Below are 72,089 nucleotides of genomic sequence, written 5' to 3' on the forward strand. Positions count from 1 at the left end.
GGTTACTACAGCACCAATATGTAGAATACTTTAGAAGGAGAGAGAGCAAACAGGAAACGGGTAATTCATTAATGCTGTCAATCATTTGGACTTTCCTGGGGCCAGTCTGTGTATTCCTGATGAATTGTTGTGCAGCAGGTCAACAGTGGAACAAGTTTACTCTCAAGTGATTGTAGCAAAGTCTCAATGATGAACCAAGGAAAGCTCAAACTTTGCAGGAGAGAGGAAAGCAACGAGTAAATGACAGAAACTTAAGAGGCAGAACTTAGGGGGTGCCTGGGTGGCACAGCGGTTAAGCGTCTGCCTTCGGCCCAGGGCGTGATCCCGGCGTTATGGGATCCAGCCCCACATCAGGCTCCTCCGCTATGAGCCTGCTTCTTCCTCTCCCACTCCCCCTGCTTGTGTTCCCTCTCTCGCTGGCTGTCTCTATCTCTGTAGAATAAATAAATAAAATCTTTAAAAAAAAAAAAGAGGCAGAACTTAGAACTTGAGTAATTGTATAGATCTGTGACCTGGACACGAAGGAAGGGTAGACCTACGGCAGTAAGATTCTTAAATCATGGCTGGTATCTGTGAAAAAAATAATATACCTGTTATGGGCCAAATTGTATCTTCCCAAAATTCATATGTTGAAGTCAGAATGCCTAGTACCTCAGAATTTGGCTGTATTTGGAAATAGGGCCTTGAAAGACGTAATTACGGTTGAATGAGGTCATTAGGGTGGTCCTTAGTCCGGTGTGACTGGTGTCCTTATAAAAAGCAATTAGGACATAGATTTGTGCACAGAGGAAGCCCATGTGAGGACACAGGGAGAAGACGGCCATCTATAAGCCAAGGAGAGAGGCCCCAGAATGAAACCGGCCTGCTGACACCTTGACTTGGGATGTCTAATTTCCAGAGTGGTGACTGAAATTTCTAAGTCACCCAGTCTGTGGAATTTGTTATGGCAGACCTAAAGCATTAGTACATTCCCTTGGAAACTCATACAATAGATAGCTTCCTTGAGGCTAGAAGAGCTCAAGGACTTGGACTGGAGCCAGAACTACAGTCAACAAGAAAGGGAACATAAATCTAGAGAGGTAGGAAGAGAGAGACTCAGTCAATGGAATCACACAGATCTAAGGACAGCTACATAAGACGTCCCCTAAACCAGACAAAGTATGTAGTTGTTGCCTCGAGTCAGTCACCTGCTTGCTCTTAGGAGTAGCTTTGTTGAACTTGGGACCCCTGGTCTGAGGATGTGAGAGATGATGACAGTTCTATGTCCTTAAATTACCCCACCACTGAGCATCATTCAAAACAGCTGACCCTCCCTTCCTTCTTGAAACGCTCTCACTTCTTGGATTGTGTGGTGTCATAAGCTTCCTCTATCTCTGGCGGCTCCTCTTTAATTTCATTTGCTGCCTCTTCTTTCCCTACCTAAATTCCTCAGGGTTCCATCACACACCTTCTTCTCTTCTCTAACTACCCAGTCTCTCCGGGTGAACTCATCCAGTTCTTTGGTTTAAACACCATATATAAATAGTTGACCCCCGAGTCTGCAGTTGTGGCCCTCAGCTCCCTTGAGCTCCTGCCTCACATATCCAAATATGTACTTGATGGTTTTCACTTATGTCACACAGACATCTCAGGTTTTATGAGCACAAAATCACACTCTGATTTCCCTGCCCAATCGTGTTCCTTCTCCACCTTTCATTCTCAGTAAAATGTTACCACCATCCACCTCTTGAGGTGGGGGGGGGGGGCATTTCCCGGAGCTTAGAATTGGCAAAGCAATTGGAAGATAGTAAAGCACTGGGCGATGTGAGGCCTAATGATGGTGAAAAACTAGACTACATGGTTTCTAAGGAGGCTTCCAGCCTTTTACTCTAAGGCATTTGTAATCAGGTGGGGCCGGGACCAGGGAGGGTGTGAGGATCTGAGGGAGATTCTTGAACTATTTAAATGCACGAGGTGCTTGAAAATAGTTTTGCTTACAATTCTCAAGTGCTGCCCCGCACTTTGGAAGACGGTTTCAGATTTAGAACGCAGCTGTGACTCGCAAGTCGGGGGGAGAATGTGGCTTCCATGCCGCTTTCTCTGTGGTAAATGAGTTTTCATGTAGGATTAAATTGGACATACTTTCTTTTGTCTAAACTTTCATGATTTAATAAGTTTTTCTTTGCAGTTTATAGACAAAAATGAGCGGTAACATGGAATAAAATTTGGTGTAGTTTTCCTCTAAACTCGCAGCTCAGAAGGTACATTTTTACATGAACGCTCTTCTGTGGCAACATTTGAGCTGCAGAATCTGCGAGTGTGGGAGCTGCGTGTTCAAACCCGGAGAAGTCAACTCACCCCTCGCCCACATCTATGAAAGACTCCTAAACGGCTGCTTCGTGCAGACTCTCCATTCACATCTAAAGTCTTTAGTACTTCTCAGGAATTCAAAGAGACAACATTCTGAAGGCACTGGTATGTTGCCGAGGGTAAGGGAATGAACAAGGGGGTGGGAATTGGGAGGCTCACGTCCAGTCCCCCTCCGCCACCAGCTGCCTGTGCAACAGAGAGCACAAACCCTTGGGTCGACTTGCCCAGCTGTGTTTCCTGGCTTCTCAGATCTAATCATACACAGAAAACACAGAGAGGCAGTACGGTATGCTTGGTCAAGAGCTTGGGTTCCCGAGCCAGACGGCCTGGATTCAAATCTGTGCCCTACCACTTCCTAGGTGTATGACTTTGGGCAAATTACCTAACGTCTCTCTGCCGATTTTCTCATCGGTAAAGTGGAGCAATGATAGTCATAGAACAGTTGTGAGGATTAACTGACCTCAAATACCTGAAAACACCAGAGAGCACTTTATCATTTTTTTGCTAATATCGTTCATTACATCATTGTTTATAACAGAAAAATCTGGATATAATCTAAATACCCATCACTAGGGGACCCGTTACATAGACTGTCAAACAAAGAACGAGGTCGAACTCTGTAAGTTCTTTTGAAGATCTGCAATTGAAAAACGCAAGGCACAGAGCAGGGAAGAGCCTGCTGTGGTACGTGTGAGTTCATTTTTAAAGGGTTCATGTAGACAGACTTGTGCTAGTGTGTGCACAACGATTTCTGTAAGGACATATGGAAACCTCACAGCAGTTGGATCTCAGAAGACGTGGGGGCAGAGCCAGTTAAGAGAGACTGAATTTTCATTATATGCCCTTGAATTTGTTGCCATGTGCATGAGTATTATTTTTCATGAAATAAGCTAGTTAAAAACAAAACCAAAAATGATAATGCTTGCTGTGTCTGCTTCAGCAGTTCATTTTGAGAAGTGAATGTAAGATAATGATTCTAAAAGCATTTTTAAAAACTGGAAAATGCCATGTCAGTGTAATGCATTATTAAAATAAGAGTGTTTGGCCAGGAAAAACTAGAAGCCCTAAATGTACATGGTTGCTGAAATAAATAAGTGTCATTCTAGAGTAGTTGCATAATGATTAATAATAACCTTAATAACAGTACTAACAGTGCCCTTGACTATTGACAGCAAGTGGCATTGGAGTATTAACAGGAGTATTCTGGTAGTGTTAATAGCAACCAGGGGTCCCATGAAAATCAAAGCTTCTCTTCTAATTTTTCTATTTAAATAAAGGGTAAGGGTCCCTCCCCCAAGATTTTTTGCTTTGGAGTGCTAATTATTTTGCAGCTTTGGGGAAAAAAAATCAATACTAAAATTTCCAGTGTTTCAAGTATTTTTTCCTTCCTTTGAAGAGGTATAACTATTAAGAAGATGTTTTCAATTAGATCTCCTGCATCCTTCATTAGATACTCTGTCTGTGAAAAAGATTTTTCTATATGAACGTTTTAAAAAGATCAAAATCCATAAGAAATTAAACATCAGGCTCATTTCAAAGGGGGAAGATGATAGAAGTGCTGTGATAGGGGCCCAGAGACGAGAAACCTGGCGGAGAGGAAGGTGAGGACAATCTCTCTCCTCTCCCTCATTTCCCCCAGACAGGGAAATTATGGGTCAGCCTTCAGCAAGCAGTCCCTGCCTTGTGGCTCAGTTGTGAAGAAGGAGGTCCTGCAAGTGTGTAAAAAGCTCGATGCCACACCCTGTACACCAGAACGATCCTCAGGACTTGCCCGCTCTGGGGACCCAGAGCCTGGACACCCAGCGGCACGTCCCCAGCTTCCCGGGCATAGCAACCTCAGCAGCTGTGGCCTCCAAGCATGGCCTCACACGCAAAACTCCGATGGGTTTGCAGTTCTGCACGCAACTGCGCACAGCGGCTGTCTCAGCCTCATTCCTCTCTCCCTGCGTTTCCAGTTTCTGGTTTCTATGCTCCCCCTGGGGCCCCCACGACAGATCGGTTTCCATCTCTGCAGTCACAGACCCTCCTTCACCCAGAAAGTGGCAGTGCAGCTTTGTGTCCGCTGCTGGTCCCCACCGTCTGCCCAGTTTCAAGCCTCAGGGGCCACCACTTGCAGACGTGCTGGGCTTCTGCCTCTTTCCTACTTCTTGCATCCTGGACAAATAGAAGTGCAACTAGCACGGCTCCTCCATCTTGTTCCCTGCTCCCAAACCGCTAATCTGGGTTGCAAAGAGCTGCTTGCCCTCAGCAGGGGATTCTGCCTGTCATCCTGATTTCTCTGGTTGTCTGGAGACAAAATGCAGAAATGTTGACAGTGCACCCACTCTTTCCCGTTTCTCGCAGAAAGGCCCTCTTCCAAGCGGTGGCTGCTGGGTGCAGTGACCCTGGCCTCTGAGCTGCTCCAGGCAGCTTCTTACCTCTTCTCCCTGCCTAGGCTCCAAGCATTTCTGCTTTCCTGAGCTGCATGTCGCAGGCACCTCATCTCTCATCAGATTTGGAGAGAAAGATCTGCATGCTTGCGGGAAAGGGACAAAGCATTCCTTTTTCCAGTGACGCCGAGATTCAAGCACTTGAGTCCTGTCCGTGTTTGGGAAAGGCGGCTGTTAAGAGAGGAGAGCCCTGAGATGATGCTGTGTTTCTAGGCACAGATGCTCCCTTGGAGATTCAAGGGACTGAATGCCTTAGGCCACAGTTGCCTGAAGGCCAAGAATGGAGACAAAGAATCTCTGCCCTGGAATAAGAGCTGGCCATTGAGCTCTGATTTTGACTGGGTTTCTCCCCCCTTCTACCACACCCCTACACCCACCACTCTGTATCCCTAGCCCTGAGCAGACATGCCTGCAGCCTTGATAGCTGGGGGAGGAGACTGCCCACGAGCAGGGACAGGCAGCAGGGGACAGAGGTTGAAAGCTGAGTCACTTCGTCCACTTTTGGGGTGAAAATTGTGGACCTGTTTCAGAAATGTGTAGCCAAGTCCACATGTAGGTTTCGAGGTCATCGGGATAATAAGAGCTACTGCTTTATAGTGCCCTCCGCCTATCGGACGGTCATTAGTGCTTTACTTGCAGTAAGTCATTTAATCACTATAATAACCCTTTGACGTGGTTGGTTTCATTATTAGCCTCATTTTACAGCTGAGGAGACCAGAACTCGGAAAGGTGAAGCAACTCACATAGGATTACACATTCGGTAAGTTACCCAAGTACAGTTCAAATCAGACCAGTCTGCTCCCAGGGCTACTTTTAACCACCACACTACCCCACCTTTCCCAGGCCTGGCTGGCTGAGGGATCCCTGAGGTTCCCAATCTTTGTTTCAGGGGCGAGTTTGGAGTCAAAGGAGGCTGCCCCAGTTTTATGCAGGGCTGACAGACCCAAAGAACCCAACGTGTGGAAGCATTGAGGTGAAGTGTGGTTTCGATCTGAAAATGAAATGAAATGGAGGAAAGCCAGGAGATACTGAGCAGGGAAGGGAGATGACGAGAAGGAAAACAAGGAGAAGGATAATTAAGCCACCTTCATTTATTCATTTAGGTAATAAACGAGTGTCTCCTATGCGTCAGGCAATGCGCTAGACACTAGGAATCAATGGCTAGCAAAAAAGAAGACAAAATCTTTGCCATTGGAGAACTTGTAGTTCAGTGGGGGAGAGTGACCTTTGTCAAATAACCACATAAGTAAATTTCAAACGAGAACTCTATTCAGTGCCGTGCAGGAAAACATCATGGGGCTTAAAAATCACATAACAGGAGACCTGGCCTAGTCCACCTCCACCTGCTAGTTAAAATGTGTAGGGCCGAGGTTTAACACATCACCTCTTTCAGGGAAGGACATATTGATTCTCGTATTCTTGAGTGAATAGATCTTGCAAACATAATAGTCCTCTGAGTTTTTCACTTGAAGAGGTTTGAAAAGGAACCGTAATGGGTGTGTTTTTTGCCCTTTATCTTCCCCCACCCTGTTCCAATTTTAGCTTTCTTTCTCCTGGTTCTGTGCATCTTTCCCTAAAGCACTGTGCCTCTAAATCACTATCAGTTCCTCTTCCGTAACAGTTTCTCATCGGCAATTGCCCGCTGAAGGACTCCCTTATCAGTGATTCTGCGTCACTCCCTCAATTTGGTAAAAGCATCTGGGAGCCAGCTGGCTACCTTCCATTTCCCTTTAGGGTTCTGTTTATTCCTCGAGGGTTTATTTGAACCAAAAGGCTCTAATAGCCTTCATTGTTTATTAGACTCACTTTCTTTTCAGATAATCTGCAGACTCTTTGGCATTATCTTTTACCATATACAGAACGTAGAGTTTCTTACGAGAAAAGTATACAGTAAATCCGGTTTCTTCTTTTCTTCCTTCACTCCATAATAGGAAAGGTTAGAACACTCAAGACAATAAGACAGTGATGTATAACTAATCGTATACCAGTCCAGATTAATTTATGTCATAGGTGATATGGATTTTATCAGAGGCAATAGCGACTTAAAACATTTTTTTGCATGTCAAAAAAAATCTGATTAGCTGATAGTGCTTTAGTCATTAGGAGTTCTATTTAGTTGAAAATTATGAGAATGATCATTGTTTTTACTACTACTATGCTATAATTGCTCTTTGCCAAGAACACTCTTGATGTGCACATTGGGTGGCATCCAAGGTGGTGGGTCATTGCCACCCGAAGGCGGCTTCTTGTGTTGGAACTTTGGAATTTACAACCTCCTTGGGCGGGAGCAGGTACCAGGGAAAACACCACATACACTCAAAACATATTCTCATCCCCCCCTTCTTATTAAAATTACTATACACAACCAGGGCGTAAAAATGAAAGCAGAAGCTGAGGGTGTTTACTGTTTCTGTTCAGGACCCCCTGGAAATGCTGGCAAGACCCCCTCACCTAAGGGTGCTGAACCCAGCTTCCTCTCCAGACACGATAGGGCATCAATTGCCTAGTTTTCGAAAGCATGTGTCTCCCTCATTTTTGAAAATGTTTCCCAGCTGGAAGTGGGCTGTGAGACTCTTTCTAGAATTTTCTGTTCTAGGCACTTAAAAGGGATCATGGGTGACTGTCCTGACCCCTTTCAACGTGAGCTTTCACTTCCAGTGATGGCCCAGCCTGCTTGTACTATTTCCTAGGAATAGTCTCGTAGGAAGTTCATTATCAAGAATGTCAAGCGGAAACTACTGTTTAGCTAGAAAACGACACTTTCCGAAGGGTGTAAGTCAAAGTAAGTAACACGCATTCTGTCATTCATTCAGGCGATGCCGACTGAGCAGCACCACTCAGGGTCCTGGGTGGGGGTGGGGCTTACAGCGGCGAGCAAACAGCCCTGGGCTCTGGCCTGGAGGGCACACTACCTACCAGGGGAGAGAGAGTGTGCGTTCAAAACGATCTCACAAATACATCATTACAGCTGTGAGAGGTGCTGAGTGAAAGGTAGGAAGCCGGGAACGTGAAAGTGGGTCAGGTGGGTTCTTGGGGAGTGAGACTTGAAAGACACCACACTTCTTGTGCCTTGCATTCGGCTGACTCCGGCCGCTGCCTGTGCAGTCCGCTCTGGAACACCGGCACCTCCCGCGGTGGGGCTTTCCTGGGAAGTGACTCATTCACGGAGGCCAGGACAGAGTCTTTGTTCAGCATTTGGTGGATGACACGTGGTCCACTCTTGTATCTTTTGGAACCAAAACCCGGGCTCTCAAAATAAGAGGGATATTCTTACAAATCTTTCTCTGCAGCATTTAAATTATTTCAATAGGGGATTTGAATAGGAAGTCTAAGAGACGTGACACGTAACAAAGCTTTTTAATCACATCCTCTCATCTGGCCCTCATGCCAGCCTTGGAGGCAGACATTCTTTTTATCATCCCCATTTTATAGGTGGGGAAGTAGACAAGAGGGGTGTTTCAGCTGTTCATCCCTCTCCTTCCCTTATCATAACACTTAATACACTTCATTGTCATGACTTATTTGATGTCACAAGACCTTGAGCTTTATGAAGGCATCTATTATCACCACCATGTCCCAAGCACCTAGCAAGTGCCAGTACATAAAAATAATTATTTGTCGAAAGAATAAATAAGCGGATGAATGGTTACAAAGAAAAGCTGTGTTCTGGAGGAAGAAAAAGACATTGAACTAATTTTCCAGTGGGATGTAACCAAACAAGCCGACTTTGTCCCAGATGGGCTGGAATTCAAGGCAACAATAAATGTAAGGGCCAACCCAACTTTTCACATGCCTGAACTGAAAATCCGCAAGACATGTGAAAACACACAACACTTATCTTAAGCCTCTCCCACAAGATTACTACCTCGCCTCGGACTGTTGTTAGCCCTGCTGCCAAGAGACACAATGAGAACCCCCCCTTCACTTTTCTGCTCTCCCTCACATCAGGATTGCCCAGAGTGTAGCTTTTTACATGTAGGAGCCGAAACTGGGAGTCCTGTGCGGCTGTGTTAGAAACATGACGTCATCAGGACGGAGGTACAGTAACTCAGTACTCTCCACACTATGCAGGGTGCCCCGCCCCACCTGCCTTCTCCTTTCTCTACCAACCCCCCTCACCCTTTCCAAACCCAGTGCCCTGCTTGTCAGAGTGTTCTCCCCTGAGTTTTCCACGGGTAGGCGAAAGACATTCAGGCAGAAGAACGTAGCGAATGGGAAGACTTCAGGGGTTGTTTCGTTATACTAATTAGACTGGGGGATGGGCATCTCCGGGTTTCACACGGAATGGGGCATTCACTACTCTAGGCTTTTGCCCCTGGATCCAAATCAGAGCACTGGTAACTTGAGAGTTGGACCCAGACCAGCTCAGCTTGTGGCCAGCAACACAATTCCCCCAGCTGTTATACCCCCACCTCTGTTGTCACTATTCCGGGGTGTTGAGTTTCCTGCCTTAACAACTGTTCGAAGGACTTCATTTGAGTAAATTGTATGAAACCATTTTATAGGGGCTAAGGCAGAGCGGACGTGGGGTTGGGGCTGGATATGACATGCTCAGTGGTGCATTAAAACCCAGCGAGGTTAGTGCACCGGGCCCCCCTCGGAGCCCCCAAACATTGCTTTTATTTGAATGGGAGAGTTGTCAGGATAAGGATCAGGAAGCAGAGATCCACATAGAATTTACTTTGAAAACCCAAGGAAGAAAAGTTAAGGGTCAGTATAGAAGAGGTCTTGAAAGGGAAAAATAGCAAAACAAAAATAGGAGTTTTTAAAATTGATCTTCTCCAGATTATTCACTATAAAAAATTAACTCACACTGGAAGCAATGGAAGTGCCATAAGAGTATATATACACATACAGTTACAGCGATGCTGAGCTTCTGAACAGACCAGGAGTCAGGAAAGTAGTTGTGCCAGTCTTGCTTTTGTCCTTTCTGTGTATAACTAGGTAAACCACTTCCCTCTGCTAAACCTCATTTTCCTCATTTGCAGAATGATGGGGCTGGGTTGGATCATTTCTAGGGTGCTCTCTGCAGGTAATAAAATTCTCTGGTTCACTGAAATATGTAAAGGACGCCAGCATTCGCTGTTGTTCTCGATGAAGTGGATTTAGCTCTAGAAAGAATTTCTGAAGCCAGTAAGGAGCAATTTCAGTGAAACAAAGTTGTAACCGAATTTGAGTTACTTAAAAAAAAAACAAGAGCCCAATCCTATAGGAGAATGTCTGAGAATGTTGAACTGTACCAAGTATTTCAACATGACATGAAAAAAGCAATAATGAGATCAGTAGTAATGTTATAATATTTAAAAGAGAGATGACTCTGGCAGCATTAACTGCGCCACAAAGAAAATACAAAACAGTACGACCCCCGTTATTAGCCTTTGTGGGATTCAGTAATCGCCTCTTGCCTTTGCAAAGCATATGCAGCCAGGAAAAGAATGTCTGCTTCAAACCTTATGAGAAGAACTAAGGTGATTGGAATTTTGGAAATACTCTCTCCAGGGCTCAGAAAGCAAGGCTCTTCTATAATTTTATATAAAAGAGTATTTCTCAAGTGAGGTCCCTGGGGTGTCTGTCTCAGAATCCCCTGCAGTATGAAAGTGTATACCTTTGGGTCCCACTCAGACCTATGGAATTAGAACTCTAGAAGCTGGTGTTTTAACAAGCGCCCCATATGCAGGAAGAGACTTGAGAACGAACAGTCTAGAAATGTACTTGGGGGATAAAAACCTTCTTTGCAGAAAATACCACAATGACCTGCAGAAGGAAAAGAACCTTCCAGGTCTTTACGAATAAGAAAAGACACTTTGTGTTAATTTATCAGCATCCAGCTAGGAATAAGATTCGTTAGATCCCTTTCTTAGAATAAAGAGGGGCACAGGCCTGGGCATCTGCCGTGAACTTGGCATGGAGGAAGCAGCAAAGAGTGCTGGCTTGCAAGACAGACAGGCCTGGGCTTGGCTCTTGCTTCTGCTTAACTCCAGGCAAGAATGCAAACTGGAACATCGGTGCAAGCACTTAGTTTTGTTGAGCACTGTGTATCCCAGCACCACATGGTAAGACCTCAGTAAATATTAATGTTTGTATTCACTTCCCGTTGCTGCTGTGACAGAGGATCGCCAACTCAGTGATTTAAAACAACACAATTTATTTTCTTACCCTTCTAGAGGTCAGAAGTCTAAAATGGGCCAGCAGGGCTGCATCCCTTTTGGAGGCTAGAGGGGAGAATCCATTTCCTCGTTTTTCCAGCTCCCAGAGGCTACCCGTTGTTCTTAGCGTGTGGCCCTGTCCTCCATCTTTAAAGCCAGCAGTGTGGTTTCCTCAAATCACTCCCTCCCTGACCTCTGATTTGGTTGTCACATCTCCTTCTCCTACTTGGCCTCCTGCCTCCCTCTTATCAAAATTCTCGTGATGACATTGGACCCAACTGGATAACTCAGGACAGTCTCCCCAGCTCAATATCCTCTATTTAATCACACCTGCAAAGCTCCCTTTGCCATGTAAGGTGACGTCGTCACAGGTTCTGGGCATTAGGATGGAGACATCTCTGAGGAGAGACCATTGTTCTGTCTACTACAATGTTGTCAAACAGAAGTTCCCTAACTTCTCTAACCGTTGGGGTTCTCCTCTGTAAAATGGAGTTTCTAGAAGGATTAAATGGAGTAATGACCATAAATGCACAATAAAGGTAAGCTAATATTATTATGCCTTCTAATTATTCTAGAATAAATTGCTTATTAAGGAGTGACTTAAATATACTAAACTTGCATTTATTGCCTTCTTGCTAGTACTTCATTACTCGGGGTAAAAATTTAAATTCTGAGGACCTCAGAAAACTTTTAAGGATCTCCAGGATCAGTCAGGGTTTAGAACAGGAAACAGAACAACTCTAGGTATTTTAAATAGAAAGGAATTTAATACAGGGCATTAGATAATTCTAAAACCATTGGATGGGTGTACGGGGATCAGCTGTGGCTACTGGAGATATCGAGTTTCAGAACACACAGCTGCAGAGGGAATCTAGGGACCAGGAAGCCACCACCATAGTGAATACAACCTCTCCATCCCTGTAAGGCATCTCCACCCTCTTACAGCTGGAGATGAGAAATTGGAAGTCTGAGTCCAGCTACCACCTGCCTCTTGACACTCTGAGACCTTGTTTGCCAGTAGAAAGAGTCACAGGAAGATGTTCTTGCCTTCATTCCCATACTCTATATCGAATGTAAGTGCATCCCATTGCCAGAGCCCACGTGGTATCCAGAACTCCAGCGTCAAGGGAGTCTGGAAAACGTGTATTTCAGCTTTCTAGCCTCTGCTGTAGGAAAGCACAGAGAATGAGATTGAATGTATGCTGAGCAACAGTCAGCCATACCCAAGCCAGCCTCTCTCTAGCACCTTCTATTTGCTATTTTTTAGGGGGGAGGGAGAGGGAGGGAGGGAATCTTAAGCAGGCTCCACGCCCAGTGCAGAGCCTGACGTGGGGCTCAATATCACAACCGTGAGATGTTGACCTGAGCTGAAACCAAGAGTCGGTCACTTAACTGAGCCACCCAGGTGCCCCTTTTTGCTATTTGAAATACGTACCTTGGAGGGAAGCCCCCTTCCTATGATGTGTAGCACTGGAGGGCTCAAGCATCTAGAAGAAATTATTCTCCTGAGAAATTAAATATTAATTAAATATTTTAAAATATTTTTCCTGAGAAAATTTCTCCTTTGGTGAAATTCCCAACTTTTCTTTCTCTAAGGGTTATAGATTATGCAACACATTTTAAAACTGAATACTTAAAAAATCTGTTGTGTAAATTAATATGGATTCAAAATACTGAAAAGCTAACATGGGCTAGAAATTGTCAGCAGCAGTCTTAACACAAGTCTGAAACATAGTAGGTGCTCAATAAATATGTTTCCTTTCCTAAAATGTAAGTTGGCCAGCCTACAGATTTTCCATATTGGAACTGTTAAGAGTTGGATTAAGGAGTTCAAATATATATGGCTAATTTAAATAGCGAGGCATAGTTCTTAAAGCAGGGTGTGGTAGTGGTTAATTATGATCAACTATACACCTTGTATCAAGTGGGTTCTCAGTAAGAATTCTCTTTTCTTCTATTCCCCATATAGCTTCCGCCTACCAGGGCAAAAATACAGAGAACCTTTGATTTGGGGCTTCCCCAAGCCCACTTAGCCATATTTCAGTTCCGGTGAACCTCCCAACCCTACTATGCCACATGGCTTCGCCACACTAGCCACTCTCTTGGTCTAACCTTGAACACGGTACACAATTTCAAAACCCTCTAACGTAGTCTCTGGAAGCATCAAAACAAAATAGGACAACAAAAGAGCAAACCACACATGGTCCCTTGCGTTTATTTGTTTTTCAGGGGAAGAAGGATAATTTTGAACTGTAACACTGGAATTATATGATGTGAAATGGGAAATGACTACTCTTTGCAGAAGCTGAAATTGCTTTTTTGGCGCCTAAACACACAACTACAACACATCAATTTGGTAGCCTACTGTCAAGCAAAAGAAGGTCTATATTTTTGGATTAAGCACATGACAATCTCTTCCATGACACTAATTTACATAAATTGATGTCACCTTTAATACTATGTAGAGTGTAATTTCTATTTCATTATTTCTACTGCCCCATTTCTTAAAATAGGTAAAGATATCTTCTTAACCTCACTTGTTAGAAAGATCTGACACCGAACACAAAGCACTGCTGCTAACTATGAAGTGAAGTGCACATTTAGAGCACTGCGGCAGGCTGGCAGAGCCCCCAGCAGAACACTGTGGCCTGGTTGGTCCGTGATGTGAACAGCCTGCGCGGCTTCTCCCTCACAGCGGTGTGTTTGGAAAGGCCTAGCAAATCTGGCTCTGTGCCAAGCAATTGAGGGACACATTTTTTCTTGTGAATCGAATGAAACACCCCTAGGCAGACCCACCCATGGAAGGCCCCAGGAACAGCTGGGTGGAATTAAATGGCATTTATTCCTATATTGGTTGTGGCCAGGAGCCAGGAATCCTACACCCAAGATGCATGTGGCCTGCAGCACACATGAGCCTCGGTATTGATTGTGGCTGGACCTCCACTCACACTGTGGAAAGGATGTAAATGATTGATTTTCTATTAAAAAATTCCTGAAGGATATGGAGGGACTGTTTATTTTTTTGCTCTGGGCCCGGTTTCCCTGATACCCATGTAATTCTCACATGTCTACACAAGAAAGTAGAGAACTGTGCAATTACGCCTTAGATTCAGATGACTCACACAAAGTAATCCAGTCAGAAATGTCCACAAGGATCTGGTCTCAGGTTCACTAAGGAATTATCTAGTGATTTCATGTGACATTTTGAGGACTGGACTTAGGGTTGGAAAAACTTGATATTATAAAAATATCATGTCCCTCAAATTATCCTGTACGTTCATCTGGAAGAGTAAATGTGCTGAAATAGCTAAGAATGTTTTGAAAAGGAATACAAAGGACTTATGAGGTGGTGGCCAGTCTTATCAGATGAAAAAGATGCTGTAAAGCTATAGTGACTTGAATGTTGTGGTGTCAGCTGAGAAGGGGTATTCAGATGAATAGAACAGAATGGACAAGACCTAATATCTGTGGGAATTTAGAATAGAATACATTTTGTAATTCAAATCAATGAAGAAGGTATAGATTGTTCAGGAAGTTCTATTAGGACATTTGGGAAAATAATTAAATTACAATATTATCTCTTGAGAGGTCCCACTTATCTCCACCTGAACCCAAATCCAAATGGGTTAGAGATTTACACATTTAAAGATACATGAGAGACTAAAAGAAAATATGGGGGAATTTGTGTGCATGTGTGTGTGTGTGTGTGTGATGTAGAGAAGTCTTTCTTTCTTTTTTTTTTTTTTTAAAGATTTTATTTATTTATTTGACAGAGATAGAGACAGCCAGCCAGAGAGGGAACACAAGCAGGGGGAGTGGGAGAGGAAGAAGCAGGCTCATAGCGGAGGAGCCTGACGTGGGGCTCGATCCCGTAACGCCGGGATCACGCCCTGAGCCGGAGGCAGACGCTTAACCGCTGTGCCACCCAGGCACCCCTAGAGAAGTCTTTCTAAACACAACTCTCAACCCTGGAGTCATAACAGTAAAGATGGACTCATTTGACTCTACCAAACTAAAATAGATGGTTCATAGAAAAAGAAATACAAATTCCTGTAAGTGCATGCTCATTCTTATAATTAAGGAAATGCAAATTAAGCATAAAAAGAATACTTTCTGCCTATCAGGCAACTTTTTAAAGTTTCAAAATCAATATTGGTGAGAGAGTGAGGAAAGAAGGAGTTGTTTCATATACTTCTCGAAAGCACAACATGATGCAACCTTTGTGAAGGCAGTTTGATGCTTTCAATCATATTTTTAAATTCACATAACATTTGCCTAACAATTACACTTGGATATTATGGCAAAAACATGGCAAGGTATTTATTGCAGCATTACTTGTACCAACAATAACTACAACAGAAACAACGTAAATGTCCATCAAGGGAAATAACAAGTTAAATTATGATGTATCCATGTAATGGAATGTTATCTAACCATTAAAAAGCCATATGTACTGATATATAAAAATTACAAGATGTATATATAAATGGAAAAGTTCATGATACAGAAAATTCTTAAAAATATGTAATAAAACATGATCATAAAAGGTAAATATTTTGAAAAGCAATATACATACAATATAAATGTAGGCATATGCATATTATATTTTTCTTTTTCTTTTCTTTTTTTTTAAAGATTTTTTATTTATTTATTTGACAGAGATAGAGACAGCCAGCGAGAGAGGGAACACAAGCAGGGGGAGCAGGAGAGGAAGAAGCAGGCTCATAGCGGAAGAGCCTGATGTGGGGCTCGATCCCACAACGCCGGGATCACGCCCTGAGCCGAAGGCAGGCACTTAACTGCTGTGCCACCCAGGCGCCCCTGCATATTATATTTTTCTTGAAATGAAAACTATGAACAGTAATTATCTTTAGGGGAGGTTCCAGGAATAGCAGCGCTTATGTGTGTGTCATTGGTGGGGGGTAAGAGTGGGGAGATGAGTAGGAATCAGCTATGGAAAAGGTTGATTTGAGCTAAACTGTAGGGTGCCTTGAATGCCAAGTTAAAGATTTGGAACTTGAATGTAGGCAACAGCAAAGAATTATAAATTAGGACGTCTGGGTGGCTCAGTCAGTTAGGTGTCAGCCTTCAGCTCAGGTCATGATCCCAGGGTCCTGGGATGGAGTTCTGTGTTGGGCTCCCTGCTCAGTGGGGAGTCTGCTTCTCCCTCTCCCTGCTGCTCCCCCTGCTTGTGGGTGTGCTCTCTCTCTGTCAAATAAATAAATAAAATCTTTAAAAAATAATTATAGATTGTAGGAAATAAAAGAAGAAATAAAGAAGTACGTGGAAACAAATGAAAATGAAAACACAATGGTTCAAACCTTTGGGTTGCAGCCAAAGCAGTTCTAAGAGGGAAGTTTATAGCAATATACCTCAAGAAGCCAGAAAAATCTCAAAGAAACAACCTAACCTTACACACAAAGAAGCTAGAAAAAGAACCACAAGCAAAACCTAAAACCAACCGAAGGAAGGAAATAACAAAAACTAGAGCAGAAACAAATGATATAGAAACTAAAAAAATAAAACAAAACAAAAACAAGACAAAAAAACCCCAATAGATCAATGAAACCCAGGAACTGCTTCTTTGAAAAAAGTCAATGAAATTAATAAGCCTCTAGCCAGACTAATCAAGAAAAAAAAAAAAAAAAAGAAAGGACCCAAATAAATAAAAATCACAAATGAGAGAGGAGAAATAACAACTAACACCACAGAAATACAATTATAAGAAAATATTATGAAAAACTATATGCCAACAAACTGGACAACCTAGAAGAAATGGATAAATTCCTAGAAACAGATAAACTACCAGAACTGAAACAAGAAGAAAAAGAAAATTTGAACAGACTGATTATGGGCAATGAATTGAATCAACAGTCAAAAACCTCCCAACAAACAAAAGTCCAGAGCCAAATGGCTTCACAGAGGAATTCTACCAAATATTTGAAGAAGAGTTAATACCTATTTTTCTCAAACTATTCCAAAAAAATAGAAAAGGAGAGAAAACTTCCAAATTTATTCCATGAGGCCAACATTACGATGACACCAAAACCAGAAAAAGACAACACAAAAAGAAGAGAACTAAGGCCAGTATCTCTGATGAACATAGATGCAAAAATCCTCAACAAAAAATACTAGCAAACTGGGGGAACCTAGGTGGCTCAGTTCGTTGAGCAACCGACTCTTGATTTTGGCTCAGGTCAGGATCTTGGGGTAGTGAGACGAGCCCCACCTTGGGGCTCAGTGCTCAGCAAGGAGTCTGTTGCTCTCCCTTTCCCTCTCCCTCTGTCTCTCCCTCTGCCCCTCCCCCTACATGCACTCATGCTCTCTCTCTCAAATAAATCAATAAATCTTTAAAAAAAAATACTAGCAAACTGAATCCAACAGTACATTAAATACATTCATCATGACCAGGTGGGATTTATTCCTGGGTTGCAAGGGTAGTTTAATGTTCACAAATCAAACAATATGATATTTCACATCAATAAGAGAAGGGATAAGAATTATATGATCATTTCAATAGGTGCAAAAGAAGCATTTGACAAAGTACAACAACCATTCATGATTAAAACCCTCCACAAAGTAGGTTTGGAAGGAACATACCTCAAGGCCATATATGAAAACTTACAGCTAACATCACCCTCAATGGCGAAAAACTGAGAGCCTTTCCCCTAAGGTCAGGAACAAGACAAGGATGTCCACTCTCACCACTTTTATTCAACAGAGTACTGGAAGTCCTAGCGACATCAGTCAGACAACAGAAAAAATAAAAGGAATCCAAATTGGTAAGGGAGAAGTAAAACTTCCACTATTTGCAGATGACATGATACTATATACAGAAAACTCAAAAGACTCCACCAAAAAGTTCTCTAGCAAGAACTGATAGATTCAGTAAAGTCACAGGATACAAAACCAAGCTACAGAAATCTGTTGCATTTTTATACACCACTAATGAAGCAGCAGAAAGAGAAATTAAGAAAACCATCCCATTTACAATTGAACCAAAAATAATAAAATATCCAGGAATAAACCTAACCAAAGAGGTAAAAGACCTGTACCCTGAAAACTATAAAACATGGATGAAAGAAATTGAAGATGACACAAAGACATGGAAAGACATTTCACGCTCATGGATTGGAAGAACAAATATTGTTAAAATGTCCATACTACCCAAAGCAATCTACTCATTTAATGCAATTCCTATCAAAATACCAATAGCATTTTTCACAGAACTAGAACAAATAATCCTAAAATTTGTGTGGCATCACAAAAGACTTGAAGAGCCAAAGCCATTTTAAAAAAGAAAAGCAAAGCTGGAAGCATCACAATTCTCGACTTCACGTCATGTTACAAAGCGGTAGTGATCAAGACAGCATGCTACTGGCACAAAAACAGACACACAGATCAACGGAGCAACAACAACAACAACACACCCAGAAATGAACCCACAATTATGTGGTCAATTAATCTTCGACAAAGCAGGAAAGGCTATGAAATGGGAAAAAACAGTCTCTTCAACAAATGGTGTTGGGAAAACTGGACAGCAACATGCAAAAGAATAAAGCTGGACCACTTTCTCACACTATACACAAAAATAAATTCAAAATGGGTTAAAGACCTAAATGTGAGACCTGAAACCATAAAAATCCGAGAAGAGAGCACAGGCAGTAATTTCTCTGACATTAGCAACATTTTTTTTCTAGATAGGTCCCCTCAGGCAAGGGAAACAAAAGCAAAAATAAACTATTGGGACTACATCAAAATAAAAAGCCTCTGCACAGTGAAGGAAACAACAAAATTAAAGGGCAACCTACTGAACAGGAGAAGATATTTGCAAACAACTATCTGATAAAGGGTTAGTATCCAAAATACAAAAAGAATTTATACAACTCAACACCCAAAACCAAAATAATACAATATTACAATGGAAAAAATGGGCAAAAGACATGAACAGATATTTCTCCAAAGAAGACACACAGATGAGCAGCAGACGCTTGAAGAGATGCTCAACATCACTTATCATCACGTGAATACAAATCACAACGACAATGAGATATCACCTCACACCTGTCAGAATGGCTAAAATTAACAACACAAGAAACAACAGGTGTTGGCAAGGTTGTGGAGAAAGGGAAACCCTCTTGCACTGTTGGTGGGAATGCAAACTGGTGCAGCCTCTGTGGAAAAACAGTATGGAGGTTCCTCAAAATGTTAAAAATAGAACTACCCTACAATCCGGCAATTGCACTACTGGGTATTTACCCAAAGAATACAAAAACTCTAATTCAAAGGGATGCATGCACCCCTATGTTTATAGCAGCATTATTTACAATAGCCAAGACATGGAAGCAGCCCAAGTGTCCATCAACAGATGAATGGATAAAGAAGAGGTGGTATATATATACGACGGAGTATTATTCATACTGAAAAAAGAATAAAATCTTGCCATTTGCAATGGTATGGATGGAGCTAGAATGTATTATGCTAAGCAAAATCAGTCAGTAAGAGAAAGACAAATACCATATGATTGCACTCATATGCGGAATTTAAGAAACAAAACCAACGAGCAAAGGGAAAATAAGAAAGAAAGAAAACCAAGAAACAGACTCTTAACTCCAGAGAACAAACTGATGGTTAGCAGAGGGGAGGTAGGTGGGGGGATGGCCGAAATAGGTGATACGGATTAAGGAGGACACTTGTTGTGATTAGCACTGGGTAATTAAAATAAAAACTTAAAAATAATAATAATAAAAGGACTGTAGATCTTTAATAAATTTCATTTAAACTTTTGAATACATAAACATAGTTCAAAATCAAAAGAAAAATAAATGAGATATAGTGAAAACTTTTCCTCTTACCCTGTCTTTTATCCTTCCAGTTCACCATCTCCCCAGTAAAGGTACCCACTGTTATTATTTTCTTATGTTTCCTTCAGAGTTTCTTTATGTATATTTTTAAGACTTTATTTATTTATTTGACAGAGAGAGAGAGACAGCGAGAGCGGGAACACAGCAGGGGGAGTGGGAGAGGAAGAAGCAGGCTCCCAGCAGAGGAGCCTGATGTGGGGCTCGATCCCAGGACCCTGGGATCACGCCCTGAGCCGAAGGCAGATGCTTAACACCTGAGCCACCTAGGCACCCCCAACTTTTCATATGTTTAAGGGGTATTTGTGGGCTTTTTTTCTTTGTGAAAAGAATGTTTATGTCTTTTGCCTCTTATTCTATGTTATTCTATATGCTGGTGGCTTTATTCCCCCTCACTGCCTTCTAGGAGCTTTTATGCAATAAGGAGATTAACTTATTGTCTATTACTTGAGTTACAGTCTGCTCCATCCCCAGTTAAACAATTATCTTTTGACTTCGTTTTTGGTGCTTTCCTTCCAGTCTGAAATTTTTTTTCTTTATGGCTTCTTGATTTTGAGTCATAATTAGAAAGGTTTCTCGTACTCCAAGATTGTAAGAGTTCTCCAATGTGTTCATTTAATAGTAGTAAAGTTGTCACCCTTAATTCTATGATCTGCTTGGAATTTCTCTTGCTGCCAGCTGGGAGGTGTGCCTCTAACTATATTGTTCATTAAAGATTTTTGCAGTTTGTCTTGCATGACATCATGGTCATTTCCTGTACTGGTAAATGATAAGCCTGACACAAAGATTAGTGATATATGTCCTACTTAATGTCTGGCCACCCATAATTGGCATTTGTAGCAGACACTGTTGGCTGCCCAGCTGACAGCTATTTCTCTCATTTTCCTTGCTACAAAGCCCTAACTATGCTTGGGTAACCATCCCTCCATGACGTGACCTAGGGTGAATCTCGGTTAAACTGACTCAGCGTCCGTTGTCATCCCATTTCCCTTCTCAGAGAATGGTTTTAAAGGCGGCATATGACTCATTCTTTTTTTTTTTTTTTAAAGATTTTATTTATTATTTATTCGACAGAGATAGAGACAGCCAGCGAGAGAGGGAACACAAGCAGGGGGAGTGGGAGAGGAAGAAGCAGGCTCGTAGCAGAGGAGCCTGATGTGGGGCTCGATCCCATAAGGCCGGGATCACGCCCTGAGCCGAAGGCAGACGCTTAACCGCTGTGCCACCCAGGCGCCCCCATATGACTCATTCTAGCCAATGAGATGTAGGACAGGTCTGCTGGAAGGATTTTAAGAAAGTGTTTCTCACTCTTAATATGAGACCAAAAGGGAAAAAATTTCCTCTTCTCTTTTGTGAGGCACCGCCAGGTCTGTGTGGGACCCCAGGACCCGAGGCAGCCATTTTCTACCCGTGAGAGGAGCCAGCCAAAGACGAAGCCCACGGTTTGGCAGAGTAGGACCATGAAAAGAACCTGGATCCTGGTTGGTGTCATTGAGATGTTGAACTCACCATCTCTTGTAGCCACTCTTCCTCTGGACTTCTTACGTTAAGTAATCAACAAGGGGCTGTCTGTTAACCGTAGCATCCTACGCAGTGGTCCACAGATGTCGCACACAAATGCACACAGTCCCAGAGTAACAGAGCATCCTGGATGAGATGCCTTAACATTGTCTTCAGCTTAAAATACTGACATCTTTAATATCTTCAACACTTCGGGGCTGCCACAGCAGAGCGCCGGACAGAACATTCATGATTCGTGTAGTTGAGAAAATACGGAAGACTGGAAAGGTATGTGTATGAAAGTTCTCAATACCATTTTAAGTTTAAACATTTGACTTATACCCCAAACAGGATTTTTTTATAATTTTACTTTCCTGGATTTAATGCAATTTAAAATTGTGCTATGTTGTTTGTTATAGGCTTTTTCCATTAATTTTGAGTTTTTAAAATATTACATAAAAATAGTATTCATCTTGATAACCGAGGTTTTCAGTGCCACCTTCTATTTTGCACCTAAGATGCCAGCCACCATATCCTTGGGGCAACACATTATGGGTAAGATTTCTAGATAATGTGACCAAACTCTCTGCTTCCCTGCTGTCTAACTTTGGGGATATACAGCTCCCCATTCTAAAGATGACTAGTTTTCCAGAATCTCTCTGGGTTGTTCCTTCTATTTTCCTCCTTGCCTTACTTAGCATCTTCATGTTAGGAAAAATGTCAAAAAAAAAAAAAAAAAAGAGAGAGAGAGAGAAAGAGGGAAAGAAGAAAGAAAGAAAGAAAAAAAGAAAAAAAGAAAGAAAGAAAGAAAGAAAAGGAGAGAAAGAAAGGAAAAAAGAAAGAAAGGGAGGAAGAAAGATCCCTACTGAGTAAGCACTAACAGCAAGTCTGAATGTGGAACTTTGAAATACGACTTAGAAAATGCAAAAGCCACTTGTTTATTTTGGATCAAGTCAGCAGCTTGTCAGGCCCAAGGCAATACATGTAAAAAGCTCTTTGGAAGTTAAATTTGTGTTATTATAATAGCAAGTGTTTTCATCTTTTCTAACCTATAGGCAACTGAAGTATTTTCTGCAGTCAGGGGGGGACAGGAGACACTTTGAGATAAATTACCTCTGACTACACTCCAGAGACCTGTTCATGCTGCCGCATAGGAACCTGCAACGAGAGGCTATTTGGTGGCTCCTTAAAGGGGACGCAGTAAGGAAATTGAAAGAGTCTTTCTTAACACGGTGGTCATTTACATTACAGGTTTGGGTGAAGTGGTTTTTACATTCAGGCCCTCGATATGTTTTTCAACACAGGATTCAAATTGATCAGTCGGTACTATGATAGAAATAAAAAATTGAAATCAGTGGGAAAATGTCAATTTCTCACTCCACAGCATTTTGAAATGTCTGTACAGCAGGAGGCTTGAAATGCGGCCGCAGCACTGTGCAGCTTGTGTAGACAGAAGACAGCCCGCGGCCCAGCTGAGATTCTGTGCTCCTGAGGTCCAACGCGGGCTGCCACTGTCAGACTACCAGCTCATTAGTATTTAAATCAGCTCATAAATATTTCCTGGAAATTCACAGTTGCTTAAGCTTTACCACCATTCATCTCCTGTTCTCCTTCTTTAGTCTTACTTAACGCCTTGGTTTCTTAGGCCGGTAATACTGCAGAAGGGTGGATTTCAGTGCATATTAATCTTACTGATATATGATGATGAAAAAGGAACAGAGGAAGTCCTGTGAGAGGATAAAGATGAGAAACAGAGAAAGGACATAGAAGGAAATTTTACTGCATTTCCTTGGAGCAAATAAAATTATCTAATGATGGACCAAGGAAGTCTGTATAAAATAAGGACAGCCCAAAAGCATATGCCAAGGCAATTCAACCTGAATGAATGTTTCTTTCACATACTCTTTAAAAGCTTTGAAACACAGACGAAACATTTCATTGGGGGCAGGCCCTGGATGTTCCCACTGGGGAGATGGTTGCATGGTTACAAAACCTCTTCTGTTCAACGTAAGAGCTGTATTTCTAATTATAAAATAATGATGACAGAGAGAGGCCAGTTCCATCATGATATTCCGTATAGTTCTTAGCATTCTGCCAGAGTTCAACACTAATACCCACATACGATGCCAACAGCCAGTTCTTAAATGAGTGTGAGTAAAATTTAACAAGTGACAAATGAGAGGAAAATAAATATATCATATTTCATTGAATTTAAAGTGCCATTGATTGTGCCGTTATTATACACACCCCTAAGAAAGACAAAAGTGCTACCACTTAAACTAGGACATACTATGGATTGCAAGTACATGCTGATTTCAGAGATGTGAAAAATGTGAACCAGGGAAATGCGTTCACTTTAAAAACAGGTTATTCTGGAAAGAATCAAGATCACTCAGTGGCTATACTTGAAACAATGTTGATAATGGTATTAATGTCTTTAGCAGGAGCACCCGCTCTAAGAAGCAATGGCTTTTCTGGTATCATAGACCCGGAAGACGTGAGAAGCATAGAGAAGCAAAGCTTTGGGACAGACCCTGAGAGTTTGCCTACCACGGGGGCACTAATGGCACTTTGTCATTGACAGTCTCGTGTCACTCAAACTTGGGCTCCAAAGGTCTTCTGGAGATAAACTCAGAATAAATGGAGAGATCTACATGCCCAGGCAATTGAGAGATAATTTTGACCTAAGAAACACCCAATCCTGTTGAATAGTCTAGACAACTCAGCCTGCCATTCAAGACCTCACAAAATCTGGTCTGAAAGTCTTTTTTTGAGTCCCCCCCACCTAATTTTCTTTTTTTTCTTTTTTTTTTAAAGATTTTATTTATTTATTTGACAGAGAGAGACAGCCAGCGAGAGAGGGAACACAAGCAGGGGGAGTGGGAGAGGAAGAAGCAGGCTCCTAGCAGAGGAGCCCGATGTGGGGCTCCATCCCAGAATCCTGGGATCAGGCCCTGAGCCAAAGGCAGATGCTTAACGACTACGCCACCCAGGCGCCCCCATCCCCCTCCTAATTTTCTATGTGTAATCCATACTTCCATCAAATTGAATTACTCAGTGTTCTTAAACCCACTGTGTACTACCTCAACTCCCTGTCTTTGCTTATACCAGAGTTTCTCAAACTTGGCACTATTGACAATCTGGCCTGGGTAATTGGTTTTTGTGGAGGGATGTACTGTGCTTTTCCAGAATTTTCATCAGCATCTCGGGTTGCTGTCCACTAGATGCCAACAGTACCTCTTCTCAGTTGTTATAACCAAAAATGTCTTCAGATATTGCCAAGTGCCCCTGGGGCTAGGGAGACAAAATAAACCACTGGTTGAAAACCACTGCGGATACCATGCCGGCCTAGTGAAAGAAAGAGTGCAAACTTCGGTATCAAATGTACGTGACCTTGAACCCTAGGTCCCTGAGGTGGTCATTTGAATTTTGTGGCCACTCAGCATCCATTCCCCCTTTCTAACGACACTGCATTTTCCTTTGGGGGAATAACCATTTCCCCACTGTATGTAGACTCTACGGGACTCTAAGTCTTGGAGAAAATACCTTGCTCTCCAAGTGGGATGGGCAACTGAGCTCGGCCAGGCTCAGCCAATGCTTTTTTCTAGGACTTTGACTATCTTGAGCAGAGTAATGGCAAGGATAGGGGGAAATGTTGGCGTGAGCTGACTCCTGAGTGGGATTGTTGAGTAACCCCTACTCTCTTTTTGTCTGTCCTAACTCCTGGCCTTTTTTCTGATTTGGGTTTCTAGATTCCCATCTTCTCTGTATCCCTCTATCCCTCCAGCAAAAGGTCTTTTTGGTTAAATATGCCAGAGTTGTATTCTGTTGCTTACCTGCAAAGATGCGCAATTGAAACACTGTTACTGACCAGCTTTGTGCTTTGAACCAGTGTCTTGACATTTCCAAACCTATGCTTCTCTTCTGCAAACTGAAAATAAACACTGTTCACCGTCTGAATTGGCAAAAGGTGCCCTCTCCACGATCTCTGCCTCTGTAAATCGAGATTCTGTGCTAAGTCCTGGAGATGAATGAAATACTGCCTCTGTCCTTATGGGTTCACTTTCTTCCTCTGACAAAATTAATGGCAGGACCCAGACAACACAACAAAGCAGAAAAACCATTCTGAGTAGAAACATTACCAGCAGGTCAATTTCAACTTCGGCTGAAGTTAGCCTTTGTCCTCATCTGCCTGCATCTCGCTTCTTTTTGTGCTTACTCCTTGCTAATAGCCTCCCTCCCTGCAGAGGGAAGAGAAGGCTCCTGTCAAGGAGCTTTGTGCATTCATTACCCTGTACCCCCAGCCTGCCTCAAGCTGCTGAAGGTCTGAGATTCTGCAGCCCTGCTACGTTAGCAGCGGGAGCAAATCAAAGAATTCGGGGTCAGCATTTTCTGTTTCTCATCTGACAAACAAAGTCAGGTACCTCTTTGAACAATCCAGTTCCAATAGCTGTGAAAAACAAAGAAACAAAGAAGGGAAGGTTTTCTAGAAAGCCGGTGGTTAGGCACAAGGTAGGTTTAGGTTTTCAGCTTTTGTTGTGGGAGAGGAAAGTTCTCTGCATCCCAGGCTTTGCCTTTTCAGAGTGGGGGGAAAAGGAATCTGGGGTGAAAGGCCTTTTGTGCTCCTTTGCTCCCTGCACTGAAGTGCCCGCTGCAGAACTCAGTTCCCCAGGGAATCAAAACATCATTGCTATCAAGGTTTATGGCCCTTAGGCGCAAATCATGCTATTAGTCACCACTGCAAGGTGTGAGCCTTCCAACAGAGAGAGTGCTGTACAAGCAGGTGAACGAAACAGGTGTTCTGGGTTTCAGAGCTGGGGGCTGAGGTTCTGGCCAGATGGGAACCTTGCCCAGAGGACTGCGAGTTCCTTTGTCTCTCCCTCAGCAATTCTCTGCCAGATAATCCCTTTCGACTGAGGCAACCTGTGTCCCCAAACACCTCTCCGTGTACCTTCTGTTTTCAACTCTCCACGGGTACATTTTTCAGTCTCTTTCCTTACAACAAACTACATAATGAATGTTCATCTTGCTAATGAAGCAAGAGGATAATGTTTATTAGAGAAAGCTGGCCTGGGACAAACCCATCTCTGCTGGGCCCCCCTTCCTTTGTTAAATTAGTAAACACTAAACATTCTGTTGTCTGAGGGCTGGCTCCTTTTAAAAATGTCAATGAAATATTGAAACCTCTCCCTGGGCAGAAAAAAAGGTGAGACCTCAGTACGGATCCCAGGTTTTCTGTTGGACATCTCTCCCTGGATGAGCCAGAGGACCCTTGAAATCAACGTCTGAGGATGAGCTCATAACCTGCACCCACAAACTGCCTTCCACGTTTCCCCTCTCTAGATGACCGCCACCATTATCCCTGACGTCGCCTATCCAGCTACGCAGGAGTCATCTTAGTCACCCCCTCCGCCACACACCCCACCCCTCCTAACACCCATAGGTAAACAGGGCCAGCCTATCTCTCGAAACAGTCATCTGCTCCTTATCCCTACTGCCCCTCGCCTCATCCAGTAGTCTTCATGTCACGTCTGGGCTCTGACAGTAGGCATTTGACCGGTTATTTGCTTCTCCATCTTGTTTTTCTCCATTCCATCCGTTAAGTGACCGCACAAGTGGGCTTTCTAAACTGTAGACCCTGTCACGTCTCCTGCCTAGCTGATGTCTCCGTTATGCAGTGAATAATGCAAGCCCCTTGCGCTGTGTATGAGTGGACATTTGCCTACCCTTCATCTTCATCTTCTGCTGCTCCTGCCGTTCTAAACAGTCTGGTCATGCCAAATGACTTGAAGTTTCCTGACTGACCCTCGTCCCTATATGCATGCTCTTCGCTCATTCATTCCATAAACATTTACGAAGCAGCTACTAAAAATGCACCAGCCACTCTTCAAAGCCCTAAAGAGAGTTGTGAGCAGGACAAAGTTCCTGTTGTCTTGGGCCTTCTAGTGAGGGGAGAAAGGCAACCAGCCTCAAATAATATAGAAAAACTCTAAGTTCCTTTCTATTATACCTCCTTTCCAAATCCCAGTCTCTTCTCCAAGGTAAGCACTTACTATTTTGGGGGCTTTAGTGTGTATCCTGTAACATTTCTATGCATTTTTAGATATACAAATGTACACACAGAAATATATACTTTTTAGGTAAGAAGCTATCGCAGGGATCTCTGTGGGAATAATGAAGGCCTTTCCTAAATTAGTAGCACCAGGGATACAAGGAAAGAACTCAAGAGATATTTAGAAAAAAGAGTTTAGATTACTTGGTGGTGGATTACATGCGGAAGTTAAGGAAAAGCATATCTTTGATTATATGAAGGCTTGGTGAAACCTTCCCTCATTTCCATTGTCTGCAGTAGTGGTTTTCAGCCACGGATAACTTTGCTCCCCAGGGACTATGGTAAGGTCTGGAGACATCTCTGGTTGTCAGAAGAGAGGAGATAAGGAGGAGAAGAATGCTTTTAGGCTGGGGCACAAAACAGATGCAAAAGACAACACCTCATAACAAAGAATCATCTGGTTCAAAGCATCCACAGTGCCAAGTTTGAGAAAGAGCATGAAGTGGGTCTCTAACCCTGACACGTAAGGCTCTTCAAAATACTGCTCCACTTCCTTTCCAAACTAAATTCCTATCACCCTGAAAGTGTTGTGTGACCAAAACCATGACTTATTCCTGGTTTCCCAAACACATCTCTTTCTTTCCCCCTTACCAATATTGTTTTTACTATTATTCTGTCATCCAGGAACATTTTCTCTCCACTCCACCTCACCCCATTAAAAAAAAGAGAGAGAGATATAAAATATATTCACATAAATACCATATATACAATATTCTGCAACTTTCTTCTTCTACCCAACAGTATGTCTGAACATATTTCCTGGTCACATAAATAAATCTCTTTGTTTCTGCTGTATAGTATTCCAGCAAGGAGTTTTCTCTTTTGCCAGGACCCTGATTTTCCCTTGAGAAACCACCTCCGGCACTGTGTGTTCATGTGGCTGGCCACCTCCCCTTCTTCCTTCAGGAGCAGGATAATGGTCCATACTGGGAAGATTAGTGCACGGGAATGGTTCACGGGTGAATGTGTATCCCAGTCGGGGCCAATGAACGTCATCTCTGCAACTCTTGCTGTTTGCTAAACTGATGGTATCCTAGGTCTCCTTTGTCCTCATGTCTAAAACCTGTGAGCTGGAACATTCCAGGAGACACTCCCATAGTTTGTAGCAATCTTCTCCAGTGAGTACTCCGGGACTGATTTCATCTTATAATCTGACTCTCTGTGTCTCCCATATCTTAAGGATTCTTTATAATTGAGGGCTCACAGAGATCATTACATTTTGTTTTTCAGGTCTCTTGCAGATTTTAAAAAATAACTCCTTGTTACTTCAGTTATATAGTAACTGGCACATTGCTTGGTAATTAGCTATGTGCTTACCTGTTTCTGGACTGGACTCTTTACAGACAAACAGTAACTAATCATCTGCCTCTCTGGCATTTGGTAGTCACTCACTGCGTGTTTACTGAATAACCAACTAAATTCAAAATTGACCTTGCATTCACCTTCCCTGGATAATTCGAGACTTTAGTGTTTTTCAAAGCACAAAGTTTGTACACTACCTTGTGATGAATTAAATTTTGGCTTGGCAAACATTCCCTCCCCCATCAGGATTCCAGGAAAACAGTGTATTTCCTCTCCCTTGACTTTTGCCTTGGTTCCATTACTTCCTTCGGCTGGTGGGATATGAGTGAACCAGATGTGACTGGAGGTTTGGCATGTGCTTGAGTGGAGAACGAGCCTTCTCCCACTTCTGCTTTTCCCTATGAGAAGGGCCTGCCTTGGGTAGATACTGTTTTCAGGAGGACGAGAGACACGTGGAGCAGATCTGGACCTAACCAACAGCTTGGAGCCTAGCCCAGCCTAGATGAACTGTACTCCAGCTTACCTGCAGATGCCTGAGTGAGCGAGAAGCAGATGCTTACCGTTGTCTGCCCTGAGCTGCAGGTGGTTTGAGAGACACGATATTATTGTGGCAACAGCCCACGGAGACATGTGGACAGCAGAACAACTTGGGTGCTGGTTATGAATGGGATGTTTGAGCCCTGCCCTAGACCTACTAACCGATAATCCCTGGGGTGTTTTTAGAAGTCTGTATTTTAACAAGATCCCCAGGAGATTCTTACTGCTGACTGCTGGGCTACAGCATTTATCACCAGCTATTTTCTCTGATGTGGAAAGAACAGTAGGTTAGCACCCAGGGAGCCGCTACAGTTACCTACAAAAAATTATTCTGAGAAATTTGGGGCTGTAAAGAAAACAGGAAACAAGATTTTCTCACCAAATCATCTCACTAAAGGGGTGGGAATTGAGACACTTAAAGCCTTCTTGAGGTGATTTATAAATATAGCATTTCTCAAAAAGCTATCCTTTCATGCAAGTGCCCAGTTAATACCAAGTGTTGAAGCTTGCATAAGTTAAAACTAATTGGGCTCTAGGACATCAGTGACAACACAATATTAATGAATTAAACACATCCATAATAAGCTCTTACTAGGGATCAGGCACTCTGGAAGACAATGGAAAAGTCAAATATCCTAAGGAGCTTCCACCTTACTTAGCTACGTTCTTTTCATGTGCAGAGGTGAGTGTTTGCCAGTTTCAAGGAAAGCAAGTGACAGTTATTACCCTCCAATTGCTCTCATGGGATGACTCCTATCATTTCTTTAGGCGCCCAATCACACTTCTCCCCATTTGTTCTCTTTGGGACCCATCCTGAATCTTGTCTATGGAGAGAAATCTTTTCAGTATTTAGTAGTGCAAGACAACACACTGTCTCCTCAACCCTGAATTCATCTCAGCACTCTCGCCTGTGTTCCTTCCTCAATGTACTGTGTCCTGCCAGAAAATTCCACCTCTCGGCAAACCTGCAGGCGGCCATTGCTCCCAAACTCAGGTTCTCCAGCTCCCTACAGAGCGCTAGTCCGACCTGGCCAGGAGCATTGACTGTCACCAGGACACATCATAATGGAGCATATAATCACCCTTTCAGGTCATGAAATCCATTCCTCCAGAAAGCATTTACAGTAGCAGATGGAATAAGGACATGAGAATTTGCAGGAAGTCTCACTGTGCTTAATACGCTTCAGAAGCAAATATTGATTTGTGTTATTTGCTTATCTGCAGCTCATCTGCTAACCCCAGAGAATGGGTTACCGAAGTAACCTTTGGTCTCTGACAACACAGAGCATACAATGTCCTTATTTTTCTCCCAACAATATAACATCATGTTCCCAGCAAATTGCCCTGTGACTTTTTTCATATTACTCATTCAAACCACAGCTTTGCCCTGTGAGACCTAACTTCTAAAGGAGACAGCTAGACTCATATCATAATGATGTCATCCTTATCGTCTTATATGGACAATTCCTAATAGCATTAAACAGTATAAGATGTAAGCATTTCTAGAATCAGAATTGTGCCTTTGATGTGTTATTTTCTACCTGGAGTATCCTAAAAATATTTAACAATAACTAAATAGGGGAACAGAAACTGAGCTTGTGGGCTGAATATCTCTGTAAGTCTAGTTCTCTAAGTTGGTACCACTTGGCAGCTCTATTTTCATCACTGAGAAGTTCAATTACTGAGCATTCAAGAACTGGCAGCATCGATCCTAATGGCATGGCTTACAGAAGTTCAAATCCCTTTCTGGGTCTGCCCCTGGCTCATGGTCTAGCATCGGAATCGCCACTGCCATTTGTCCTCTGAGGCAGATGCTACTGATGTCCCACCCAGATCCTGTTTTTCTAGGCTGGAGCTCCCTCCCCACAACATCCCACCCACATTTGCTGTGGGTGTTGGCTGCTAATAGCAGCTCACAGCTGTCCCCTTCTTTAGGGACAGAGAAGCCAGGGAGGTTATGACACCCCTCCCTGGGAGGGTGGCCTGTAGCCAACGACTAACTGATGGGGGTGGTATGAAAGCCTCCCCAACTCACCTCAAGGCAGAACAAACTGGTACAATTCATTCTCCAGAGTTCCCCACTAGATTGGGCTGAGGTGAGACTTCTGCTGAAACCACATCCTTGCTAGTGATTTTCCTTCCCATGTTCTGCTCTCCTCCCTCCCTTACAGGTTTTTCCTGAGAGAACTCTATTATTCTGTTAATAAATTGCTCATACAAGAATCCCCATCGTAGGTTTTACTTCCAAGGAACTTGTTTAAGACATCCTCCCAAAGAGGGTGAGAGAAATCCTCCTTAACAGTATATTGCTATTGAGAGCAAGGTGGCCAAGTCCCAAACATTAGTTGGAAACTCTTAAGATGCATTGAACCACCACCTGAAATAGAAGAGGCTGCCAATTGGGTACAGTGTTCAAAGACAGGGGTCTTCATTTGAATGGAAATTTCTTTTTTTTTTTTTTAAGATTTTATTTATTTATTGGAGAGAGAGACAGAGATAGCGAGAGAGAGCATGAGCAGGGAGGAGAGGGAGAAGCAGGCTCCCCGAGAGCAGGTGGCCTGATGTGGGGCCGGATCCCAGAATCCTGGGATCATGACCTGAGCTGAAGGCAGATGCTTAACCAACTGAGACACCCAGGCACCCCTGATTGGAAATATCTTAAAATCTGGCAGAGTTGCAAATAGGAACTCATCCTTCACGGAACAGTCACAGTTACTAACCACTGGACAATTCAGCAGTGGTAACAGGTTGTGAATGTGAGTCACAAGTCATGCTCACACATTTAGGTCATAACAGAGCAGCAGCAGAATTTTCAGAAATGAATAACAAAATAATAGTAATAATTGATATTTACTATTCGTCATAGGCATTGTAACCAAAGGCCTCATTCTTTTCACTCCACTACTCTGTGAACACCCAGTTAGTGTAGCAAGGACCCCAATCAAGTGTGATTCATCAAAGGTATTGGTCTCCATAGCCCCAACCTAGTTGGAAGATGGCAGAAATTTGCCACACTGGATGAAGCCTCCCTCTGAGGGGAAGATCAGTCCGCTCCCTTTTGAAACAATTAAGGTAATCATTACTCTCATCTCCTAAAGGCCTTTTTCCTTCTCATTTTGAGCACTTTTAGACTCTTTCTTTTATGCTTCAACTTAACGTGCCGCACGCTCACTAGAAGCTGTGCTTTTATTGAGCTCCTAAAGCAAGAAAGCATTAATCAAACACTAGCACTTTTTTGAAGTCAAGTATAATCTAGAAGTGGCAGACAGTAAAATCCTGACACATAATTATCTCTAAACCATTTTTTTTTAAACTTGCTTGCCTAGAATATTTACATTCTTCAGCAGGTTTCCTTCTCTCCATGGCTGGTGTCCTGGGTTTCTAGGTATATAGTCCAGCTTCCTTTGAGAGATTAAGGATGCCTTGACATTTAGTGACTAATTGGTGACAGGTCTCAGAGAAAGGCACATGTGTACACACTGTCTTAAAAACAACATCAAGGTTTTGGTAATAACTTTGCACAGGCAGGGAAATGGCAGGGCCTTGTGTATCTGGGCACTGCCCCATCACAGATGCTGCTTGGAGATTCATTAACTTCCTCCTCTAATGGAAGAAATGTTCTTTCTGCCAAATGAGAGCCCCTCTGCTTGCGCTCTGGACGCTCTCCCAAGGACAACACCCTAGCCATTTCCCCGTGTCTTCAACATTCTCTCTTTCTCCTGGATAATCTTATCATTGGACATACCGATTTTAATATTACTCATCTGAAAACACATACATTCTCCTCCTTTGATCTCAAGCCTGCAACCTATTGATTTAACGCTTCCCTGCAGAACCAAACTTACCGGAAGAGCTGTCTCTGCATAGGGTCTTACCTCTTCACCTTCTACTCACTCGTTCTCCAGGTCAGCTTCCATGCCCCCCTCTCCCTCTCTATTCAATGGCTCTTTTGTTGATCACCCTACAAAGGATAGATATTTTTCTGTCCCTTTCTTATTTGGCCTCTCAGTAGCATTTCATGCTGTTAAATGCTGTCCCCTCTTCTTAAGACTTTCCTTCTCCTGACTTCATGCAGTAGTGTGCTGGTTAATGGTGGCAGGGGAGGGGTGGCACTGGTTTGTAACAGTTTCCTTTCTCCACAGTGTAAATCGATACCCGAACTGTGGCCAACATCAAGCTCCCGATGGTTTCACAAGACTCACACACCGTTGCTTCCATGGATGGAATCTTAGCACCACTCATTCCTGGTTTTCTGCTTTAACTCTGACCTTTCCTGCTTCTTGCATTTTTTTGGTCCTTCCTCCTTTACCAAAATTCTAAACATTGATCTTCCTTAGGTCTTGGATCTAGGCCCGGCCCTTTCCTTCTTTCCTTCCTTCCTTCCTTCCTTCCTTCCTTCCTTCCTTCCTTCCTTGACTTTATTTCTTTGACAGAGAGAGGACAAGCAGGGGGAGTGGCAGGCAGAGGGAGAGGGTGAAGCATGCTCCCCACTGAGCAAGGACCCTGATGAGGGGCTCCATCCCACAGCCCTCAGATCATGACCTGAGCTGAAGACAGACGCTTACCCGACTGAGCCACCCAGGTGCCCCTCTGTTTTCCTTTCTTTTTTCATAGAAGATCTCAACTATCCACATGGCTTTCTTTCCTTTAAAAAAATTTTAAATCGTATTTATTTTTACCACAGGCAATAACACAAAAAATTGAAATGATACAAAAATACGTTAAGAGGTCTCATGACTACTCCTGTCCCCATCTACCTCTACCCTTTACCTTTCAGGTAAGTACTTTTATTAGTTCCTTGGTATTTTCCCGGGGTTTCCTTTTATAAATGCAAATGTATATATATGTCTGTGTATATGTGAGCATGTGTGTGTGTATATATATATATATATATATATATATATATACACACACACTTCTCCCCTTCCACAAAAGGCAGTATCATAAACACTATTTTGCATGCTTTAAAAAAAATTATTACTGTATGTGCCAGAGCTCTTTCTATATCAGTACAGAGATATTCACATAACTTTAAAAAACACCATCTATATGTTAGCCACTACCAAATGTATATGTTCCATATAGACCTCTTTTCTGAGTCGTAGATTTCCTAACTGCTTACTTGACCCTTGATATCTCAGATGCGTCTCAAACTTACCATGTCCAAAAGGAAACACTTGTTTTCACTTCCTGTGGTATACCTTATTTTGTTGGCCCACCCGTTCCTCATTACCAGACCAGAGCACCCTTTCCCCACCTGCTGTGAGTGTTGGCTGCTAATGGCTTACAGCCGCCCTTCCCTGGAGAATTGCCTTCAGCGGACGTGACCCACCTTTTTCTGGAAGTTACCCTCACAACCGACCACCGACTGATACTGAGGCCTCTTGTCTTACTAGAGCACAGACAACTCTACAGGGAGGTTTATTGTAGAAACTTCGTCCCATTCTTTCCCCTTCCCTGTCCTTTGTTCCATTCTTTCCCCTTTCGTGCTTTTCCTGAATAGGAATTTTCCTAATATATAAAGATCTACAAATTAATGAGTCCCCAAACCCAAGGTCAAATGGACAAAGTACATAACAGACTGATGACAGAAAATGCAATACAAATGTCTCTTAATATTGGAGAATATACTCTTATTTATAATAAAACAAACATAAAGTTATAGCAAGGCAAGAATTTTTGGCTTATCAGATTAACAACATTTGCTGTATATTGTAATGGCAACAGGATGGGGAATAGGCATCTCAGGGGTTCCTGGAGGAAGTGTAAGTTGCTGGGACACTGTGGAGGACGGTAGGCTCTGGAATCAAAATTGACATAAACTGACAATGTGACCCACAGATGCTGTTTCCAAGTATTCACAGTAGCAAAACACTGGAAACAACCTCAATGTTTATTTGTTGGGACAAGTTACATAAATCACAATTTTTCCATGTAATGGTATATAGTCAACAAAAAAAAATGAAAGTGTGCTTTATGGTCTGAAATGGGTTGATCTCTAAGATAAACAACTAGGGGAAAAAAGCCAGATGAAGTATAGTGTGTATACAATTAATAATATATATTATTTTCACATTTATACTATTATATAATGTATATATTATGTATATGTTTGTTCATCTATGCATTAAGTGTCCCTGGAAGGATCACAGGTATGGTATAATAAAAATATGTATTTGGTCTTTGCTGCAGTTCCTAGTACAGAACTAAAATCCTTGGAATTTCTTGAGTATTAGGAGTGTCTTCTGTTATTCATAACAAGCCCCTTCCAGCCACGTTGGAATTTATGCTAAGAAGGAGACTGAGGGTGAGGCGCCCTTGATAGCTTCAGGATAGGGAGTGGTCACCAGGTTCCAACAAGCAAATGGTTAGTGTTGGAAATTTCAGCCTTCCCTTCATGAGGCGAGGGGTCTAGAGATCAGTTCAATCATCAATTGCCAGTGATTTAATCAATCATGCCTATGTAATGAAACTTCGATAAAAACTCTTGAACAATGAGGTCTGGAGAGCTTTCAGGTTGAGGAACACACTGATGTGTTGGGAGAGTGGTGTGCCCAGAGAGGAGATCAAAGCTCTTCCCACACCCCATACCCCACACTTTGCCCTATACATTTCTTCCATTTGACTGCTCTTGAGTTGTATCCTTTATAATAAACCAGCAATCATAAGCAAAATACTTTCCCAAGTTCTGTGAGGCATCCTAGTGAATTATCAAACCTAAAGGGCAGACGGGTAGGAACTACCGAATTTGTAGCCATGTCAGGCGGAAGACAAGACATTCTACATATTACTGCTTTTTTATTAACCTAATGCACATTTTTAAAAATTGAAATTCTACATGAAATCAGAATTATCTGTAATTCCACAGGTAGATAATGGTGGTTGACATTAAACAAATAATAAGCATTAAACATGGACTTGGTTACAATATTCAAGCTGTAGGGAAATTGTTTTGTTTGCTCCTGCAAAATATTTTCCACGAATAAATAGTACTAATATTTACGTACTACATAATATAGTTTATTTAAATGAAAAGGATCACTGTACTGTTCACCCTGTCCTGCACATTGTTATTCCAGTTACTGATATAGCTTGGAGAATTTTCCACGTTAAAATATGACACATCACTTCACGTTTGTTTTAAACTGTTTTATGAACCAATCTGCTTTCTTATTTTAAAGATTCATTTATTTATTTCGAGAGAGAGAGAGCATGTGCGAGGGCTCGTGCATACATGAACAGGGAGAGGGGCAGAGGGAGAGGGAATCCTAAGCAGACTCCATACCAAGCATGGAGCTGGAGGCAGGGCTCAATATCATGACCCTGAGATCACAACCTGAGCAAACAAAGAGTCGGTTGCTAACCTGACTGCACCATCCAAGTGCCCATAACCAGTCTGCTTTTGGTGGTCCTTTAGGTTGTTTTGAACCCCACCGCACCCCCCCTTTTTTTTTTTTTTTGGCCGTTACAGGGACTCCTGCTGTGATTAGCCTTGTTCCCATCATTGTTCACATCCACATTCAGCTGGTGTACTTTTGCAAGGGGTTCTTAGAAATATATTTAGGGGTGCCTGGATGGCTCAGTCGGTTGAGTGACTGACTCTTGGTTTTGGCTCAGGTCATGGTCTTATGGGTTGTGGGATCAGCCCTGTGTCAGCCTCCCTGCTCAGTGGGGAGTCTGCTTAAAGGATTCTCTCCCTCTGCCCTTCTTCCCACTCTCTCTCTCTCAAAATGAGTAAATAAATCTTTAAAAATATATATATATTTAAAATTTTGATCCATTTTCCAAATTTTTTCAAAAAGAGTTACTCAAATTTATATTCTCAAGAACAGTATAACATCTTTTTCTACACCCTAACCAATTACTAAGTTTTATACATTTTTTTCACTTTGCAAATCTGATAAGTAAAAATGATATCTCAGTTTTGTTTAATTTGTACTTCTGTAAAATTGAGTGAGGTTCTTTTTATGTTTTTGGCCACTTGCTTTTATTTTTTTGTTAACAGTCTATTCATATAGTTTGCCTATTCATCTTTTTCCTGACTCCTTTCTCTACCACATGTGAGAAATTGTTTTCTTTTAGTTCTGCCATTTGTCTTCTCATTTTGTTTATGGAGTTTTTTTCACCTTAAATTTTCATTGTTATCTGATTGGATTTATCAATCTTTTCCTTTATGCCTTTTCAGCAGAGGGGTAGTTGGATATTTTCCAGGTGTTTTCACTATAGAATTGGAAAGCAAAAAGTTCACAGAAGAAATTTGAAAAATGTAGAAAAGGTGATAGAAAAAACAAGCTTTGATATTCCTACTACTGAGAAAAAAAATCTATTTTATTGTGTCTAGTTTTTTATGTGATTTTCCTTGATGATAATAAGTGAATTAGAGGCAGACTTCTCAGGTTGCCAAGGAATGTGGCAGAATAATATTTTTGAAGTATTAATGTATTTTAAATAGATTTTGTACATTAATAAATTTAATTTAAAGTAACTACTATATGTTAAAGATCAGTGCTTTTTGTCCCTACTCTGTCCCTACATTGAGCCAACATTTTTCTTGTTCACTCTGTTGATAAAGACCCCATGGGCTGGAAATGAGGGAGAAGAGGGGAAACACTGCTGTGTATCTCTAAGGGGCAGCCTGGCACTGGGCCCTTTCTGGGTTGATGGGAATGGGTGGCTCAAGGGCTGACAGGGTCTGCCTTGTCTTCCTGTGGGTTCCAGGAAAGTAGTGGAGGTCTGAGATTATCTCACCCTTTGTGCTAGTGTTTGTGTTGGGAAGAAGACATTTCAGCATAGCAGTCAGTCCTGAGTCTCCCATAGCTTGGAGTGGCTAGAAGTACATCCATGCTTATCTGAGACAGGGACAGGAATACCTCAGAAAGGCCTGGCAGATTAGAAGATGCTGTGAATTGGGAAGAGGGGCTCAAGAGCAGATGTCAGCACTGTCCTTATATCGAAGGCCAGATGGGAGCTCAGTTGTCTCCATGGATGCCAGTGGGGAGAGACGCTGACAATTGGTGACTCTTAGGAATAAGCACATGGCAGAGGATGCCAGCATGGACAGATGACAACCGAAGACCAGATGAGCCCCCTCTATGTCCAGATGTTCTATCAAACTCCCCCCAACTCCTGGGGGCAAAGGTGGGTAGGAGGAAAACCCTGAATGGACTGAGATGACTTGGAATTGACTTGTTTCTAGTTCTGCCATCAAATGGAATGGGGGCTTAAGATAGAAATTAGAGTCAGTTATGGAAAATATAAGTTTTTACATTTTTGCATACCTGAGTTTTTATGACCACTACATAGTTAAGGCTGAATTGAGGCACTAGAAATGACCTTTGATAAAAGCATGACTAGAAATGTTTTCCATCTGGGGGCTGGGGGAAAAGCCTCAACCTGAAAGGATTCTAGACTGTAGAAAAATTTGTGGACAGAAGAAGAGTGGTGGGATTATTTCTCTTTGTTATATAGATGGGAATTTTGGTGATACTTGCGGTTGACAGAAAAATGTAGTAGAAAGACAATATGTCACCCAACAGACTTCATCTTGATGCTCTAGAAAGCATGGCTCTGTAGTTTGCATTCAAGATTCTTAGAACTAAAATGAATCTACAGGAGGAAACAGGTATCTGTGAATGTCTAGTGTTCCGGTATTTCCCACCTCTGCTCAGAGATCCAGATAACTAAGCTCAACAATGTGTAAAGTTTAGAAGGAAGAAGGAGTGACCATATTCTTATACCAAAATAAATGTATTCATTAAAACTAGATCTTCTCAACCCTGGCTACTTATTAGAACAATCTGAAGATCTTTTTAAAATGCCGAGCCTAGGGTTTGCCCCCTCCGAGGTTCTAGTTTTAATCCGTCTGAATTCATTTGCAATTGTGGGATACTGGAGAACCAGAGAGGACAGGAAACTTTGCATTGGTGAGCACTAGCGACTTGGATCCTCCTCCGGAAAATACGGCTAGTTGTCCCCTTACACTAGTAAGAGATCTTTCATCTTGTAGTTATGGTCACCTAAAATAAACGCTGTATTTCACAGTGCTTTTTACATCAAGGTTTGGCCATTTGATTAAGTTATCCTGCCTCCTCTTGCCTTTTCAATGAGAGTTGAAGATGTTTTGGGCTATGAGTAGCAGAGAAACCAGCTCATGGTGGTTTAATGAAAGGATTCATTTTTCTCCTATAACAATGAGTTTGGAGGTTGGCAGTCCAGACCTGAAGAAGCAGCTCCAAGACGTCATCAAGTCCAGATTCTTCCTATATTTGCACTCTACCATTCTTAGTATAGTGGCTTCTCACATAGTGGTAGATGGCACAATGGCCGTTACATCTTCCAGTTCACTTTTATGTTTATGGCAGGAAGAAGGTGGGAGGGATGGCTCCAGCTTCATCTATCCTTTGTCTTACTAAGAGAAGCAACCTCTTTCACAGAATTCCTCCTAGCAGACTTCCATATTTATCCCACTGGCTAGAACCATGACCTATGGCCACCCCCAGGAACAGAAGAGGTTGCTAAGGAGTATTTATGTTTTCTAGCTTCTACACTAAGAGGGAGAAGGTGGATGGAATGGACGTTGGATGGGCCAACCAACAATGTCCATCATATTGTCCTACTCTATGCATTCAATCATCATTTCTGCTCATTTTACCCCATAGAGTCACTCTTGAATCTCCATGGCCACTTCCCTAATTCAAAACCACCTCATCTTTTGCCTCCACTTTGGAAAAAATCTCCAAAATGGTCTCTATTTGCAAGCTGCTTTTGCTGTAGTATTTGAGAATATTCCATTCTGCTCTAAAAGACAAAACAAACGGATAGTAGGATATAACTCTTAAGAAGCACAAAGCATTAGTAGTAAGTAAACAAAGAGCTTATGAGATGTAGCCAAACCTCATCGGGTGTGTTATGCATAGAGAATGATTAAACAAGTAGCATGTGAGACGTAGGTAGAATTCATGAGCTGTGTTAAAAATAGACAGTAAATTACTAATCTATGAGACAGGCAGAGGATACATGGAGTAAATAGCAAATCTGATATAACAAGCAAGAGAGTTGCTTGTGGACAGAGGGATGATTGTGTTTTCACTGGGCTGACACAGATATGTCGCCCCTCCTCAGTCACCTGAAAGCGACAGTACAATTGTGACTTGCCTAAGAATTGCAATAAAACTGTGGCTGTGCACAGGCCATGTGGACTGCCACAGCTCTGGCCACATGTACTTGCCTGTGCCCCATCAGCACAGCAAGCATGTCCTAAGTCTCTGGTACCTTCCCTCTGTGGGCCCCTTGCTCAAAGCTCAAGTGTGGTCCTCACCACCACCCCATCAGTGGGGGACACTGATGTGATGGGGGCGGGTGAACACGACTCAAGCACCATGGTCCTTTCACCTCCTTGCACCGTAGCCTGTGTTGACTACTCCATTGGCAGCCCCGTGTTCTCACCATGGGTTTGTTTGTTTATTTATTTCACCAGGGTTTTAGATTGATCTAATTAACAATGTGGTTTGAGCCTTTTAATTTGCGCTGTGAGCGTTTCTGTTCTGTGGGAGAGCTTTGCTTCTGGCCTGGTGCTCCTGGTTGCATACCTGGGGGCTACATGGTATCAAGGTCATCTCCCACACAGCACTATTCCTCTGTGTTTGTCCACTCCAATCCATCCTCCCCATACCGCCCTAATCTGTTAAAATTGCCAGTCTGATCAGGGTTAACTCGCCCCAGCCTTGCAGCTTCGCACCACAGCCAACACGGAACCATCCCTCTTTAGCAGCATACTGAAAGAGTGGGCTTCCTGAGAAGTGGAATGTGAGTTGCAGGTTAGCACGCAGGAAGTATATTAGGGGGCGCTCTTGGGAGCCTTTATGTTTGACCCACCCTGCAGCATCCACAAGTTTTTCTATGTGGGTGGCTCCTGGGGAAGCAGGTATGCCCTTGTGTGAGTGACAGCTATTCAGTGAATCCCTCAGTCCCAGAGCGGGGGAGGGGGAGGTGTCTGGAAAGCACGACACCATCCTGTAAGACTTTACATGGCTGGTCAGTGCCTATTTCTCCGTCTTTCTCTTGCTGTTTCTTCCATTAAATGCAGAGCCACTAAGATCTAGGTGCATTTCTTTCTTCCTCTATGCCTTGCTGCTTTGCTGCTTCCGCTCAGCATGTCCTCTTTCCTCTGCTTCCACCTCTACTGCCAATCCAGACACCTTCTCAGATCACACCTGTCACCCAAACCACACCCATTCCACCTGCAGGTTAGGCTGGCCCTGTTCCACTCCCCTCTCTTGGTCTGCAGGTTCCCTGCGGCTCCCATGGGGTTTGGCTGTGGGAAGAATGGGGCTGACATCCTGCAGGAGGCACAGGTGATGAGTGCTTGGACAGGAGGGATAAAGGCAAATCATGCCCCACATTCTAAGGTATTTCTCTCGCTGAACATCCCCCCTTCCCTCTACCCTCCCCAGCCACCCCAACTCCAGTAAGAAGAAACCTGGATTCATTTTGTAACAGAAGACTGCACACTGTAGCTCTAAATTGTGCTTTAAAATGTTAATGGTAGGCTAAATCGAAAAACACATAGGGAGCATTTTGAAGATGCCCTGCAGCTGGTTTTGTTTTATGCTAGAGCAATTCTGCTGCCTGGTTGCTTCCTGCTGAAAGCACAGAGGATGTGCTGAAATGCTGCCACTGTAAACAAAACCAGATCAGGCAGACGCCTCTCTCCCGTTCCGACAGACCTACCTTACAAGTTGTTGGCAGCAATGCTGTTTGACAGGCACAGTGCTAGGAAGCAAATGGCTTCCGAAATAAGAACTGAAAGGGAGGGCTTCCTCAACACCAGCTTGAAAAATGTTAGCACTAGAAGGAACTCTAGAAATCATGTAGTCCAGGGGCACCTGGGTGGCTCAGTGGGTTGGGCGTCTGCCTTTACCTCAGGTCATGATCCCAGGGTCCTGGGATGGAGCCCCAGGTGGCACGCCGGTGGGGAGTGGGAGTGGGGGGGGGCAGGGGTGTCCGCTTCTCCCCCTGCCCCTTCCCCCTGCTTGCGCATGTGCTCTCTCCTTCTGTCTCTAATAAATATAATCTTTAAAAAAAATCATATAGTCCAGCTGCCATAATTTATAACTGAGGAAACTGAGGGTCCAGGAAGACTAAGGTAATTTATCTTAAGGCACCCAGCTTATGAGTGGCAGCCTGAACTAAAACCCAGGTTTCTTGGCTCCTAGTCTAATCTTTATTCTGCGGCATTATATTCAAGTTCATTACATTCATGTTTTTATTTTTGCCATTGTGCATTTCAGAAGATCATGTGTAATTCCCATGATCAAAGTAGCTATAATACCTAACTATATATGGAGCAGTTATGGCTTCTGTCACTGGGAGGAACAGCTAACAAATTCACTAATTGGACTTTTGTGTTTGTTTCTCTCCTCAAGGCTAATTACTTGTGTAATGAAGGCATTTTGCCTTGATCATAAATGCAATCACATAAAATATTTGATGAATCTTGACTTTGTGCTGTGAGGACCCAACATATGTATGAAGTATTTTCATTAAAACTTATGAAAACTAAACAACTAATTAGCTGTGAGATGTTTAAAGTTTAAACAGGAGCAAATTAATAAATTTGAGGATTATTCTGTTTTGTATATTAGCTCACATATGCATGAAAAACCATAAAGTTGAATTACTTCTGGAAATCATGATTTACTATTTCCTTATGATTTTCTTTGTGAAGCCTCCAACATGCCACTGAGTTAAAGAAATTTGTTTGGCATTTAATGCTGCTTTGTGTTCTGACGACACCTTTTCCTCCCCGCAGCTCAAAGTACTTAATACACATCAACTCAGTAATCCTCACCACAGTACAGCCAGAGACAGTAAATGGCAAATATAATCCTCTTGATGCAGAAGGGCGAGAGTCTCTTTGGAAAATCCAGTGTATGACTGACTCACATGCTAAAATCATTGTCAGAGCGTTTGTGCACTGGTTGGAAACTGCTGTCCAAATTATATGTGGCTAGTTATTTGCCTCTGGCCTCTTTTCAATTGAGAAAAGAGAAAATAAGAACAATATATACCACTGAGTTTAAAAACACCAAATTGCAAACTACATGGATTAACATAGGCTTCAAATTTTTTTTAGGATGTCCTCGGCTATAGTTAAAAGAAAAGCAGAACGATCGAATGTATGGAATAAGTAAACCAATAATAATAATGGTGAATGTCATTTCAGGTGCAGAGCTAAGTACTCTACATGTGCTTCTCTAATGCCCACAACAGCCCTGCAAGACAGGCATCCTCAGTCCTGCTTTACAGTCGAGGAAGGCGCAGGTATGAGAACTGAAGGCAGCCCATCCAGGGGGACAGCGCTACTTAGGGGGATGCTAGGCCAGACTCACTATTCAGAAACATTTCTTCCCCCTTTTCCAGTTTCCTGCCCTGCATACCCTTCTCTTTATTCATTCAACAAATACTTATTAAGCACACACTATGCCTCATGGGCACCGGGCACAGAGTGTATAGTTGTGGTCAGAGTTCCTGCCCTCCCGGAACTTGCCTCCTAGCCTGGACTGTATTTTGCCAAGGAAGTGGTAAGAAACAAACAGAATAAAGGTGGGCGTGAGGTGGTACACTTGGGTGAAGAGAAGGAACAGCACAAATAATAGTTGGAGACTGTCTAACCAAATATTGATTTCAGAGTTGGAAAGTGTTATACTTTTCACTTCTTCTCTTCCGTGATTTTATTTTGGTCATTTTGGTATAAACCCGGCAACAAGGCCCTTCTTGTAGAATATAAAGCTAGTATACTTTGAAACAAAAAGGCATGGCTGTTAGCCAGTCTAGCTTAACGTGGAATCTTGGAGAGTGTTCAGGGTTTAGGTGAAATATTCCAAGCCACAGAATGGCAGAGCTGAAGCAGAAACCTAACAAGTGTGTCCAACATGTTCCACGTTTCACACACACAGTCCAGGACCCACTTTCTTTGTTAGCTGACAGCATCTCCCTCATCCTCTACCTCATGTCCTTGTAGGTTGAATCGTCTCCTTCAAAAACTCATGTCCACCCATCACAACTCTCTGCAACCTTCTGTCAGTTCTCTCAGAGTCATTCTCTTCCGTGTTCGATCACACTTCACAACGCTTTAGCACCTGCCCTGTTACCCCACCCTCCCCCTATGCCTCCAGCAGGTAACTGTAGCTTTTGGTATCTGGTAACATCCACAGTGGACTACATCCCTCTCTGTCTCTTCCCAGGCCAGCCAACTGGGGGCCCAAAATGGCCACCTCTAAAACTGTCTTCCAATGTGTCTTCCCACAAGCTTGTAAATATTGCCCACGGACCTCCCTTCCCTTTTCGGGAGTAGTTTGACATATGAAAAATCATTATGAGTGGGAGTTTGTGGGTTTACCCAGCCCCCCTATAGCATAATGGCATCTCTTGCGGGAAGGGAAGTTCACACTACACCTTGTCTGGTATTATTAGAGAAAGCCAGGCCACATGGAATAGACTCTGTTCAACAGAGGAAAAGATTCACTCACCTCTATTCCTTAATTAATTCTGGCACCAATTCCTAACCTTCTCCAGGGAAAAAATCTCCTCACTAGCAGAGCGTAATGGGATGCTAGCAGGAAATTTACCATCCCTCCATGTGCACGCAACTCCGCTTTCAACTGAAGCTCCTTTTTCTTAGGAAAGAACACGGTCTTTGTTCTCTGGGCTGGATTGTTTTATTGTTTCTGTTATACATGTATTTGGGCCTGGAGATTATAAGTAAGATTCTGGTCTAGACAACAGGGACAGGAAATAAAATTAGGGATGTCTCATGATGCCAGGAACACAATTGTTGTAAGGATAAGTAGGTTGAGCAGTAATTAATCAATGAAAGGATTATGTTCTTAAGGAGAAGGGCAGAGGGCAATTTTGAGGTATGGGAGGACAGGGAAGAACTTGTTTGCAGGAAAAAAATATATAAGGCCTGATTCCTGATTTGGGAATTCCTGGGAATTTTGAGGTATAGGTGGGCAGGAAAAAAAAGAGAGACTATAAGACCGGATTCCTGATTTGGTGGTACTTAAAGTGTGGTTATTGGCACGCAAGCATTAGCAAAGTCCTCTGGTACTTTGTTGGAATTTCAAATTCAGGTTCCACCTTGAACCTATTGAATCAGAAACTGGGAGTGCATCCTTAAAGTAAATCTGTACTTTAGCAAATCCCACAGGTGATTCTGATGCATGCTGAAGTTTAAGAACCCCGGGGTTAAACCTCCTCTGTAGGAAGAATATTTAATTCAGGACACCTGGAGTAGGAGAACATTGGGGCAAAGAAATCAAGGGTCAATTTTGTTCCGTGTGGGGAAACCCATCCCACCCAGGTCTCTGGGACAAGGCTGGGGAAAACCCAGGAGCAGAGCCCCAGGCGCCCCTGCTGGTTCCTTTAGAATTCAAAGGAGGGCTTCAGAGCTGAACTGCCAAGAACTTTGTAGCCGACTAATTAGTCCCTAGGAATTTCCTGTAAGGGTTTGAAGGGCTGGGTTGGAAACTCACAACCAATTGCTCTGGTGAAGTGAGAAAAAAGGACCAACCACGCTGCTGAAGTACCACAAAAGCCCTTCCTCCCCAAGAGGGACTGAAGGCAGGCTTGTTTCTGTGTAGTAGGCTGTGAAAAGCCATTCCTTTGCTCTGATGGGAACTGGGCTCAAGGGAGTTTCCCTTCCAGCAAGATGCTGAGAATAAACCAAATGCCGGCCAAATCTCAAGCCAGGGTCACAGGCCAGTCAGCCTGCCTGCTTGCCTGCCAGCCTGCCCGCTTTTCTTTCTATCTACCCCTTCCTTCTTGCCTATGTTTTTTTCCTTCAGTGTGGCCAGAGGCTTTCATTGAGAGGTCATTCTGTGTTGACCGTGGGGGGACCAGCGCTGGACACAGGATCTGAAGCTGGAACCCATCACTGTAACCTGAATTAGGCCTGAATTAGACATTCACTAATGGCTCTTCCAGTTCTGATCTTTTTCTGCTGAAATGTTTCTCATGGTCCAGAAGCTTCCTCCCAGTGAGAAATGTGGCTAGAGTTCTAAGACCTCTCCTACACCTTCACAAAACTCATTGGTCCAGTCACTGCTTTCTGTCAGATGTCACACTTCAGCAAGATCAGCTTCTCACGACTGTCTCCAACTGGAGATCAGTGGTTTACATTTCGTCCCTAGGTCCCTTCAGTCATGTATGCGTCTGTGCATTCACCAAATGCTTACTGAGCTTTGACTTCATACAATGCGCGAACCCTTCACTCTGGGTGAGGAGAGCAGGGCTGTGCGTCTTCTCACTTCACCTTTGCTTTGTGGTTCCTCTGCCCTCTGCCTACAACTACCATCTCCTCGGCCAGCTGGTAAGCTGCTCACTTAACCTTCATCGTTAAGTTAAAATGCCATCTCCTCTTTCCGGCCTTCTCTGATCACCCCATGATCCCAAGCGTATGGATTATTTTCCCCTTTGAGCCTCCATTCTATCTGTCTGTCTATCCATCTGACACATATCTATTTCAAATACCATTAGACTTTATTCTATATACACATTTCCCCCTCACCCAGATAGGCTGTGAAGTCTGTAAAGGCAGGAATCACGTTGCATTGGTGGTGGTACCCCCATGCCTAGCCCATGCTCTGTATGCAGGCGCCTTCAGTAATGCCATACGTGCACTGAAGTGCACTAAATAGTTATGCCTATATACTGTTTTTCAACATAAAGAAAAGTCTATTTCTTCTAAGTTGGCCATAGGCATTTATTTTTAACCAGAGTAGTTTTCTTCGAAGTGGACAATAAAGAGGTGACTATACTGTTTCATAGTTGTCAAAGAAAAACTGGAGCTGGAAAGTAGGTAAAGCAGTAAAAACAGATCGTATTCAGGACTACTGCGGTGGGGGAAAAGAGACCTAAGGGTAGAACTGGGCTCAATTCTGAATACAGCTTGAGCGAGTGGGAACCTGCAGCCAAGGAGCAGGGAGGAGGGTCAGTGGATGGAAAGTCACTAAGGGGAAACATCAGGGCTAATGGGAATCCTGGCTAACCCGACCTGACAGGATCTTTGCTGAAGACAGGCCAGGGTGACCAGATATCCCCTGGAGGACAGTGGGCAATGAGGACCCTGCTTAGATATTGAAGGTGATCAGATATGGAGAATGGGGCCTCTTGTAAAACAGACTGAGCAGGGTTCTTGCTAAAACTAGATTTTACAAGGAAGTGTAGAGATGAGCCTAGGAGAAGGTCCAGGAGCCCGATTATGATTTAAGTTTGGTCAGGCAAAAAAACTTTTCACAAGTTAGGGGGAAAAGACCATAATAAACTCTGAAAAAGAATCCAAGGGAGTTTGGAGTATCATCCTCAAAAGAAATATGTGCTTTCGGCCAATAAAAATGCACAGTAAGTTATTTATGGGATTACTTTCACGTGTGTGGTAATACAGATGGTAAATTCTGTGGGTGGGGGCATAGATAAAAATGTCTTTGGGCCCATGAAGTTTTTGTTATTATGGACAAAGTCAGTGCATGTGCAATTCTAAAATCTGACTAAAGTCTTTGTGTTCCCTGGGGCTCCGTTAATGGGATGTGTTGGCAGAGAAAAGTGAAACCCAGGAAGAGAAGTTAACATTATTTATTCTCCACAAGTAGAAGTTAGAGTCTCACATTAAAAACCGCTAATCTCTAAGCTGTGAACTAGTCCATAGTTTGACTTTCTACATGGTTACAGCAACTTTAAAACCTGCTAATGGAGGATATAAACCAAGCTCACCACTGCATTAAGGTGTACGTGTAGAAAAGAGTTATTTACATGCTTCTAAAGCACTGTCAGGCCAGAAAAAGCACATGAAAAGCCTCACAATGAATCGGTGCCTGTCAGAGCCTTTGAAAATGTTAAGTACCATACAAGTGCCCAGCAGGGCTCCTGCCACCATTGTTTTATTGTCCTACCAAATAACTATGGCAATATCATGCCCTTCCCTCACTGAGTTTAACATATCATTTGCATTTACAGTGTAAAGTTGTTATTAAAGGCAGGGTATTTTTGAAAGTGCAAATGTTGTATCTTCTGTCTCCCTCTCTTGCAGCGGCACAGCATTTAAGAACCTGCTGCCTGGCCACCTGTTCATGTTCAGTGCTGTGAGAACCACGTTCCTGTCATCAGCAAATTTCTTTTTTCGGTTGTAATATCATTTCAACCTCATCTCGGATGGTGGTGCTCAGAAAGAGCAGAGAGCTGGGCACCAACATCCAGGAAACGGGCGGCGCATCCCCACCCCAAGATCATGCAAGTTCTTCCTGTTGATGAAAACATCTCTAGGGAAGGACAACTTCTGGCTCTCAGCTTTAGGGCATGAGGCTTTCAGTTTGCCCGTTTTAACATGCGTGTGGTCAAAGCTCTGGGGCTCTCCCCTGGATCACAAATAGCCATTGCGTCAAGCAAACTCCTAGGCGGCTGGTTAGCTTGGAGCATCCTAAATGAAGACATGGGGTATTTCCTGCAGAAGATCCTTTCTACCCACCTGCAGTCAATTCCAGCAGTGCTTTCAACTACACGAAGGATGGTGAGAAAGATAAAATGGTTTGTTTCATTGCCAAATGATTCATTTGGGGTGACGGGGAGACCCTGTGCAATGGTCTTGGGTTTATTGCAGAAAAAGAAAAAGCTGGTGAAAAACTAGAATCCAGGACACAAACTACAAAAGATAGACCAGAGGGTCTCCTGTTCTTGAGGTCTAATCTATGCACATCTCTGCCATTAGCAGGAGGAAAGGACTAGAAAAAGAGAGAGAGGAAGGGAAGGAAAAAGTGAAGCGGATAAGAACTGGACAAAGTCAGACACTTCTGCACTGGCCTGGATATTAATCTCACTTAATATTCAGGGCTCTAACAAATGCTGAAGACCAGTGATTAAATGCAACAAGAATCTCGAGTCTAGCACTCCGAAGAGGGAAGAAAGGGATAGGGAAATGAATCTAATCAACATTTACTCCTCCGCCATGCTGGGCTATCACGGAAAGGTCCTGGTCCTGTGAAGCCTCCGAGGCCACCATGAAGGAGACATGGGGCTTTCAGCCACCAGGATTATGATACTGGATTAAAGGAGGGGAGATAAGGGTGTTCCCGGACAAGGAAGCAGAGAACTACTCTGGGGCAAAGGACTTGGTCAGGGTCATGGGAACTTAGAAATTTTAAGTTTAAGTGAATCAAGTCTTTAATGACCAGACTAACACCCATGCTGTTTGTAAACCATTCAAGAAGAGGGAAGAGAGAAGTGTAGAAGAGAGAAGCAAAGCCTCCCAATTATTTTATAAGTATAAACACTGATGACAAAATCTATCAATGATAGCACAACAAAAAGATATATGAATACAAGCATCTGAGATGAAATGTTTGCAACCAGAATCCAGCGGAACTTTACAAGATAGACTGGGGCACCTGGTTGGCTCAGTTGGTGGAGTGTGCAACTCTTGATGTTAGGGTTGTGAGTTCGAGCCCCATGTTGGGTGTAGAGATGGCTTAAATAAATAAAACTTAGAAAAAAAAAAAAAGAACAGACTTCATTTTGGGAAGGCAAAAGTAGTTCTACCCTAGGATATCTAGTAATATAATTCCCCATATTTCTCAGAGGAGTAAAAGCATTTAGTCATTTCCACTGGTGCTAAAAAAAAGAATTTGTAACATATATTTGTAACATGCGTTCATTATTTTCTAAAGTGTCCTTAATAAAATAGGAATACAGTCTTAATATGTTTAAGATATATATGTATATATAAAGCCAGCATCATGCTTAATGGTGAGACGAAATTCCCATTAAATTCGGGAATGAGACAAAGATACTAAGTACTCTTAGTTAACACTGTCCTATGTAAATATTAATTATGCAAAGACAAAAAAAAAAGAAATAAAGGAGTAAAATAACAATTAGTCACAGAAGATTTGATTCTACATTTAGAAATTCCATGACAATGAGTTGATGTGTCATTAGAGAAAAGAAAATTCGGTAAACTGGGTATTACAAATGTAATGAGAAAATTAATAGCTTTCTATATACAAACAGCTACTAGCCAAAAATATAACTTTAAAATCCCATTTACAGTAACAGTCAACACCAACTATTAGGAAATGATCTGACAAGGAATGGATAGGTATGGATGGACTCACACATCTCGTACACTCTGAAAACTGCTTTTAGGTTTTAAAATTTTCAATCTATAATAAAGCCTGGCTGCCAGCAGAGTTTTTGTACCCATTAAAGTGGAAATGAGCTAGGCTGGCTTGTCTCCACAACATTTTAGAAGGGAAGGGGCACTGTACCGGGAGTCCAGACCCCAGAGGCCTGACTTGCTCACTGACTGACTGTGTGACCTGAATGAATAACAACTTTTCTGGATCTTGGTATCCTCAGAGTCTAAGAAAAAGAGTGGGCGCGTGTTTTGAATCGAATGTTGTAAACTGGAGCTCACAGATGTGTTTTATTTGACCTGCTTGAAATTACTTTGGGATAGCAGTCAAAATTGGGGTGTTTCACATAAAAATCTGCATCTTCAGCTTCCTTTGGGAAATTGCATGATGTGACATAACAGGGCTGGTCCTCGCATTGCAAGGATTCGCTATGGCTGTGGAGGCCATTGCCCCTTCTCCAGAGCCTGGCCCGTTTCCCAGACCCCCCCCACCCCCACCATGGAGCCACTGGCCTGATGATTTACCTGGTTGGCTGACCCTGAAGGCATTGAGTTGCAGCCTGTGGTCGTTCTGCAATTCCTTCACTCTTACAATTTAATGATTTAATGATTCTAAAATTCGGCATAGCCGTCAGTCTAGAAAAATACTCCTTTTCCGTGTTACTGAAAGGCTGGGCATTTTGAGCTACTGTGGGTGCAGCCAGCTCTGTCCGATGCTTTTCTTTTTTCCTTCGCTTGTAGCAGACGATCCTTGGTTACCATGGTGATTACCATCCCTTAATGATACGCTGCTACCACACGGGAAATGTAATTTTTTTAAGCTCAGTGGAAAGCAGGGGGGAACAGTGGTGGGTATAAAAGCTTTCTCTCCCCCTCTGTCCCTAGGTGTTTCTCAGTCACCACAAAGGACAAGAGCGGGCTGCTGGTCAAAATCGCCAGACAATCCCACGTGAGAGCTGCTGTCAGGATTTAAATACCTTCCCTGGGTCCCAGTGCCCATGCGGGAACCCTGAGAAAGGCTATTTTCAACCTTTGAAAAGTGTTCTGCATCAAGTCTCAAGGGACTTAATTAAAATAATCAGTTTTCACAGCCAAGGCTTCTGACTCTAACCTCCCACACAAAATGAGCATCCCATGTGCAAAATGCTGTGCTCACACATTCTCAGAGCAAGAGAGAGCTCTAACCGCATACTCTCCTCCCGGTAGGGTTCCCACGGTCAGTGTCAGGCCCTTTCTGACTAGATCGGCCCTTTCTGACTAGATCGGGGGAAGTGAAAGCTATTCGATGGCCCTGCCTGAACCTTCCAGGCCTCACCCAGGGCTGTCAGGGTTTCCGTGTCCAGGGAGAAGGGAGAAGCATGGTAGTCGGCAAAACCTTCTAGTGTCCTGGGGCTCACTTCTTGAGATGCCACTCACAGGGGCAGCTTCGATCTGCTCAGGGATGGCCTAGCTCACCAGGGCTTTAAGTCTCTAACTCCCAAGCTCTATTTAAAAATCTTGGCCAGGGCGCCTGGGTAGCGCAGTCGTTAAAGCGTCTGCCTTCGGCTCAGGGCGTGATCCCGGCGTTCCGGGATCGAGTCCCACATCAGGCTCCTCTGCTGGGAGCCTGCTTCTTCCTCTCCCACTCCCCCTGCTTGTGTTCCCTCTCTCTCTGGCTGTCTCTGTCAAATAAATAAATAAAATCTTAAAAAAAAAAAAAATCTTGGCCAAATAGAAAGCTGGGTTAAAGAGGTTGCATTAAAAATATGCATATATTATTCATTTTATTGTTGGTAAGAACACTTAACATGAGCTCTACCCTCTTAACAGATTTCTAAGTGTACAATACAGTATTGCTACCTATAGATACAATGTTATAGAGCAGATCTCCAGGACCGAATTCATTCTGCATAGCTGAAACCTTACACCTGTGAAGTCCCCATTTCTCCTGTCACTGAGGTTGAATTTTAAAGAAATGAGTTAATAGACTAGAGTCTCCTCGGCAGGACTCACTCTCTCCTTTCCTTTTTCCTGCACCTTCAAATTTCTTTAAAAGAAGTAGCTGAGTAGAGATGTGACCAAGGAACTAGAATCGAGGTGATAGGTACACAGAGGTATCCACTGTACAATTATTTCAACTTTTCTACACATTTGGCATTTCCATAATAACTATCAGAAAATGAAGGACTGAAGCAGAGCTTACAAACCAGGGGCCCACAGGCCACATAAGGCTCCCAGAACATGGTTTATTTGGCCATCAAGGAATTGTTATTGAATCAGTTGCAAACATTTTAAAAAGCACTAAACTTCACATTAAAATCTGTATTTCTGGTTTGTTTAGAAATATCAGGAGATCAGATAACATCAGGCCCCACATTCTTGCATGGAAACATTTGCTGGCGCTGCAGTGGCTGTCCTCTTTCGGTAGGGCATGTCCTCTCCACTTGGACACAGACCTCCCTAGATAGACAGTCCTCACTTAGTTACTTGAATGGGCCAGCTTCTCAGTTGGTAATACCATTCAGAGCAGCCTCAAAAGGGGGACAAAGTAAAAAAAGGGGGCTTGACTCTATGTGAGGGTCTATGTGCCCACGTGTAGTTAGCAGGAAAATGCAGCCTTGCCCCTCTGTCTTTGTTCTGAGTGGTTGGGAGGCTAAGTCTCCTTCTGCCCCTTCTGCTCACAGCCTCTGGAGGTGATGCTCAGTGGACCCATGAGGCTAAGTGAGAAGAGCCCCATAAAGAGGTTGGGGGGTGGCTGTATCAAAAGGAAAGTCTTGAGATCAGCTGAGCAAGGCTGCGGTTCTTTGAGAATGTTGCCATCTGACTAAAGTGCCTCAGTTATTGCACTAAATAATCTCCTATCAGTTGCCATCATCGTTTATCATAAAGCTTCCCTGGTAGGTGTCAGGCCAAAAGGGCCGTGCAGAACTCAGGCGTCCTTGAGCCTAAATTTGATCTGTGCACATCACAATGGGAAAATTCTACCGCTTTTGTTTTTCTTTCTGGCATAAAGGAGGTTTGTGTGTTAAAATGCTTTCTCAGCAGGAAATGGTGTTTATTGCAGTGTTGTTTCCAAAAATTGATATTTTTCTCCTCTGCTTATGCCTTTTTCTTGTAGCGATCCACACTCAACACGATGCCTCCATTGGGGTGTGCTGCATCCCCAAGGTCTGCTCCTGGTTGGAGGTACTAGGGTGGGAGCCATGTCTAGCAAATCTGCTATCTTAATGGTCAGTCCACTGTGAGCACTGTAAGGAGCTTATTACATCGCTGTGGGTAAAGATGGTGAGGGTGAACTCAGGTCCCTTCTGCTTCTACCTCTTCCTCCAGTGTTTTCTATTGAGCTTGGAATACAATACTGTCTCCTTCCTTGGCTGGCTGTCCTTACGTGGTCTGACCCCTGCTTATCTTCCAGCCTCACATTCCATTCTTCCCTTCCCTCCCCACACTCCATCCACACTAGGTTCTTTCTTTTCTTTAATACCCAAAGCTTGTCCCCTCCAGGGCCATTACACTGATATTTCCTCACCCTGAACCACTGTGTCTCCAGCTCTCAGCCCCACTGACTCCTCATTCGGGCTGAGGGGCACATACTGGCTTCTCAGAGGCCTTTCCTGACCACCATCCTTTCCCCCTCATGCCCACGTGCTATTACATTATGTTGTCATTTTTTCATTGCAGTTATTATCTAAAATTATTTTTATTTGCTTGTTTAGTGTCTACCTCTTCCACCTCCATGTAAGCTCCGTAACAGCGAAGGACCCTGTCTCTTGTTACGATAGAATTTCCGCATAACCTCACGATTGGTGACATGAAAGGCAAGGTTGCCACCTAGTGTTTCGATGTGTAGATGTGTGGCACCAGCAATACCTTTTAAAAAAAAGTATGAGTCTAAACAAAGTCAAATTTCTACAACCTGCTACAACAAAGACAGAATTTACCAAGGGAGCATAATTCCCCCCCAAGTGTCTCTTAGGAGGCCCCCGAGGGATTCCCTGCCTTCTCATGGGTTTCTGCCAAAAGCAGACACTGACTTCGTTAGTACCGCAGAAATCCAAAGCAGCCAAGACAGACGTGTGGCGCAGTTTCACAAGGTGGCAAGCATATTCTCCAGACGTGTTTCCTCCAGTCCCACCTGCCTTCAATGTCAAGATATGCTGCTTACAAAATAAGTGAAGCCCACTTTAAAGAAAAGAGCAACCCATCATCTCAATTGTGTATTGCCCTGGTAACACAGGGAAGGATGCATCTTTAAGGTTCAGGACACATGAACCATTCAGAACCCTTAAGTGGTTGCAGCCAAGCATGGGACTTCTCCGCACTGAAAAATCTTGGTAGCCTCAGGCTGGGTGTTTTCCACTCCCAGCCATGCTGAAGACTGGCAAGACAAAGAAAGGGAAGCTGTGAAAAGTAGCTAGATGAGGGTGGTACCAGGGGAACCCATTTAATAAAGAGCCTCAGTTAGGCTCCTAAGGTATCACTCTGGGAAACTGGGTTATTAGAAATGATGGAAAATGGGTGGTGAGATGCGCCAGTGGATGGGAATAACCATGGCAACCAAACTATCCATTTTCTTATTATTTCACTTTCCTTGAGACTAAAAATAGATCAAGTGTAGGTCATTGTAAACAAGACCAGCAATGGTTTACATCTCCTGCTACAGCTTTTGCTGGCTTTTTTTTTGTGGGCTTGTAAGGAAAAGCCCTTCTAACATAAGAAAATTATCATATGCCTTTTGTTCTAACCATCTAGTCTTTGCTATATATATTACCTTATGCACATAGCATTCTATTTTTACTTTAGAATACATTTTCTAAGAGCAAGTAAGAAACCATTATGGAATTATAAATCTGAATTACAATGTGTTTTGGAAACCACTTGCTCAATGCAGAATTTTTTTTTCCATCCTAAGAGATCTAGGTTCTATTTAAATCTCTGCAGTGACAAGGAGCTTACTCCTTCATGATGTAGCAATTCTATTATTAAACAAATCCTTGGAAAGGCATTTCTCTGTTTCTGTTTATTCATGCACCTGATATTAATTTAGCACCTATGCTGTACCAAGCACTCTGCTGGGCACTCAGGTCTAGCGGTGGACAGAACAAGCCCCAACCCTGAATGTACGGAAGTTACAGTCTGCTTCCCTGTGACTTCCCTCTGCATATCTGCAACTAGAAACATTATAGAACAAGACAGTTATTTTTTCTTATCTGAGCATCCTCTAAAGTTTGTAGAGAACCTTTAGATTTTTTCTTACCAATGTAGCTTATGGAGTTAGTGAGGATTCCTCGGCTGCAAGAGGCAAAACAATGAACAAAGGCCCTGGCCAAAAAAAAAAAAAAAAAAAAAAAAAAAAAAAAAAGAAAAGAAAAGAAAAAAGAAAAGGATCCCTTTGCGGGAAATAGAATAGCTCAGAAAACTGAAGGGCGAGTGGAAGAATCAGGTTTGGAGAGAGCAGAACAGTGGCAACTTTGGGCATCTAAATAGCAGGACTAATGAACTGTGTTTTCAAGATCCTGCTATTGTTTCAGTAACAATTGTTTTCCATTGTCCCTCTGATCAAGACTGAAATTTCAAGGAGAGAGAATCTGATTGGCTCAGCTAGGGTCCCATGCCCACCCCATGCTGGGGTTGGTGGTGGAACTTCTTGATGTCCACACAGAATGTAGTCAATGAAGCAATGGATGTTTCTGCAAAGAAAGATCAAGAAACTGCCAGAAGGAGGAGTGGATGCTCGTGACAAAACCAACAAGTGACTGTGCAGTTGTTATCTTAATCACCATCCTTTGGGCAGACAGACCACTTGGAAACAGGGATGCGAAGAAAAACCTGGAGCTCCTCCCTTAGAAAGTAACACTTGCCTGCAAGGTCTGATGGATTTATCTCATCTCTCGAGGTATAACCCCCAGGTCTGCCTCACCTTCCTCACGTGATCCTCAGAACGACCTTAACAACCTTATTCTTGTTGGTCTTACTCCATCCCGGACTCATTTTTCCATGGGAGGCATAGGAGAAGCCCAGGCTGGCCGTGATGAAGGGCTCTTGGCTCTTCCTTTTGAAAACTGCCTGCTGGGTCCAGCCCAAGCACCAATGCTGTCTCAAACCTTGCTTATTTCCAAACAAATATGTTTGTAACCTCAAATTGGGATCTGCGTCCATTCCTCATTTCACCATCTTACCCATGAATGTATCATATTCATGTGATTTTTTTTGTGAATGTAAATGAGTTTAGTTGGTTTCAAGGGCTTGTTCTTGGGAATCAGGCAGTTTTGCTAAAAGTACACACAGGAACATCCTAGATTTTTGCTGGAGATTAATGTGAAAACTAAATATTTGCATATCTATTTCACAAAAGTGAAAAGTCATTAACTCTCTCCACTATTGTAGCAGCCCCTTATTTATTTACTGGAGATTATTATAGAATCTCACATGGTGCCTGCAGGCTCCTGTGTACTTGGGAGTAAAATTCACTTGGGTCCGGTGTTGTAAAGTCTCTTAAGGTGGCCAGGTGTGCGTACTCTTGCATTTATTAACATGGTCTGCCTTGGTTGGACCCAGTCTAATTGGAATACCTGTCTCCTTGCTAAAAAGAGGCCAGCGAGCTATTGATCAGATCTGCCTTCATCTTGCAGAGCTCAGCTGTGTTTAAAAGAGGAAGGGCTTTCCTTCCAGAAAGACCCAGGTTTCAGTCCTATTCCTGTCTCATACTAGTTGTGTGGCCTTGGTCCAGTTTTTTAACCTTTTCTAGGTCTCAATTTTCTCATCTGGAAAATGGATATAACCTCATGTGGGGTTTGGATTGATAGTATCAGTCAGGAGACAGAAATCACCCAGCTATTTTAACAGAGAACTTCCTATTAAGAACTGTCAACCACGTATTGAAGAAATGAAAAGGCAAAGGAAACACTAAGAATGTTGCGGTCTTAGCAAGCGGCTGCCAACGTAGAACCAGGGGAAGGAATGGAAGGTCCGGGGATTGTTAAGGTTGAGAAACCTGAGGATGGACCTTGCAGACCTGAAATTCAGGCCTCAGAACTGGTACTGCTCCACTGTACTGTTGCCTCAGGAGCTGGGAGGCCCCTTCGTGGGGTAAGGCCCAGCCCCCTGAGGAGGGGACACGGGATCACCGGTGCTGGGGTCTCTGGGGGATGTTATGGTGCTAGTTCTGCGAGCGTTGGAAGAAACACAAACCAGATCAACTGTGCTGCTGACCCTGGGGTGCAAACCCTTTGCTAGGACGGCGCTGACGGGAATGGAAGACAGAAAGGAACGGGAGGTACAGGGGAAGGAGTGGGTCCCCTTCCCTCCAGCCTTGTAGTTAGTTTCCCTCTAGTGCCCCCTACGTCCACCCCTTGATTGCTGGACCCATGTATGCTGGCCATGGATGAAAGAGCACCAAAGAGCATACACCGTATCCTGTAGATAGAACCCCATGCATTCAGGATATTGTCTTTTAACTGGCACCATAACCTAGTTTTTGATGGGCATCCCATGATTCTGTTGGGCTGGCTGCTTCTGGATGATGGAAAACACGGTAAGGCCGACAGGCATCTGGTGTGTAGTGTCTTCTGTGCAACCTGGTACAAAAGGCATCAGTGCCATTGACAGATCAGGCATTCCTCCAAGGTAGGGGGCGTTCACTATAATCTTAGGCAAATGAAAGAGGTCAGCTTTAGCCAAACACCCATGGGATGCTCTCAATCTCCAGTCCTATCTGGGGGTACTTTGTGCTCCTCTTTTTTTCTAGAAATGGTCCTCTCATGAATTCTCTTCTCCTGAGCCTCTTATCACTGCTGTCAGTGGCTACTCAGACCAGGACGAGCTTCCTCTGCAGGGACCTGGGAGGCTTCCAAGCCATTGAGGGAGTTCTTGTCGCTGAACAGCCTGGGCAATGGCTTCCTAGACCCCTTCAGACTTCATGACCGCTGCATCCTAATTTGCATAACTCTCCACGGCTCTTCAGCCAGAGTAAGTATCATGGGCTTGGAAAATTTTCTTTCTTTCTTTCTTTCTTTCTTTCTTTCTTTCTTTCTTTCTTTCTTTCCTTCCTTCCTTCCTTCCTTCCTTCCTTCCTTCCTTCCTTCCTTTTTCTTTTTAAAGATTTTATTTATTTATTTGTCAGAGAGAGAGAGCACAAGCAGGGGGAGCCACAGGCAGAGGGAGAAGCAGGCTCCCTGCTGAGCAAGGAGCCCAATGTGGGACTCGATCCTAGGATCCTGGGATCATGACCTGAGCTGAAGGCAGACACTTAACTGACCGAGCCACCTGGGCATCCCAGGGGTTACTTCTTTCTCTGGGCCCAGTGACTTTCTTTGGGTCAGGATGAGGCCAGCCTCCTGTGTCTAAACCCCAGACAGTTTTAGGTCCACTATGTGTGGCTCTATGGCCATTGTCTAACCCCTTCTTTAGCATTTAATGCAATATACTCGACATGAATTAAATTCTTATATTGGTCATTTCTGCTAAAGTCATGCTTAGTGAAAGTAATTCCAGTATATGATTATTGAAAGTAACACCAGGGTTTCATTGGCCCCAAACAATCATTACATGGCATCCTGGAAAGGAACAAAAAGCAAGATTCTGAATAAGCTTAAGTACCAAGGACTACTGATTTGTAATTATGTAAGTATGTAAGTACTTTTTAATCTAATAAGAGCAATAGAGTTTGGGTATTGCACATTTTGAATAAGTTTCCTGGTTTGTAGTTCGCCTTTCAATTTTTTTTTTTAAAGATTTTATTTATTTATTTGACAGAGATAGAGACAGCCAGCGAGAGAGGGAACACAAGCAGGGGGAGTGGGAGAGGAAGAAGCAGGCTCCCAGCAGAGGAGCCTGATGTGGGGCTTGATCCCATAACGCCAGGACCACGCCCTGAGCTGAAGGCAGACGCCCAACCACTGTGCCACCCAGGCGCCCCCGCCTTTCAATTTTTTAAAAAAGATTTTATTTATTTATTTGAGAGAGAGGGAGAAGTAGACTCCCTGCTGAGCGGGGAGCCTGACCTGGGGCTCAATCCCAGGACCCTGGGATCATGACTAGAGCTGAAGGCAGATGCTTAACTGAGAACTGAGCCACCCAGGCACCCCTCAATTTTTATACAAAAGTGTTTACATTTTTTAAAAATTTGAGGCTAATTTGTCATTTGATCAGACAGAAAATTGTAAATATATCCAAATAACATTTCTTACATTTCTTTGGATTCTTTGAGTCACTGTGCTATAGAGTCAGGGTGGGGCTGGCAGGAAGTCACAAAGCCAGCTCCAGCCACACTCTCAATAGCACTTAATGTGCTGTGTGTGACTCTGCGCTTAGCCTCTCTGGGTCTCAGTTTTCTCCTCTGTGAAATGAAATGAGTAGATGAGATGATTTCAAGGTCTTTTCCATTTTAATACTATGATATGAAATCATGAGGGATATGATTTCATATGATGTGACTGATAAAAGGATAAGGCAAGGACTGAATTAGCTAAAGACCATAACTTTCATATTTAAATTCAAACTTTTTTGAGCCTACCAAATTTCTTAAGTGTTCAAGATAAAGCAACTATTGATTAATCTGAAATAAATACGGTATTTCTGATCTGAGTACATCTTGTTTTTATTTCTCCAGAGAACTGGCAGAAGCTCTCTCTAATATTTACTGGTAGCTGAGAAATTTGGTCTAGGAGCTTGCGGCCAGCGGCATGTGGCTGGTTACTGTAAGATCCATACAGCCTACTCAGATGACCCTGAGGGGCGTTACAGTGGCTTCTGTTTGATTCTCTATCTTGTCATGGTTGATCAGAAAGCTTCTTTCAATAACAAACAGGGACTTTCTGTACTCCACATAATCTAACTTGAAATATGAGTAAGAGGATGGAGCTACAGAAAGGTAAGGAGGGAAAAAAGATAAAAAGAAAAAGGTCTTGGAGGAAGGGTGTCCTGTTAGCTTTATGCGTGTATTGGGATCCCATCCAACATCCTCTTAGGAGGTCAGGCACTTGGAAACGCTTCTGGACACGGAGGCAGAGACTAGCATGAGAAAAGTACCGCTTGTTCATTTCCAGTCTTGAGGTACCTGTTCGTGTTGAGTACGTTTCCAGGGAAGACAGACACACAGCATACAGCAAGAGGCCCAGGGAATAACTTGACTGAGTACTGGAATTCTGGTCGTGAGCTTATGTTGTTTGTGAAGGACAGTGTCTGAGTCAGACTCCCTCACAGACAACCAGGGTGCTGGCCAAGGGGCGCAAGTGGGGATTGGATTCTTAGCTCTTGGGTGGGGATTAGGGATTCAAAATGTGGATGCGGGGCTGGCTCCTTCATCGTGAGCGTGCAGCCAGCGCTGTTGCACACGGCCCACTGCTCAGAAGGATCCCGTGCTGGATCCTTAGTGTTTTCAATTGCTATCTTGAAATTTTTAATGATTTTATTTTTGAATTTATGTTTTATAAGTGAAGTCAGAGAGACTGTGGAGCATGACCAGGGGCTTGCAGTCTCAGCTCACAAGCAATCCTGTTTTTTACCACCTCCTGCTCCCAGCTTCTCAAGCTGCCAGCACCTCCAGCAACCACTGGCACCCAAGCCCCTGGCTGGGGCCTGGGAGTGAAGCAGGAAGATTTGGGGCTAGGTCTGCTCATGCTTGTCGAGTTGTGGGACTGGGCCTCATTCATTCCTCAAGTACCCCCGAGCACAAGGGATTGCAACATCAAATAGCAAATAGAAAACACCACGACAAGTTGAAAGAGACACAAAATCTAGAAAACCCTTTTTCTTCTGCTTTTTAAATGAGAGGCCCCACATTTTCATGTTGCACAAGGTCCCACAAATTATGTAGCCAACACTGGTGAGAGGGGTAGGTAATGACTACACAAAAACCGAGCTAGGCTGACCTCAGGACACAACGGGTAATAAGCGTGAACACCAAATCCAGGGGTGGAGTACGGAGGCCAGAGCTGGGCAGTGGAGTCAGCAGTTTGAAGCAGGAGACAAGAGAAACTGGAGAAAGTTGAAATCAAGAAGAAAGCGTGGCTAGGGTATTCCGAATATAAATTTAAGCAGTGGTTGGTGTTTTAATCTTGTTTTATGTGTGATTGAGGGTCCATCTGACTCAAATGGCCAAAAATGAAGCCAAACAGTGCTGCCTATGTTCTAAGCCCAAGTCAGCCCCTGTGAGGGGAAATGAAAGCAATCATACATTTTTCTGATCCTGAGGGAGACTACAGAGGCCTGAAATGTTCCTTTAGCCCTCCTGAATAATGGGATGAATTAGCATAATAAAAATTCAGTTGTCTGGGGGCGCCTGGGTGGCACAGCGGTTAAGCGTCTGCCTTCTGCTCAGGGCGTGATCCCAGCATTCTGGGATCGAGCCCCACATCAGGCTCCTCCGCTGGGAGCCTGCTGCTTCCTCTCCCACTCCCCCTGCTTGTGTTCCCTCTCTGGCTGGCTGTCTCTCTCTCTGTCAAATAAATAAATAAAATCTTTAAAAAAAAAATTCAGTTGTCTGTTAGGCATTTAACGTGAATAATTCTTGAAAAGAAGACTGTTCCATCATATAACATGCTTTTGTGTGGGTGTTCTCATCTGGGGGGGGAGAAAAAAACCTTCATAGTTTCTCGTTAGAGTTTGGTGTCTGTAGCCATACATACAAGGGACGTTGATAGGAACTATTGCTCCTGATTAAGAAGGCTGGAAACCAGAAAGTGAATCCTCCCCATTCGGGGTTCATGACCTTGCGCAGCACCTGGCTCAGCACCTCTGAAGTTGTGCAGGGTTTGGGAAAGAAGTGCAAACAATACTCAGCACCTCCACTTCTTTTTAACAAAGTGGAATTTAAACACAGTTTGCACTCTTAATTTATTCTGAAGCCTTTATAGTTTCAGTTGCTAATGTTAACTACAGGTGAGTGGCAGGAAAGTTTTTAACCATATTTTGAAGCAGAATTTACTTATCAGAGTGGCAGGGGGAGCAGGGAGGAAGTCTGGAGGAAAGTAACACCTGTCTTGTCTGACACTGTTTACAGTTTTATTTATTTAACACACACTCATATAGTGCTTACTATAGTGTCAGACATCGTCCCAACTGCTTTACCAACACTAATTAATTTAGTGTTCCTAATAATAAGGGTTGGCTTATCCAATAGGCACAGTGCCTGATTTTTCAAAGTCAGGAGGAAAAAAATTGAATAGAATAATATAAATATATAATAAGGAATCCAACCTGGATTATATGTCCTTAGACCAGTGCAGCTGTAAAATATAATTTTTAATATTATTTTATGGAAGAAGGGGCCCGTGAAGGCAAAGGTATATAGGGCCCACAAAAATCATAATGTAGTTCTAATAACAACTCCCCCATTATCTTAATTTTATAGATGAGAATTCTGAAGCATGCTTAAGCGATCCACAGCTACTAACGAGAGCTGAGACTCTAGTCAAGTGTTGCTTCAGTGCTCTGTACGACACTGTGCTGAGCTATTCCGACACGCTCCTCGATGGCGTACTTCACATGGCTTTGGCAGATGCTAAAAAGTTTGCTCTCAATAAACCAAACTTTTTGTTTTAATAATTTTAGAAGAAGGTTCTTCTATATATTTGTAACTCAATTCCTGCCTTATTAATTAGGTTATCCTGGATATAATCTACTCTTCTGCATGATGCCACAGTATCCTTACCCATAGGTAAACTTACTGAGTATTTTTTATGTACTTGTCACTCTTTTTTTTTTTTTTTAAAGATTTTATTTATTTATTTGACAGAGAGAGAGAGACAGCCAGCCAGAGAGGGAACACAAGCAGGGGGAGTGGGAGAGGAAGAAGCAGGCTCCCAGCAGAGGAGCCTGATGTGGGGCTCGATCCCAGAACGCCGGGATCACGCCCTGAGCCGAAGACAGGCACTTAATGACTGAGCCACCCAGGCGCCCCACTTGTCACTCTTCTAAGATTTTTTTTTTTTTTTACCAGTGTTAAATCATTGAATCCTCACTACCCTATGAGGCAGATAGATTTTATAGATGAGGGAACCCAAGTTACTTGTCCAATTTCACCCAGCCAGTTGGTAACAATGGAACCCAGGTGTCCTGGCTCCAGAGAGGACCCTCCCAACCAAGAAAGAGTAGCTGCTTTGCACTGTGCAGTATAGAGTGATAATCTCAGGAGCTTTATTCCTACCCCTTATATTTTTGGACCCAGGTATTATTTTAAATCTGCTGTCAACTTTTCAGGGTATCTGCCTTTTCTCTCCCTGTTAGGCAATTAGCTAATAATTTTAGCTATGCTTTGTTTCTAGCACTTACGTTTATCATTTGATAAATTCATGGAGGGCCCACCAAGTGCTGTGTTGTGTTTATTTGCTGCTTTCAACTACTGTAACTGAAGAACTGGAGAGTCCGTTACTCTGCCAAGTAGCGACAACATGTGCTGTGTGGAGAGATGTTCCTGTAATTGGCCTTGTGATCCTTATTTCCTGGCGTTGTGAAGATGATTTGGGATGCATTGAGGGCCTTTGTTGGTTAATGGTCATTTATTTCTTGGTTTTGAGCCAACGTTTCAACAGTAAGTGCTGGTAAATTGCATTATTATATATAAGGGGGAAATATTTGGCGTAATACCTTAATTGAGCAAGTGGCTCAAAAGAGTCCATTTGTTGGGTAGCTGCACTATCTTTATGGTCTTTATTGAATGGTGTGACAAATGATTTAAGTGGAAAATAAAACTCCACTGGGCTACTCTGGATTAGTCTTCCCTTATAGCTCAATCTTGAATACTAGTCCTGAAGTTGGGAGGGACTCATTCTCCCTACCTATGTATCTGCTTTCCCAATGTTTTTATGTAGAAAGAAATGTTTGCTTTATATCTTGACCTTTGCTCATACCCAAATATCACATTAGGCATATCCTAGATTTTGCCTTCATGATTATTTTAAAGCTTATAATCCAATTGACAACAACTCTAGGATTTGAAAACTGCTCTCTGCCACCAGTTTCATTCTTTTCTGTTAACCTCATTTCAGTTCTTGGTCTTCACAGCCCTCTCAGGAAACAATGCTACCATGCCCAAGACGGTACTCTTTATGACTGGCCCCAGAATGCTCTGCTGATTGGCAGTTTACAATCCTTCAGAAGTTTGACAGTTTCTGGGTCCTACTGCTTAGTCATCATGGAAATACCTAGAGCTCTTTGTAGCTCTGGAATAATAACAAATATTTTAGATAGGAGGAAAACAAGCAAGAGATGAGCCAGTTTCTTGAAACATCTTCATCTTTTTTCTTTTTTTTAAAAAAAACAAACCACTCCAGACTACTACTTAAGTTAGAGTTTACAAACTGGTGACCCACAGGTTAGATTTAGGCCATTGACATGATTTGTTGGGCCTGCATCTTAAACTACACAAATTTTAAACCAATTACTTTCATTTAAAAATCAGGAGAATTTACAAAAAAAAAAAAAAAAAAATCTCCAGACTTCTCACTTCTTTGGAAATTGGGTGATCTGACAGCATCAGACCCATTCTTCTATGGTGACAATGAGCTAGAACTGGGCAGTCCCTGGCTGCGTTAGCCAGAGCAGACACTGCCTCACTTGCCACGATCCACATGCAGTTCAGTTTGCTTAGTTACATAACCTGCCTGTGCTCTGGAGGCATTTAATTTTGTAACCCCAAATGTGAGTCAATGAAAGACACAGGCTTACAAGCTCAGGACCACAGTAACTCTGCTTAGTTAACGTAATCTTAAAAACTGAAATGGAAAAGTAATACATACTCATAAAAATTAAAACATGTGTAGCAAAAAGTATAAATTTAGTGACCTCACTGATCCAATAATTCTTTTTCCTCATTCTCCAGAAATAATACTGGTAATAGTATCTTTGTATTCATTACAATATTTTCCATGAATACGATTTTTTTTATCCAACTGGAGTTACCTGCTTTTTGTTAGGCTATATGTGTATAAAACTACTGGGTCCCACACATGTGCAAAGAATGCTATGGTGCATTAAAGAAACTATCTGTATAATTGACAAAAAACTCTTGCTGAAATGTCCAAATATTAGAGAAAAATGTTTTAAAATTATCTGACTAGTTGCCTTCATTAGTCATCCTTTCAGCTCCTTTCTTTATGGAAGGAATCCATCCTTTCAATAGACATTCATTGAGTTTCTATTATGTTCAAGGCACTCTGCTAGGTCAAGTGGGAAATAGATGAATTAAAAACAAGATCAACAACACTAACATAACAAAAAGTGATTAATTTNNNNCCCTAAAAGGAATAGGGTGAAGATATTGGATTTTAAATTAAACATGCTCTAATTTCAGTGGACCAAGCCTAGGATTTGAGGGATTACAGAAGACTAGGATTAATACAAACTTGAAAAGATAAATAAGAAAAAGTTTCAGCTGAGTGATTTCAATGACAATTTTGCTAAAGTGAAGTTGCGATGAGAGAACCACAAAGTAGAGATAGAATTAGAGATGTGCCGATGAGAGATTTAAGGAGAAAGAAATTTTGCCTTTGAAATCTTATATCTCAGTTACCTGGAAAAAATTATTTCTGTTTGTTGAACACTCTCTTGAATTAGACAATGGTAAATGCTGCCAATCTTTAAGGAAATAACCAAACCAAACCAAAAAACCCATAACATTATCTTAAGGGCTTTTCCCCCCACTATAGTTTTTGACAGGTGGGGCCTCTTGTAAATAATAGAAAATATCCATTTGTTACAGATCTGCAATCACTTGTGGATACAGAATTATGGGGGACACAAAGCACACCCTTTCCAAAGAAATATCACCCTTCAAAAATTCTTTATTTTGATCTCCAGCAACCTGATGCTCAATGTGGATGAGGAGTTTAAGAGTTGTGCAACTCTAGTTTTGACATATATAATGGCCATGTAAGATAGTTATTAACATCGGATAAAGCTGGGTGAAATGTTTTTGCAATTTCTTGTGAGTCTTAAACTATTTCAAAATATAAAGTTATTTTAAAAATGATCATTCAACAGATTTTCATCCTGCTTTGGAATGTCTTATCTTTTGTCTTCAATGACTCAGTTAGAAGTTCTAATTAAACTTCTTACTTAAATTATTTTATGGATAATGCTAATTGAAATATCAATGAAATTGTCTGAATTATTCAAGCAAAAATATCTGTTTTTAGAAAAGCATTTTATTCTCTCATTATCTAGGTCATCTAGGATAGATTTCTTCAATGACAAAGTTCAGAGGATAATTGACCAGCCTCAATTTCTCTTTGCTTTGCTTTAGAACTTTAGATAAGAAAGAACATTTTTCATAATAATCCCATAAATCTATATATTTTTTTGTTTTTTGTCTCATAAGTGTATCAGCTATTTGAAATATCAGTAGTACCATAATCAACAACTATTTTTTGGTATTACTTTGCCAACAGCTTTTTCCCTCCATAACACATATCACACCAATCTATAAATTTTCTTAATTCTGTATATTAAAAATACTATAAATTCACTTAGAAATATTAAAGCCCACTTAAAAAAATTCAGTGCTATGGTCTCCAAAATAGGGCTCCCATGTCCAGGAGATGTTCAGGTTGAGTCATACTAATTGTCTAAACTTGAAGAACTAAGATGAGATTCATAGCAGTGGTAGCCAATATACTGTGCCAATGGACTTCAAAATTCATTTAGCCAACATTTCTCTACAAGATTCTTCATAATCAATTAAAAATTTCTTGTATTCATACTTCTAGTAGGTAATAATTATTCTTTTGGGGAACATGTATCAGTCATTTACATATTTCCATAACTTCCTAAAAAGCATTATGGCCTTTTTAGTGAATCATCAGAGTAACTGTTCATCCTTTTCATTCAAGAAAGCATATAATTTCTGTTTAGAAGAGATCTAGATGCTTTCTAGCCTGCCTACTGCTTGAATCTGCTTTTTGAAATTTTCACCAAGCATTCATCTAGCTTAAATCACCCTATGACCTGGAGAGCCTCAGTCTCTCAGAGCAGTGCTTCAAGGACTACTGTGAGAAGGAGGTGGGAAAAACTGGAAAAAGTGAATGCTGACCCGGCATGGATCCAGTTCTCCTCATTCACTCATTGACAAAGAGCAGCTGGGATAGCATCTGATTCACTTAATCACCTTCTTTGTCAGATTTAATCTGCAAAAAGCATTCCATTGCTCAAGGAAGTGACCCTTGAGCTGAGTCTTAAGGATGAGTAGGAGTTAGCCATCAAAAATACAGTAATTGGGCACAACCATTTGAATGGCAAAATATGTCGTCTCAAGCCACAAAAGAGGGATGTCAGAGAAAATGGGAGAGTAAGCACCTCCGAAAAAATCTTCATAAATTAAAAAGAAAACTGGCAAAAATTATGAGTCAACTTTTTCAGAACTTTAGATATTTAATCAAGGGCTTGTAGCAATCTGGGGAGTGTTTATTCAAGAAAAATGGCTGAATCTCAGTAAAAACTGTGAGATTTATGCATTTTACCTTGTCCTATTCCCATCCCCCACTCTCCATCTCTATGATAGTTTTGAAAATAAACTACCTGCAATCATGTTGAAAACTGGCAACCTGGCAGCCACTGGAGGTTGCAGAATGGAGTTGGATCTCCTTCAAAGCCCCATTCCCAGAGAATTGTCAGTGTCTGATTTGTTTGGTAGTTCTCTGAAAGATTCTACTTGCATGGCGGTCTTTACTTGACATGACTCAGAGTGGAGCTCATCTAGTGGAAAAAGCCTTTTCACCAGCAGTGTTTATTAAAACAATTAGTGGCAATTGTTTAAAATTTGTGGCTGCCAGGGGTGATAAAGTTAGAATAAAAAAATGGGCTAACCAAAAAGTTTAAAGGAAAAGATGGGGAATAAGATATCCATAAGGACTTTGAAAAGCTCCGACATATTCCTAGGAATCTAGAAGGTCAAGTGCATGCATAGAGCTATGTATACTTAGGACTCTGTGCATGCTGAGAAAGACCTGAGAACACCCTAAGCTCTTAGCTCTGGATGACCTTGAGGGTCTGTGCATGTAGAAAGTGAAGACTAAGGCAGAGTTGTTAACTTTCTGACTGAGTGTTGAAGGCATGCTCCAATATACAGACACATGGCCCCTTAGGAGACTCACTGATTTCAGGCATTTAAGGAAATTTCTGCCCAATCATCACCTGACCACTAAGCTAACTGAGCAGAGACTTCAGCAGTGACATATGGCATGGAACATAGACTTTATCATTCAGAAAAGCCACTAAAACAAACAAACAACAACAAACAGCAACAGCAACAAATCCTGAGAAGGGGGGATCTGATTTCCAGAGTTGCCACAATTTATTATTTAAACATCCAGTTTTCAACCAAAAATCACAAGATGTGCAAAGAAATAAGAAAATACGGCCCATACATGGGGCAAGGGGGGGACAGGGAAGTAGCAATTAATAGTAACGGTCCCTGGTAAGGCCCAAATGGTGAAATCACTAGACAAGGACTTTATTTTTTTATTTTTTATTTTTAAATATTTTATTTATTGATTTGAGAGAGAGAGAGCAAGTGAACATGGGGAGGGGCAGAGGGGAAAGCAGATAAGCCGACTCCCCGCTGAGCAGAAGGCCTGGTGCAGGGCCTAATCCCAGGACCCTGAGATCATGACCTGAGCCTAAGGCAGATGCTCAACTGACTGAGCCACCCAGGCACCCCTAGACAAGGACTTTAAATCAGCTATTGGCCAAGAAACAATGAAAAGATGCTCAACATCATTAGCCATTAGGGAAATGCAAATCGAAACCATTTAATATCCATTAAGATGGCCATACTAAACAACAACAACAACAACAACAGTAGTAATAATAAATGTTGGAAAAAATGTGGAGAAATTGGAGCCACAGAATACAGCAGTAGAAAAGGGTTCAATCTAACAAATCTTATTTTGGTAAGTGAAATCTCCTTCACTTCAGAGGCAAGAAAAATATCTATAGGTAATCAGGGCACTTTCTAGCATTTTCCAAATTACTTCAAGTACCCACAAATCATACTGAGGTGTCCCAAAAGCATCTACTTGAAAGAGCAAAGAAAGACTTTATGGGATAATTTAGTGGATTAAATGCCAGAGGCACATTCTTGAGACATACATTCCTCTTTGTATATGCTTGACTTCTCTTTGTTATGAAGAACCATAGATCCTGGTTAAAGTGACTTGTCTAAAGCTCAGATGAAGTACCTTGCAGGCCAGCAATGTTCTGTCTCTAGTGCTATAGGAACCAATACAATTCAGCTTTGGAGGCACATGCTATTTAGCTTTACAAGGTATTATTTTGATATGTAAAACTGATTAACCACTTCAACTCTAGGCTATTGTGCATTTGAATCTTTTCTCAACAAAAAAATAAATTAGCACTTTCTGTAAAATGTATGACAAATTTGTGATTGCATGGGTTAGGATAAATCAAACAAGGTATAGGAAAATAAATCACATTAAATACAATTTAGTCCTTTCTGTAAATAACAAATGTTAATGGTCTCCTTAGAGGCATATATTGAAAGTTAAGCATAGTAGCCTTTGTAAACCTACTGGTCAATTCTGAATTCCCCTGAATAGACTTATCATTCCATTATTTTGTAAGATATTTTAAAGTGGTAACCATAAATCACCTTCTATTACATTAAGAATTAGATGGCTGTGATGGATGTGGCAGTTACCCTCTGAATCGGTAAAATGTATTCAAGTGTTGCCAGGTCCTGTCAGATGTTCAGCTAGTTGAATGTGTCTTGTTCTGCTTTTACTTGAGAGAGAGTAAATTTTGTTAAATCAGACAGATTTCTTGGTTCCATCTTTCCCACTTAATCATTAAAACGGTTACTAGTAACTTTCAATAAATATAGTTATTTTTATTTTTCCTCGCTAACTTATGTCTCAGTTAAAGTGTAAGTACTTGAATGATATCTTCAAACACAATGTAAAAAATGAGATTCAAACTGGTTTTAATCTTGACATTCAGAAAAGCATAAGTCAAGAGCAACATATTGGCACAGGATTGACACTGAATGAGAGATTTTGGTGATTGTCTTATGTTCTAAATTGCACACCTAACACTGAAAAAAAAAAAGTTTAAAAATAGAATAAAATCTTGTTTTGGTATGTGCCTAATTGGATGTTTTAAAAGAATATATATATATATATATATATTCTTTTAAAGAATAATATATATATATATTCATGGTCTATATCTATCTATATATATATAGATATAGACCGTGAGAGTGAGCAGGGAGAGGGGCAGAGGGAGAGAGAGAATCTCAAGCAGACTTCACACTGAGCACACAGCCCCATATGGTGCTCGATCTCACAACCCCAAGATCATGACCTGAGCTGAAATCAAGAGTCAGACACTCAATCGACTGAACCACCCAGGCACCCTCCTAATTGAATTTTTTGATACTTCTTAGGGCAGTTCTTTACATTTAGACATTTTTCTCCTCCAACCGTATCATTTAATGAATGGTCTTAAAAAATCCTTCATTGGCATCTTCCTTACCCTTCCTGGAAGCCTCAGAGCCAATTTACACTGTTGGAGCCCAGTTGGATGCGGAAAGCTGGCAGCCTTCCCTGGCAGATGGTCAGGCTGAGCACACCTTCCACAAGTCTGTTCTTTATTTTTTCTCTTTCTTTTCCAAAAACTCCAATCAAAGAAACTGAAATTCAAAGCAAAATCAAGGACACCTTGATTGAAACAAGATTAGAAGAATAGCCTCCAATCTAGAGCTGTTTTTTTTTTTTTTTTAGCAGAATCTTTTTTATCATTGGATTTGTCAGATCATTCAGTCATTGCAGGTTTGTATTGGGGTAGAATAATATCCTATCTTTCTGGATGTAAAAAAACTAAAGAAAGAGGTGGAGGGGTAGATTAATCAGTCTCAAAGACCAAAAATATACTTTGAGAGGGGACCAGTATGTCAAGGAGCCACTTCTTTCACAGCTATTTAATAAACAGCCTTTGGTGTTAGGCTCCAAAAGTCCCACCTCTGTTGGCAGAGTTTCCCCAGCTGGAAGCTTTTTCCTTTGGTAGATTTGGTGGTTTGTGCCCTCTCACTGCCACTACTGATGCTGCTCTCTAAAGGTCCCTGTAGGGTCCTGCCACAGTTTTCTGCTGCCAAAGTCCCAGCAAAGATGTCAGAAATGAGTCATTAAAGCACCTAATTTGGGGTGAATCTCATTGTCAATTATACTGATGTACCACTACAGTGGCAACTTTCTGATTGGAAACTTGAGTGGTACTAGACCTGCTATCCTCACCTCCAAGTACCGAGGGTTATGATAAATACCCTGCATGTGATCCTATCCACTCTCCAAAGTGAGTCTGGGTTCTAGATGGTAACCCCAAATTACTATCATAAAATTCATCCCTTATTGTTCCTCTTCCTTTCTCTAATCAGATCACTTCTTGGTACTTCGGCCCCCACATTATCAGTTTTGTGTTTGTTTGTTTTTAAAATTTTCATTTAAATACAATTTAGTTGACATATACTGTATTATTGGTTTTGGGGGTAGAATTTAGTGATTTATCAGTTGCATATGACACAGTGCTCATTTGTCAGCTTTGTTTTTAATAACTAAGCCTGACTGATAACTTTCTTGAAGGATAGAAAAAAAAAAAAGTAGAAACCTAATGACTTAAAGGGGTTAGTGTCAGCTGCAACACTCAAAATCACCTGCCACGTTATAGAAACTGCTTCAG

General features: G+C 42.3%; 1 long non-coding RNA gene across 1 annotated transcript; it reads left to right on the plus strand.

Annotated features, from left to right (window-relative positions):
* Nucleotides 1-20,932: 20,932 nt before the first annotated feature.
* LOC103675794 lies at nt 20,933-50,160 on the plus strand. The gene is made up of 4 exons (XR_571910.2): nt 20,933-21,573; nt 33,921-34,013; nt 43,461-43,558; nt 48,324-50,160. It is a non-coding gene; the product is annotated as an uncharacterized LOC103675794 (long non-coding RNA).
* Nucleotides 50,161-72,089: the final 21,929 nt, after the last annotated feature.

This window comes from Ursus maritimus, unplaced genomic scaffold (genome assembly GCF_017311325.1).
Source record: "Ursus maritimus isolate PB19 unplaced genomic scaffold, ASM1731132v1 scaffold_5, whole genome shotgun sequence".
Classification (NCBI taxonomy): domain Eukaryota; kingdom Metazoa; phylum Chordata; class Mammalia; order Carnivora; family Ursidae; genus Ursus; species Ursus maritimus.